Here is a 56,012-nt window from a genome sequence, read left to right on the forward strand (position 1 = left end):
GTCCACAGGCAAACTGGGGACAACTCCCATGGTCGCACTCCAGATGCACCCGGTTTAAGGGGAATGGGCATATAGCCTCCTCCAATCCCCTTTACCAGCACCATGGCACTTTTGCCAGCAGTAGAGTTTGGCTGGCCCCTGTGTCCCTCAGTATTACTACAGGCTTACTCACCTCACCCTGGGGAAATGTAGCCACCCTTCCTTCGGATTCAAAACCCTTGCAACTCTCAGGGATTGTTTTTAAACCTCATCTGCACACTCAGGAGAGCCTCTACAGGGATTCACAGCCTGTGCTGCCATGTTCTCTGACTGACTCCCATTCTCTGCAAGGGGGCTATGTGCCCCTATAAATCCCACCGGTTTTTCCCGTAACCTCCAGCAGCTGGCCTGGAGGTGCCCTACCTTCAGTTAAAACACACAGGCTTCTTGGCCTCACTTTGCATCTCAGCACCACCCTTTCTGCCTTGAGGAGGGCCCCCAGCATTTCCCTCCCTCCCATGGGTGCTCAGTTTTCTATCACTCTCCCACCTCTATCCTTTCCTGTTGGTTGAGTGTGACTGGGGGAGGCTCTCTACTGGAACAAGGGCTTGTGGATCAGCTGATAATCATCAGCCAGTGTGGCTACTTGTCTGGCCCCTGCTACCCTCTGCTGCTCTAGATGTGTCCTTATTGGGAAGGATATGGAGTTTTTAAATTCCTCCAGGAGAATTATTTCATAGAGGTTTTCCTAAGCTTCTATTTTAAGAGCCTGCATCCATTGGTCAAAAGCAAGTTGGTTTCAAATTCCAGGTACGTCTGGTCAGGCCGTTTCCTGAGGGTGCGGAAATTCTGACAGTGCGCCTCCAGCACTAACTGATACGCACTTAAAATAGTCCTTTTTGCTACCTCATAGTCAGTGGCACTTTCCTCAGGGAGGAGTGAGTAAACCTCATGAGCTTTCCCTGAAAGCTTACTCTGCAGTAATAAGGACCAATGCTGGACTGGCCACTTTAGCAGCTGTGCCAACCGCTTGAAAGAGATAACGGAGGCTTTCACCTCTGCTTCATCAAGCTTAGGGATTAAATGAGCAACCAGGGTTGCCTCAGCCCTCAAGTCTGAGCCAGTGGCATCTTCGAGGGACAGAGGATTCCTGCACGTCAGCCCGAGCTGTTTTAGTTTAAACAACCTTTTCCCCCTCTCTGTCCTGAAACTCTCCCTCTACCCTCCGTCCCCTTTCCTGTCTTTCCTCTTTCTCGCTTTCTCTTTCCTGAAATTTTCATTTCTGCTGCTCCAATTTTAATCTCTGTCCCGCTACTCTGTCTGTTTCATTGTCCTCAACTCCCACCTGTAGACTGTTGGCCACCCCTTTTAAAATTTCGGAGTGTCTGGCTTTCGGGCGAAGTTCTAATCACAAGTGCCTCATTAAATCCTTTAACTGTTTGACAGCACTTTTAAATCCTCAAAAGTAACTTCCCCTAATTCTTGAAAAACATTGACATCAAATGTAGACATTTATACACTTTAGTGATACAGACTCAAAAAACCTTTTTTCAGTTTTTAAAATTGGTTTCAAAGGGACAATTTATTTTCCCCACTCTAATTCTTTGATTTTATCTGTGGGAACTGTTCCGGCACCGAGCACCCAATTTATTACGACCAGTCCCCGGGTGAGGTCCCCCCAAATTGTTATGATCCTGGACAAGTGCCCCAAATTGATGTGCTCCCAGCTGAGGAGGGATGAACTGGCTCCCCTTCTTTATTCAACCCCGTCAGTTGATTGCAGCAAGGTTAATTTTAAAAAGATCCTTCCTCATGGATACCTTTCCCCAGTCCAAATATATTTATGTTTTAGGAGGAGCCAATTTAACCAGGCTTTCTTGAGTCAAAGAAAGAGAAAGTTTATTAGTTACTGAAACTGAGAAAAAAATAAAAACGCAACACATGTACGTGCACACAGATTAGAAATGAGAAGTTGAGTCCAAAAGTAAAAGTTTTTTAAAAATACGCATTAGTCTTTGGCTTGTCCGTGAGGAGTAGATGGTGAAACGTTGCAGCTGTGAAGTTGGGTGATTCTGGTAGAGCTGACTTTGGCAGTTGAGCAGTTGGTTTGGAGACACTTGGTTCTGCAGATTAGCTGAAGGAGTTATCCTGTTTCTTTTCTGAATGTGACTTTGCTGACTTGTGACTTGCCTCCAGCAAGAGAGAGAGAGACTTTTTTTACCTGCAAGCTACAGGGAATCCTAGTTGATGTTCTTCAGCTGCGACCTTCACAGCAGACACTAGCACACCAGAACTAGCGCGCACACATCAGGGTTGCAGCTGGCTTTTTAACCTTTTCTTGTGTATTCCTGGAAGGGAGAAAACAAACACATCTTTTGTCCAGAATCTGCTTTCTTTCCACTCAGATCATGTCTACATTCTGAGATATAACTCAGGAGGAGATGGTTTCTGCTCGGATGGTAATCAGCCTCCATCGTCTCCATAATCGCAGGAGATTACAGTTCAGCCTTTTGCATTGCATCTCTCCCTTTCAAGTGTCTCTGTCTGAAGTAGGCCTTGACACCTTATAGGTGTGACATGCCATGTTCTCTGGACTAGTCAGTCAAGTCAAATCCACGTAGAATTTTCCAGCAAGTGGTTACTTTACATTTTCAGCCAGCTTTTGCTTGCATGTCTTTTTTAAAAGAACACATATCCATAAAAGTTCAATATGCTCATAAGAAATTTGGGCTGTGATCCGCTGTTATGACAAATATATACCAACATACAAGGTGCTCAGTCCCACTTAAATTTTGCCTAAGAATTGAAAAATAATTGCATCTGTGAATCACTTGGCAGCATTATTCTTCTGGTACTGAGTCTTTGCTGTTTAAAATTTACACAGTCGGATTAAAATGACGTAATCCAAGGTAATTTCCCAGTAACATCAGATATTTAGGACTTATCCCTGTGTGAAGATGATGGAATGAAGTTGCCTTAGTAACTTGGCCTGGCCTCCTAATTGTAAAATAATTCGCTTATTGTCTACATTGTAGCAACAATCTCACAGAAGTTCCTTGGCATTGTCCAATCATTGCAGTTCCAGCTTTTAACTAATTGTCCTATGAGCATTGTTTCTTAATTGTGCAGGACAGTAATTGTCAAAGAATTCACAGTTGGGGAATATGAAAGACTGGGTCCTGTTATTGTTTAAATTTCTTGGCCTTTGCGTTTCCTAGATTGCTGAAATCAATTCTAAAGCACCCCCATCCCATAATGTGGTCTTGCTGTCCTTTGCTGAGCAGTCATAGTCAGATATGGTGTAAAACTGCATCTGTATTTGATTATGGAGCAGCAAAGTCATTTAATCTTGGATGTGGTGGGATGGATTGAAAGCCTGCACCTGACACCAGAGATCTCCAGGGTTTTTAGTTGAAGCTGTGACCAGCTCATTGGCATTAGCTTCAGGCTCCACCTCTGGGTATCAACACCACAATTTCAAAATTCTTATCCTTATTTTCAAATCCCTCCATGACCTCACAGGCCCACCCCACCCCCCCAACCCCTTGGCCCCGTTCCCCTGCCTCTACCCCATTTATGACCCAAGCCTAATTGCCCTTGAGAAGGTGGAGATGAGCTGCCTTGAATGCATCTGAATATTTTGCTAGGTCCATTCAGAGGGCAGTTAAGAGTCAATAACATTGCTGTGGATCAGGAGTCACATGTAGGCCTGTCCAGGCAAGGATAGCAGATTTCAATCCCCAAAGAACAATCAGTGAACTAGGTGAGCCCCTGACAATCTAAGAATTCTTGAGATGATTGTTTTATTTAATAAAGTCAATTTAAATTTTCCAGGATTTGGATCATTAGTCCAGGCCACAGGGTTACAAGTTCAGTAATGAAACCACTATGTAGCATACCCCGACATTTCATGGTATTTTAATGCACAACAAAACGTTACTGGGGTAACATCAGTTTGTAACGTCTCAACACCCCCACTTGGTAGCCCCAAACTAAACTGCCATTCACATGATTTTGTATAATCCTCAAACTCTTACTTGGGTTTTTGTGGCAAAGGATTGGGATTGAGACCTCTGAGCATATCCTGGCCCCGAAACTATCATCAGTACTGTATCCCAGTGTTATACAGTGACAGACTTGTCTCCGCCAGTACTGTATCCCAGTGTTATACAGTGACAGACTTGTCTCCGCCAGTACTGTATCCCAGTGTTATACAGTGACAGACCTGTCCCCACCCGTACTGTACTCCAGTGTTATACAGTGACAGACCTGTCCCCGCCAGTACTGTATCCCAGTGTTATACAGTGACAGACTTGTCTCCGCCAGTACTGTATCCCAGTGTTATACAGTGACAGACCTGTCCCCACCAGTACTGTACCCCAGTGTTACACAGTGACAGACCTGTCCCCACCAGTACTGTATCCCAGTGTTATACAGTGACAGACCTGTCCCCACCAGTACTGTATCCCAGTGTATTACAGTGACAGACCTGTCCCCACCAGTACTGTACTCCAGTGTTATACAGTGACAGACCTGTCCCCGCCAGTACTGTATCCCAGTGTTATACAGTGACAGACCTGTCCCCACCAGTACTGTACCCCAGTGTATTACAGTGACAGACCTGTCCCCACCAGTACTGTACCCCAGTGTTATACAGTGACAGACCTGTCCCCACCAGTACTGTACCCCAGTATTATACAGTGACAGACCTGTCCCCACCAGTACTGTACCCCAGTGTTATACAGTGACAGACCTGTCCCCACCAGTACTGTGCCCCAGTGTTATACAGTGACAGACCTGTCCCCACCAGTACTCTACCCCAGTGTTATACAGTGACAGACCTGTCCCCACCAGTACTGTACCCCAGTGTTATACAGTGACAAACCTGTCCCCACCAGTACTGTACCCCAGTGTTATACAGTGACAAACCTGTCCCCACCAGTACTGTACCCCAGTGTTATACAGTGACAGACCTGTCCCCACCAGTACTGTATCCCAGTGTTATACAGTGACAGACCTGTCCCCACCAGTACTGTATCCCAGTGTTATACAGTGACAGACCTGTCCCCCACCAGTACTGTATCCCAGTGTATTACAGTGACAGACCTGTCCCCACCAGTACTGTACTCCAGTGTTATACAGTGACAGACCTGTCCCCGCCAGTACTGTATCCCAGTGTTATACAGTGACAGACCTGTCCCCACCAGTACTGTACCCCAGTGTATTACAGTGACAGACCTGTCCCCACCAGTACTGTACCCCAGTGTTATACAGTGACAGACCTGTCCCCACCAGTACTGTACCCCAGTATTATACAGTGACAGACCTGTCCCCACCAGTACTGTACCCCAGTGTTATACAGTGACAGACCTGTCCCCACCAGTACTGTGCCCCAGTGTTATACAGTGACAGACCTGTCCCCACCAGTACTCTACCCCAGTGTTATACAGTGACAGACCTGTCCCCACCAGTACTGTACCCCAGTGTTATACAGTGACAAACCTGTCCCCACCAGTACTGTACCCCAGTGTTATACAGTGACAGACCTGTCCCCACCAGTACTGTATCCCAGTGTTATACAGTGACAGACCTGTCCCCACCAGTACTGTATCCCAGTGTTATACAGTGACAGACCTGTCCCCACCAGTACTGTACCCCAGTGTTATACAGTGACAGACCTGTCCCCACCCGTACTGTACCCCAGTGTTATACAGTGATGGACCCGTCCCCGGCAGCGGGCCCGTCCCCAATTGTCCTATATCCTGGGACTGTCCAGCTACACCTCTGGAAGCACCCAGTTTTGGAATGAGTTTTGTAACTGCACTGCTGTATGTTTGAACTTGTTCAAGTGGATATAGAGAGAGTAAGCCACACACCCACTCTTGTAACTCTGATTACAATCGCAGGAACCTGATGGCCGAACATTTCATAATTCTTGAAGGAGCACTCACTTTGTGCTGGCATTCTTTGTAAACCTTCAGAATGCACACATTGCCTCAAACTATTGTTGCCTATCTGTAAAGAGAAAAACCTTGCCACACATTTTTTGAAGATTGCTTGAAATATTTTATTTCACAGCATTTTATGAGAGTGTCTTCAATGTAGTAAAACATCCTCACTTCCTTCACAGGAGCAATTGTCAAACAAAATTTCACACCAAGCTACGTTAGGAGATGAAAACAAAAAATGCTGGAAAAACTCAACAGGTCTAACAGCACCTGCGGAGAGAGAGACAGAGATAACATTTGAGTCCGTATGACTCTTCTTGAAATGTTATCTCTGCCTGTCTCTCCACAGATGCTGTTAGACCAGCTGACTTTTTCCAGCATTTTCTGTTTGCATTTCAGATTTCCAGCATCCACAGTATTTTGCTTTTACGTTAGGAGATATTAGGCAGGTGGCCTAAAGTTTGGTCAAAGAGGCCTGTTTTAAAGAGTGTCATCAAGGCTTTAATAAGATGATTGCAGTTCAGTATTGATTTGTGTTTCTCTTTTAACTTATATCTTTGCCTCTCTATTTCTCCACCCCCCCCCCCGCCCCCCTCTACTCTTTCTGAGAGGATCTTAAACAGAGCACCCCCCCCCACCCCCTCTACTCTTTCTGAGAGGATCTTAAACAGAGGCCCCCCCCCTCTACTCTTTCTGAGAGGATCTTAAACAGAGGCCCTATTCACCCAGCCCCTAAAGTGGTGACAAAAGATCCCGTGGGCCCTGCTTTAGAGGTGAGCAGGGCAGTTCATCCTGCTGTCCTGGCCAATATTCAGCCCTCAGTCAACATCACAAAGCCAGAGGTGATCTGGTGATTGGCACATTGCCATTTGTCAAATTGCTACATTAAAACAATGACACCTCAAAATGTACCTCATTGGATGTAAATTGTTTCGGGAGGTCCTGACTGAGATTGTGAAAGGCGCTTGTGAAATGCAAGTCTTTGGTCTTTTAATGCAGCATTCACCCCTTTCTCCTTGTTTTACCCAATACTCATGAGGAGTACTGTGAATGGTTGGTGAGCTACAGATACACTATACCACCAGCACATATTGATCTCTTAGAGGGGGAGGGATGCAAGGGTGGGGTTGAGGGGGTCAGTGGGTTAATAGTTTGCATGTTTCCTTTAAACCCACACAAAGAAGGAAAGTTATGGATTTTACATTATAATCCTTCAGTAATAAGCTGTTGCATGATCTGTACTCTGGTGTTAAATTCTTCTAGGTTGTTTTTATGTGCCTGCTTGTTGGAGTGTTGACAGGGAAGACTGAATCTCTGCCAAGGTTTTGATGTTGAGTCATGCACAGAATCTGTGGTGTGAAATTGTTGACGTATGCTGTCCCCATTTTTCCTTTATTGGAAGCAAAATTAAATTTTAAAAATGTTTCCTATATGCTGGATGAGGCTCTGCTGCCCAAGATGCCAACTGCTACTATCGATCGCAGCCAAAACCTGATCAGCGATATATTCTATTCCAAACTGCCATTCCAGCCCGACCCTGGTCCTGAAACTGAGATGTGCAGCACCTCTCTGTAGACTAACCTCTTCCCAAGTCCACATGCCTGATTCACAGCACCTTGCTGTTAACCTCTGCCCTGCCAGTTTCTGCTATGTGTATCACTGCTTCTCTGATTCCTGTTCTTTACTCGATTGAGTTTTTCCTTTCTCTACCCTGAAGCAAAGACAGTTCAACAACGAAAGGAGCTCCTCCTATCTTAACCCCCTTATGTAAAGGATTGATAGGGTAGATGCAGAGAAACCATTAGGCACAGAGCTGAGGTGAGAGTGACTGCCCTTGACACCAAGACAGCATTTGACCGAGTGTGGCATCAAGGAGCCCCAGCAAAACTGGAGTCAATGGGAATCGGGGAAAACTCTCCATTGGTTGGAGTCATACTAGCACAAAGAAAGATGGTTGTGGTTGTTGGAAGTCAGTCACCGCAGGAGTTCCCCAGGGTAGTGTCCTCAGCCCAACCATCTTCAGCTGTTTCATCAATGACCTTCCTTCCATCAGGTCAGAAGTGGGGATGTTCGCTGATGATTGCACAATGTTCAGCACCATTCACGACTCCTCAGATACTGAAGCAGTTCATGTCCAAATGCAGCAATACCTGGACAATATCCAGGCATGGCCTAAAAAGTGGCAAGTAACATTCACACCACACAAGTGCCAGGTAATGACCATCTCCAACAAGAGAGAATCTAACCATCACCCCTTGACATTCAATGGCATTACCATCACTGAATCCCCCACTATCAGCATCCTGGGGGTTACCTTTGACCAGAAACTGAACTGGACTAGCTGTAAAATACTGTGGCTACAAGAGCAGGTCAGAGGCTAGGAATCCTGCGACGAGTAACTCACCTCCTGACTCCCCAAAGCCTGTCTATCATCTACAAGGCACAAGTCAGGAGTGTGGTGAAATACTCTCCACTTGCCTGGATGAGTGCAGCTCCAACAACACTTAAGAAGCTTGACACCGTCCAGGACAAAGCAGCCCACTTGATTGGCACCCCATCCACAAACATTCACTCCCTCCACCATCGACACACAGTAGCAGCAGTGTGTACCATCTGCAAGATGCACTGCAGGAATTCACCAAGGCTCCTTAGACAGCACCTTCCAAACCCATGACCACTACCTCTAGAAGGACAAGGGCAGCAGATAGATGGGAACACCACCAGCAGGAAGTTCCCCTCCAAGTCACTCACCATCCTGACTTGGAAATATATCTCCGTTCCTTCACTATCGCTGGATCAAAATCCTGGAACTCCCTCCCTAACAGCACTGTGGGTTTACCTACACATGGGCTGCAGCGGTTCAAGAAGGCAGCTCACCACCACCTTCTCAAGGGCAATTAGGGATGGGCAATAAATGTTGGCCCAGCCAGCGAAGCCCACATCCCATGAATGAATAATAAAAAAATTCGGCCCCCCTCAAGCCTGTTCCGCCATGTCTGATCATCTTGTTCAATGCCATTTTCCTGTACTTTCCCCATATCCCTTGTTTAATATTTAGAAATCTACTAGACCCTCCTGTGATGGGGAACATCCTGCACCTACCCTGTCGAGCCCCTCTTAAGAATTTTATGTTTCAATGCGATCGCGCCTCATTCTTCAAAACTCCAGAGAATGCAGACACAGTCTCCTCACTCTGCCCTCATAGGGCAATCCAGTCATCCCAGAAACCCAGTCTGGTGAATCTTCGTTGCACTTCCTCTATGGCAATAATATCCTTCCTTGAGTAGGGAGACCAAAACTGTACACACTGCTCCAAGTGCAGTCTCACCAAGGCCCTATACAATTGTATAATCCTGTCGTTTGCCTTCCTAATTGCTTGCTGCATCTGCATGCTAGCTTTCAGTGACCCATGAACAAGGACACCCAGGCCCCCTTGGACATCAACATTTCCCAATCTCTCCTCGTTTAAGAAATACTCTTCCTTTGTTTTTCTACCAAAGTGGATAACTTCACATTTTTCACATTATTTTCCATTTGCCGTGTTCTTTCCCACTCACTTAGCCTATTAATTCCCCTGGAAGCCTCTTTGCATTCTCTTCACAACTCTCGTTCCCGCTGGGTTTTGTGCCATCAGCAAACTTGGAAGTATTACTTTTGGCCCCCACATCCAAATTATTGAATAATCCCCCCTGGGAATCTCAGCGATGGGGTGTGTCTAGAACAAGGGGACAAAACTTTAAAATGAGAGCCAGGGGATTCGAGGGTGATGTCAGGAAGCACTTCCTCACACAAAGGGGAGTGGAAATCTGAAAACAGTACCCCCCTCCCAAAAAAGATACTGTGGATGCTGAGGTTCAAGACTGAAGTTGAGATTTTTTGTTGGAATAGGGTATTAAAGAATATTTAAAAGCAACTAAATGGAGTTGAGGCACAAATTATTCTGGATCTAATTGATTGCCAGCACAGACTGGAGAGCCTGAATGGCCGATTCCTGTTCCTGAGTAATCTTTGACAGCAAATGGCAGCACCATTCCGAATCCTGTTCACATAAACCTCAGCAACCTTGGCAGGGTCACCCTTTCCACAATGGATACCATTAAAGCAGCTAGGAAGTGAAAAATTTGAAATGACCTTGTTATTGGAGATTTGCAAATGATATTGTTTGATAGAAATCTAACCGTCAGTCTTACTTACTTTTTGTAAAGAAGTCATATCTGCTTAGAAAATGGGATGGCAGTTTTCAGGTGGAGCATTATGTGCTCTAGAAATAACTTAGTGGTTAATGATTAAGGAGCAGATGTGGTGGGGCCAGATCTCTGAGTGCCTGACAGTTTCAGTCAATCAGTCTTTAACAGCATTATGGAAATAGCACCATAAGATTCCTGCACATGATAAACCGTGAATGATGACAAAGTTTTGTGTCCCCTCCCTGGACCTTTGATCATCACGTGGTCTCTTTTTCTCGGTTCTGTTATTTACTTTTGAAACCTGTCTCCTGCAAAATCCCATTCACCGTGTATTGCAAACGCCAGGAAAGCAAGTAGATCTCTACTTAAAAAGGAGGAATTTGCAGGGGAATGAGCAGGACAGTGAAAAATTGGACAGCTGCTTTACAGAGCTGGCACAGGCAGGCTAGGCTGAATGGCTTTGACCTATGTCCTTCTGAGAGTCTTCTCATTATCCCCAAGTGAACTGTGTTGGGAACAATTTTAATCCTTTTCAACTTGGCATTCTATCAGTCTTTCAAATGTCTTTTAAATAACTGGTGTGTGAAAATGTTACAAGTACAGCTAGAGATGCTTTTCTCAGAATGAAAGGAGTTTTCATCCATGTTGTACCTGTCCTGGGAATGTTTGATGGGGACAGTGTAGAGGGTTTGCTTGGGTAGATGCTGAAAGGCTATTTTTCCTGTCTAGTCTTGAACTAGGGCTCAGTTTCAGGATAAGGGGTCAACAATTTAGGTACGGAGAAATTTCTTCACCAGAATGGTTATGAACCTAGTGTTCTCTAGCCCAGAGAGTCATGGATGCTCAGCAGTTGAGTATATTCAAGACAGGTTGATAGATTTTTGGATACCAAGATAATCAAGGGACATGGTGAAAATGGAGTTGAGGTAGATGATCAGCCATAATCCCATTGAATGGCAGATCAGGCTGGAAGGACTGAATGGCCACCACCTATTCCTGATGTGATTGTTCAGCTGGCTGCCAGCAGAATGTTAAACTGCCCAGACTTGCTGCAGGATCCCGTTTGTGTTTTTTAGTAAATAGATATTTGGGCCTTTCAGCGGGTGTTGATGCATGAACAATGGTGAACTCCTCTGTCAAAGTAGTTTACTTTAGGGAGAGGCTGTGACAGGAAGTGTTCAGAGCTGAGAACAGCACATCGAGTGACTCATGTTGTCTGCAGAACATTGGCTGTTGCTGCTACTGCTGATATATCATGGGGGTCAGGGTGGAGTCTTGTGACCTCTACCTCAACTTGTGACTCACTATCTGATCCACCTACCTTTTTGCAGCCCATTAACTGACCCTCTCCCACCAGCCCCTCAGTTATCCAACCTTGTGATGCCATATCTTTCTGTTAACTGTGCAGACTGCCTCAGGGTCACCAGCTGATGAGTTTTCTCCCTATTTTCCAGGAGTAGCAAGGAGCATCTCCAGACTGGTACAAGGCTACCACCAACTCCCATGGAAATACTACACATCACGCTGTCTGTGGCATCAACATAACAGTCTGAAAGGCAGCAGTTAGAGGGTCAGGTTAGCAGACCTGATCTTCAAACTGGAGCAGATGTCTTGTTCTCTGTTTAATGTAGACAATTGTGACTATTTTTAGAAGAATCTGCACTCTTCTGTCATGTCTCCTCTCTGTCTCATCTGTTGTCGAAGTTGTCTGGTGTCTTACACCTCTGAGGAGGCACTCGCACTAACTTCCATCAGTAACACAGCCACACGACAGAGGTGACATTTACGCCCAATACTGCAGTGGTATTAAATGTCGTAGTCTAGTGTCGTCCAATAGAAATCACTGACTAGCCCCAGGTGAGGATATGGCGACAGTGTTTTAAGTATAAGTTCTAACTTTGGTAGAAAAGGTCTGACACACTCACATTAGAGCGTAAATATTCTTCACGTGTGTGAGTGATTACACGAGTGCTTCACAAGTGATTACAGGTCAGTAGGTCCCCGGTGACTGGAGTTTAGGGAATGGGAAATTGATGAGTTCCTGTTCCTGACTGCTGTTCCATTACCCTGTGCTGGCAAACTATATGTGGACGCGAGTGAGAGTTGGATCAGCATGGCCCGTGATGCTTCCTGCAGTCTAATAGTCAACTTGACATTATCTCTTCAGGCTCTCCCATCCATTAGGCCATTTGGACAATGTACTGGGGGCAAGCTGCAGTCTGCAGAGATTCCCCTCCACACACCATCTTGGAGGATATGTGACCCAAATGAGAGTGGGTATTTACCTGAAGCTCTTCAGAAGCTCTTTTCTTGAGAAAAGGGAAGATTGAGGGGGGTGACCTGATAGAAAAATTATGAAGAGATTCAACAGGGCAGACATAGAGAAGATGTTTCTAATTGTGGGAGAGTCTAAAACTGGAAGTCATTAATATAACGTGAAAGCAAAATACTGCAGGTGCTGGAAATCTGAAATAAAAACAGAAAATGCTGGAAATACTCAGCAGGTCTGCTAGCATCTGTGCAGCGAGAAACAGATTTAATGCTTCAGGTCGATGATCTTTCATCAGAACTCAATGAATATAAAATAGACGATTGACACTAATCAGGAATTCAGGAGAAGCTTCTTTACCCTGAGAATGTGGAACTTGCTACCCCAGGGAGTGGTTGAGGTGAATGGTGTGGATACATTTAAAGAGTAGCTGGATAAGCACATGGGGATAGGGTGAGATAAGGAGATGTGAGAGGAGGCTTGTGTGGAGCATGGATGCTGGCATTGAGCATTATGCCTGAATGGCCCGATATAACACCTTGGCCAGGTGCCATGGAGAGCGTTCCTTCCCTCGCCTCAGTCATAGGGCTTTCTCCTTCAACAGGAGAAGGGTGGGAGGGAGCAGTAAGAGAAAGAAGTTAGCAGGTTAGGCTGTGGAAGTGGTTTCGAAACGGAACTTGAATTGTTAGCATTAAGGATATGAGGAGAGGGTGTGGACATGAAGATACAAAGTATGCTCGTTTGATCTAACAGCTTTTTCCTGTTCTTTAAAAAAAAAAATCTGAGACTGATTAACAAGGCGGGGGAGGGTGTGAAAATTTGAAAAGTGATGTGGCCTGTGTGTGTGTGCACGCGCGCCTGTGTGTGTGTTCCTTTTTGAGCTCCAAATATTTATTAAATCTTCCTTCTCTTTCAGTCGGATAATCCTGCCAATCTCCGTGGACGAGGTGAGTGATTCCTTTTCCTGCAAGTTTGTCTTTCACTGAAGCTTGACTTCATTAAAGGTAACTTTGGTCAAACCTCCGGTGTTGTCCACTGTATCTAACTCACCGCATTAAGTCTCATTTACCAATAACCCACTGTGCTCAATGACCTACGTTAGCACCTGGTCCAGCAATACCTCCATTTAAAAATTTTCATTTTCATGTTCTATGGCCTTGCCCTTCCCAATATCTGTCACCTCCTCCAGCCCTCCCCATCTCTGTCACCTCCTCCAGCCCTCCCCATCTCTGTCACCTCCTCCAGCCCTCCCCATCTCTGTCACCTCCTCCAGCCCTCCCCATCTCTGTCACCTCCTCCAGCCCTCCCCATCTCTGTCACCTCCTCCAGCCCTCCCCATCTCTGTCACCTCCTCCAGCCCTCCCCATCTCTGTCACCTCCTCCAGCCCTCCCCATCTCTGTCACCTCCTCCAGCCCTCCCCATCTCTGTCACCTCCTCCAACCCTCCCCATCTCTGTCACCTCCTCCAGCCCTCCCCATCTCTGTCACCTCCTCCAGCCCTCCCCATCTCTGTCACCTCCTCCAGCCCTCCCCATCTCTGTCACCTCCTCCAGCCCTCCCCATCTCTGTCACCTCCTCCAGCCCTCCCCATCTCTGTCACCTCCTCCAGCCCTCCCCATCTCTGTCACCTCCTCCAGCCCTCCCCATCTCTGTCACCTCCTCCAGCCCTCCCCATCTCTGTCACCTCCTCCAGCCCTCCCCATCTCTGTCACCACCTCCAGCCCTCCCCATCTCTGTCACCTCCTCCAGCCCTCCCCATCTCTGTCACCTCCCCCAGCCCTCCCCATCTCTGTCACCTCCCTCAGCCCTCCCTATCTCTGTCACCTCCTCCAGCCCTCCCCATCCCTGTCACCTCCTCTAATTCTGTCCACTTGCACACCCCCACTTCTTTCCATTATTGGCGGCTGTGCCTTGGGTCACCTGTGGCCTAAGCTCTGGAATTCCCTCCCTAAACCTCTTCACTTCTTTCTCTAAGAGCCTTCCTAAAACCTACCTCTTGGCCAAGCACCTGGTAACTTCTCCTAATGTCTCCTTGTATGGCTCAGTGTCAATTTATATCTGATTAATGCTGTTGTGAAGCACCTTGTGGTGTTTTACTACGTCAACGGTGCTATATAAATGCACACTGTTATTGTTCTGGCTTTTGTTTACGCTAAGTATATTGCCCATGTTGCTCAATTCCACAATGTAGCTGCATCACCATTTACTGACTAGTCAAAGCCAAGTGTCAGTTAAAATCTGGCACACTTGCATTTGGTGTTGCCACTGACACCAGGGCCTGTGGATCAGTGGCACTGACAAGGTACCTCGTCTGATACAGAAACAGCTGTAATAAATAGAGAAGCACATTCCTGGACTCCATTTAGGAATGTTAAACTAGAGGAACTGTGTTTCAGCGAGATATCTATTCTTATCTTTGTTTTCTAACTGCACTTAACAATGGGTTCATTGCCTCCCTTGTTTACTAATTTCCTGACAGTTTGGGTTGCAGTCATGTTGCATCTCTTGTCCTGATGAGACATTTAAAGAACATTTAGCCTTACATTTAGACTACATTTGAGAATTACTTCATTAACTGTAAAAAGCCTTTGGAAGCCTTGAGGCCGTGAAAGGCACCTCTAGAAATGCAAGACTTTTTCTTTCTTCTAAACCCATCCTTCGAATCCTCTGACTCTCCTATCAACACCCGTTGTATTTTGTAAAGCCCAGTACCTTTGCTTCAGGAGGTGAATATTCTAAACATCGCTTGATATTTTGAGTGTCATTTTGGTGCTGATAGCTGTTTACTTGTCACTAACTTCCATTTATGTCCTTTGATTCAATTTTTGAAGTAATATTCACAGTTTATCTTGTTATAATTTTAATATCTCAATGAGGTGCTTTGATCATCATCTCTACCAACTCTAAACTTCTCCAATCTTTCCTCAATCCTTCACTTCACCCTTTTTGCTCAGTGTGCCAGGACAGGTTGAGAGCGCGGTTAATAAAGCAAACAGTATCCTGGGCTTTCTTAATAGGGACATAGAGTATAAGAGCAAGGAAGTTATGTTGCCATTTGTATAAGTCACTAGTTCACCTCAGCTAGAGCATTGCATCCAGTTCTGGGTGCTGTACTTTAGGAAGGATAGGAAGGCTTTAGAGAGGGTGCAAATAGTATTCACGAATGATTCCAGGCGTCTTCAGTTATGAAGATAGATTGGAGAAGTTAGGACTGTTTTCCTTGGAGAAAAGAAGGCTGAGAGGAAATTTGATTGAGGCATTCAAAATAATGAGGGGTCTGGTCAGAGTAGCCAGGGAGAAACTGTTCCCACTCGTGAAAGAATCGAGAACTAGAAGGCACAGACTTAAAGTAATTGGCAAAAGAAGAAAAAGTGATATAAGGAAAAACTTTTTCATGCAGCAAGTGTTGGAGTTTGAAATGCACTGCCTGAATGTGTGGTGGAGGCAGGTTCAATTAAGTCATTCAAAAGGTAACGACTGTTAACTGAAAAGGAAGAATGTGCAGGGTTACGCGGCAAAGACGGGAGAATGGCACTAGGTGAATTGCTCATTCAGAGCCGGTGCAGGCCGAATGGCCTCCTTCTGTACCCTAACAATTCTTTGATTCTCCTACAGTAATGCAAACAGGTGACTCATACAGCATCTATGATGGGTGCAGTGTAACACGGGCTCTACCTTGCTGCACGCTCTGACATCTAGCTCCCAGTCCTGTGGCATGACCACTGTGAAACTGCATCTATAATGATGGCAAAAGCAACACTGCTAGCCTCTAGTCAGTACGATGCCATGGCATTCGAACTGACCTCAACTCGTCTTAAGGACCTCTAACTTATTAATATTTATGTAAGTTTTTTTAATTGTTAAGCAATCCTGAAATAGAGACCCACAATTTGATGGAAAGCAAAGATAAAATTGCTAGAAAAACAGTTCAGCTGTGACTGTAGGAAAGGGATCAGTGAGTGTACTGTTAGAAAAATCAAATACCCAAAAGAGAATTAAAGGGAGTAATCCAATCCTGGGTTTATCTGATTAGATTACTACCTTTTAATTCTTTCCCAGGGATCTGTCATTCTATTCTTCGTGTATTACAATTTGAATTACCAACTTAATATTTTGTTGCTCAGCTGATTGCAGTGAGCACCAGCACAAAGCTGGATTTGTTCACTGTTGCCTCGACCCTTTGTATTATAATCTCTAACTCCCACGCACTCTAATTGTGGGGGCAGGGGTATAATACAGATGTATAATAATCTCTCTAAAGCTCTTGCTCTCCTTTTCCATCCCCATTCCCAATTTTCACCTTCCTGGTGGTGCTGATTCATGCTGTGACATACTGAAGGTTGATAATCTTTACAACCGTAAATGAATAAAGTCCAGATGTCCGCACACTTGCGCAACCCAGCTAGTGGGAACCTAGCAGTTAATGCACGATGTTAATGAAGTCATTACTTTAAAAATCTGGTAGGTGCATAAGTGATTAAGAATGCATTAGACATAGTGCATTATTGCCTCATTGTGGTGTTGGCTGATGTTCAGTGGGTAGTGCTCTCGCCTCTGATTCACGAGGTCGTGGATCAAGCCTCACCCCAGACCAGAGCCCACAATGTAGGCTGACAATCCTGGTGCAGCGCCGCACTGTCGGAGGGGCAGCGCTGAGGGAGCGCCGCACTGTCGGAGGGGCAGCGCTGAGGGAGCGCCGCACTGTCGGAGGGGCAGCGCTGAGGGAGCGCCGCACTGTCGGAGGGGCAGCGCTGAGGGAGCGCCGCACTGTCGGAGGGGCAGCGCTGAGGGAGCGCCGCACTGTCGGAGGGGCAGCGCTGAGGGAGCGCCGCACTGTCGGAGGGGCAGCGCTGAGGGAGCGCCGCACTGTCGGAGGGGCAGCGCTGAGGGAGCGCCGCACTGTCGGAGGGGCAGCGCTGAGGGAGCACCGCACTGTCGGAGCCAACTCTACCAACCAATCTGCACCCTTTTCTCCTGTAATATAAATTGTCGTGATTGTTTGCAATTTTGCATTCTTGTGTTTGTCCTGATAAGTGCAAGATGAAAAGCTTCAGCAACATATATCTTTCTTCAGTGATATTTCCTACCTTAGTTTGACATGTTTCAGAGCAGGAATTGGGTGGAACTGTGTTTGAGCCTGAATTTATCAGCATTCGACTGCACCAGGTGTTGGCATCTCTCGCTAGGGACTGCTAATGGTAAAACTTGTATTGGGAGTAGGTGGCTTATCTTCCTACCCCACTGCCAGCTTTCTAACATCACTGGATAGCTATAGCTGAAGGCAGCCCATTCAGCCCATTGAAATTTCATCCAGTGGACTATTTCCCTACCACATCCATTTGTTTCCTAAATGCTTTTGTCGCCACTGCCTAACCGGACATCTTATTCCATCTCAATATGAAAGAGGAGTGCAGCCAATACAATAATTTTAGTTCTGGAACCATTACTAATCACCCCCTTCCACATCCTGCCTGTGTAAGGCTTCTCACTATTAGTGAAGCTAATCTGCCTCACCACAAACACTATATTTAAGATCCATTTACTCGCCACCACTTGCTCATCACTGCTGCCTGCAGACACATCTTCGATGCTTATTTGGAATTTGGCTAAGAAGTTTGCATTTGGGGAAGTTTGCGGTGTGGAAGGAAGCTGTTCAGCCTGTCGCGTGTGGGTAGGCTCCGTGAAAGAGCTATCCAATTAGTGCCACTTCCCTGCTCTTTTCCCCGTAGTGGTGCAAATGTTTTCTTTTCAACAAATACCCGATTTCCTTTTGAAAGCTGCTATTGAATCCTCATGTATAACCCTTTCAGATCACGGTAATTCCCTCTGCTTCTTTTGCCAATTATTTTAAAACTGTGCCTGCTGGTTACTGACCTTTCTGCCACTGGAAGCAGTTTCTCGCTATCTTATCAAAATCGCTCATGATTTTGAAGCTCTATTAAGTATCCCCTTAACATTTTCCATTCGAAGGAAAAACAGACCCAGCTTCTGCATTCTCTCTACGTAACTGAAGTCCCTCTTCCCCGGTACCATTCTGTACCCTCTCCAAGAATTTGACATCCTTCCCGGAATTGAACACGGTCTTGCTGAAGTCTAACGAGTGTTTTAAGAATGTTTTGCATGACTTCCTTGGTTTTGTGCTCCGCTTCTTTGTATAAAGCCCAGGATCCAGTGTGCTTTCTAACAGCCTGCTCAACTTGTCATTTCAGCAACCACTTTCAAAGGTTAATGTGTGTGAACCTAAAGTGTTTCAGTTTCTGCACCCGCTTTAAAGTTTACGATTTAGTTTATATTGCCAGTTTTCATTCCTCCTCTTAAGTACATCACCTTATACTCACACCCATTGTTAATCGGGCACGTGAATGAATGCCTAACCACTTTAAAAATAGAAACATTTAGCTTTGGTTTCTCCTGTCATCCTGCATACCATTCACTCCCACTCTGAGTTGATCTCTGCCAAAGCAACCCAACCAACCTGTTATAAGCAGCACAATTATTCATTCCCAACTGAGGTAGAACTTCTAACCCCTTCATTCCATCTTCCCCCCACTTTAGGAGTATGTGGAACAGTGAGGAGGGGGTGCAGGGTTGGTGGGATGCACTATGTCTCCGTCACTGTTTGAGAGGGAACCACTTAGCCCTTTGAGCCTGGCATTCGATCAGTGCACTGATCTGTATCTCAACTCCATTTACCTCCCTTTGTTCCGTACTCCTTGACAATCTTGAAAACTCCATGGGTCTCCACTAACCTCCAACCTCTTGCAGTAGAGAGTTCCTGATTTCCACTACAACCTTGTGTGAAAATCTCCTGAACAGCCAAGCTCTATGGAGTCCCTTACCAGAGGAAACAGCTTCTTTTTATCTACTCTGTCAAATCTTTTAGAACATTTTAAATATTTTGATTAGATCACCCTTTAGTCTTCTATATTCAAAGAAATGCGAGCTTAGCCTAAACAACCTGTCTTCATAATTGAGCCCTTTTAGCCCTGGTATCATTCTGGTAAATCTGCGCTACATGTCCTCCAAGTCTAATATATCCTTCCTAAGAGCTAGTGCCTAGAACTGAGCGTACTTACTCCATAAAAGCAAAATTCTGCGGATGCCAGAAGCCTTAAATAAAAACAGAAAATGCTGGAAATACCCAGCAGGTCTGGCAGTATCTGTGGAGAGAGAAACAGTTAACATTTCAGCCTGTGACCTTTGGTCAAATTTCATCAGAACAACCTCTCTAATTTCACTCACTTCCTCCAAATAAAAGGTGTTGCAATGGAAACCACTTTGGATTCTGGCTATGCCTGCCTTTTCGTGGGATATGTGGAACAATCTTTTTTCTAGTCCTAGTCAGGCCCCCTCCCTCATTTTTTTTCCCCAGTGCATTGAAGACTGGATCGGTGCCGTTTCCTGCTCTTGCCCAGAACTGGAAAGTTTAATTTTTTGCTTCCAATTTCCACCCTTCTCTCATCTTCACATGGTCCACCTTCAACTCTCTGGAATATAATGTGAATAAGTGTGAAGTTATCCACTTTGGTAGAAAAAACGGAATTGCAGACTACTTCCTAAATGGCGAGAGGTTGGGAAATGTTGATATCCAAAGGGACCTGGGTGCCCTTGTTCATGAGTCACTAAAAGCTAACATGCAGGTACAGCAAGCAATTGGGAAGGCAGATGGTGCATTGATCTTCATCGTGAGGGGATTTGAGTACAGGAGTAAAGGAGTCTTGTTTCACTTGTATAGAGTCTTGGTGAGACCTCACCTGGAGTATTGTATGTAGTTTTGATCCCCTTATCAAAGGAAGATTACACTTGTGTAGAGGGAGTGCAATGATGGTTCACTAAACTAATTCTTGGGATAGTGGGATTGTCTTATGAGAGATTGAGGAAATTGGGCCTGTATTCTCTAGAATTTCAAAGAATGAGAGGTGATCTCAATGAAACTTACAAAATTCTTACAGGGTGTGACAGGGTAGATATGGATTGGATGTTTCCTCTGGCTGGCAGATCTAGAACTAGAATTAGGGGCAGGCCATTTAAGACCGAGATGAGGAATTTCTTCACTCAGAGGGTGGTGAATCTTTGGAATTCTCCACTCCAGAGGGCTGTGGAAGCAAAATCATTGAGCACGTTCAAGACAGGAATCAATAGATTTCTGGATACTCATGACACCAAGGGATATGGGATGGTGATCAGCCATGATCTGTTTGAATGGGGGAGCAGGCTTGATGGGCCGAATAGCCCATTCCCATGTTCCCTTTCCTTCCTTGACTTCTCTTTATCTGCCCTATCAGTCTCCGTTTCTGGGGTTAGGCTATTGACCGATATTGACTATAAAGCCACAGACACACTCAGCCAACTTGAGTACACTTCCTCCCACCACACTTGCTGTAAGAACTCCAGTCCATTCTCTCAGTTACTCCAGATGGGGCCTATCCAGAGATTGGTACAACTGAAGCATCTCTGGTTCCCCATTCACTTTCTGTACTGAACCTCCAAATCCATTATCGTTAGGATAAATATATTTACCTGGAAGGGAATCTTGAGGTGTGTATTATTGAAATAAAAAACACTTTTTTGAACAAAAACTTGATATGTTTAATCCAGGGGCTGCTGGAGACGGTTATTTTCCCTGTTGGTAACCTTTTACCTTGATATAACTCAAGTAATGCTCCAGTCTCTGAGTTGTATAATATTATTAAGTCCGTCCCTTTGAGCTTCCATGCATGGTATTTCGTATTAGAGCTCTGATTATCTTTCCCTCACTGTGTGTCACGAGCCTGAAATTACCGAGAGTCCGCTGTATACTATGTCAAAACTTTGCATTGCAGTAAAATTGTAAAAGTGAATACAGCACCGGCCTCACTAACGCATTTTGAGAGCAGCCTGTGACAGCTTTGCTCAGTTAGTAGCTCGTATTGCTCCACTCAAATCCCAGCCATTCTGAGCATGTATAATTCTTCAACCTGCCACCTGTTCAGTCATTCTGCAGTGGGAGATTTCAACCCTCTTTCCTACCTGTACAATAATATCGAGGTTATTGGCATTGTGTGTTTTTCATGAAATATTTGAGCCAGTCAAGTAGAAGTATGACAGACACAAGACAGAAATTTAATGTCACAGATTTTATTTAAACCATGGAAGTGTTTCCTGAGGTTGAGGGTAGGTGTGGAACTGAATCGTAGAATCTTACAGCACGGACTGAAGCTATTTGACCTGTCGTGGCTGTTCTGGCTCTTTGGAAAAGCTATCCAATTAGCCTGATTGCCCTGTGAATTTTTGGTAGTTAGTTAGCTTGGAGCCACTCAAATAGTGAGAGGTGCTAGCTTCTATACCACATCTTATGTTATGCTTCGGACATCCCAATTAGTTTGATATTCATTGAATAATCATCCAGGCCCAGGTATCATTAAGTACTGGCCAATTTGTACAAGATCCCACAAAGGGCTGATCGTGGTATTGAGGGGTGGATATTGACCAGGAAACATGATGATACCAGAACTATTACATACAGTTAGGGCAGTATCTTTCCACAGCCAGGTACTCATTACATTGTAATCAGGAAGGACTTCTGAAATGAACAGAAACTCACTACAGGTACAGTGTCTCAAATCCAGCTAACCAAAACCAGCAATGTCCAAAAACCAGACATTTTTAAAAGCTGCCATGGATGAATTTTAATTATTATTGGATGAGTAAAATAACTTAGCAGCCTGTTCGGCTAGTTGCTGATTGGCATGGTGGGGCCCTGACTAGTTATTGGTTAAATGGTCCTGTCTTTTCCTGTGGTTTGAGCAAGACCTTGACCCCGCCTGAGCTGTCCCGGCCCAATCCAGCCAATCTGGCACAAACCTCCTGTCCTGAAAACCGGCAAGGTCGGAAATCCAGCACGGACTCCGTCCTGACATTATCGGTTTTGAGACATTGCACCTGTACTAAAACTGTCGACTTCATCGAGCAGATATAATGAGCGAGTTCACTCTCACTCCAGCAGTGTCCAATCCTGTCTGGACTGGTGTATAACACACTTCTCTATATTGTAATAGTGATTATCACAGAACCACACAGCGCAGAAGAGGCCCTTCGGCCCATCGAATCTGCACCGACACGTGAGAAACACCTGACCTACCTACCTAACCCCATTTACCAGCACTTGGCCCATAGCCTTGAATGTTATGACGTGCCAAGTGCTCATCCAGGTACTTTTTAAAGGATGTGAGGCAACCCACCTCCACCACCCTCCCAGGCAGTGCATTCCAGACCGTCACCACCCTCTGGGTAAAAAAGTTTTTCCTCACATTCCTCCTAAACCTTCTGCCCCTCACCTTGAACTTATGTCTCCTTGTGACTGACCCTTCAACTAAGGGGAACAGCTGCTCCCTATCCACCCTGTCCATGCCCCTCATAATCTTGTACACTGCGATCAGGTCGCCCCTCAGTCTTCTCTGCTCCAGCGAAAACAACCCCAAGTCTATCCAATCTCTCTTCATAACTTAAATGTTTCATCCCAGGCAACATCCTGGTGAACCTCCTCTGCACCCCCTCCAGTGTAATCACATCCTTCCTATAATATGGCGACCAGAACTGCACACAGTACTCCAGCTGTGGCCTCACCAAGGTTCTATACAACTCCAACATGACCTCCCTACTTTTGTAATCTATGCCTCGATTGATAAGGCAATGTCCCTCCGCCTTCAGAGATCTGTGGACACACACGCCAAAGTTCCTTTGTTCCTCAGAACTTCCTAGTGTCATGCCGTTCATTGAATACTTCCTTGTCAAATTACTCCTTCTAAAGTGTATCACCTCACACTTTTCAGGGTTAAATTCCATCTGCCACTTATCTGCCCATTTGACCATCCCGTCTATATCTTCCTGTAGCCCAAGACACTCAACCTCACTGTTAACCACCCGGTCAATCTTTGTGTCATCCGCAAACTTACTAATCTTACCCCCTACATAGTCATCTATGTCGTTTATATAATATATTACTCATCACAAAATACTTCCTTGATTGTAAAATGCTTTGAGATACCCTGTGATTGTGAAATGACCCTGTAGAAATGGCAGTTCTTGTATTTTGATAATTGTTGATCTAGAATAGGACAGTTTTAGTTGCGCTCCTGTGTCGAGTTTCCTCGGCCTCTCAGGGCCTGAGACTCAGAGACCTGTTCCTCGGATACAGGAGGATGTGTCTGTGCCTAACCCGTGAAACCCCAGAACTTAAACCCGAATGTGGTGCCCAAAACCTCATAGCGAAGGGGATGGAGGCAGTGGGGGCAAGGTAAATCCATCCCTCTGTATAAAGTACTGCCAGTCACCAAACACAGTGCATCGAGGAGTTTACTATATTCACAGACACAGTCCATGTTTCGTGTCGGAGACACAGTCCAAGTTTCCTTTGAGCACCTCCCTGGTTTTAATCTCTCCACCATTGATGGCCATGCTTTCAGCTACCTAGGTTCTAAACTCTGGGATACTCTCCTTAAACCTTTCTCCTCCTGTAAGTCATTTTTGAAAACCTTCCTGGTTCATCAAGCTCATGATCACTTACCTTGATGTTTAATCTTATGTATGCCCCCTTGATCTTCACCCCTCAACTAGTGGACACAGAATGCTTCTATCTACCCTGCCCCAACCATAATTCCAAACACTTCTGTCATATTGCAGCATGATCCACATTCTTCTAACAAAAAGACTCAATCTTTCAAGTCTCTTCATATTTGACTGGAAAGCAGCTGGATATGAAGAAATGCAATCTGTCCCATGCCCTCTCCAAAGCCTCTACATCCATCCTGTGGTGTCGAGCTTAGCCCCAGCATGGATGTGAAATGGATGATATTTAGCACCTCCTGAAAGGCCAAATTGTTTTTCTTCCTGCCCTGAAAATGCTTTCCATTTGAAACACTGGATGAATGTGAGCACTTGAGTCACTCTGTGTATTTGCCTAAACAGTCAAAGGCAACAGGCCAGTCATGTGAGGGTGGTGTCGTATCTATACTGCATTCTGCACTCACTCAATCTGCACACTTTCCAGTTTGGGGCATTAGATGGGGTTCAGGAGAGGGAACCTGTACTTTTTCCTGGTCTTGCACTGTCAATTATAGCACTCCTTTTACCTCCTAAGGATTTACCACAGTATTACAGAGTGGTTGCTGTTAAAGAAATAAGACCATAAGACATAGAAGCAGAAATTAGGCCATTCGGCCCGTCGAGTCTGCTCCGCCATTCAATCATGGCTGATAAGTTTCTCAACCCCATTCTCCCGCCTTCTCCCCATAACCTTTGATGCCCTTACCAATCAAGAACCTATCTATCTCAGTCTTAAATACACTCAATGACCTGGCCTCCACAGCCTTCTGTGGCAATGAATTCCATAGATTCACCGCTGTCTGGCTAAAGAAGTTTCTCCTCATCTCTGTTCTAAAAGGTCTTCCCTTTACTCTGAGGCTGTGCCCTCGGGTCCTAGTCTCTCCTACTAATGGAAACACCTTCTCCACGTCCACTCTATCCAGGCCTTTCAGTATTCTGTAAGTTTCAATCAGATCCCCCCTCATCCTTCTAAACTCCATCGAGTATAGACCCAGAGTCCTCAAACGTTCCTCATATGTTAAGCCTTTCATTCCTGGGACCGAAATAGCTCCTGCATATATCATGACACCAGGTTCGATACACTTCTTTCCAGTTGTGGTAATACCAGTTCTTTATGAGCTGTGTGTGTGTACAACCAAACAGACCAGTCCCAGCTCTGTCAAACAGAGAGAGCAGCCTGCATTCCTTGTGAGTTATTGGATCAAACTCCCTCTGCCGCCGAAATGGAGAGTGGAGATAGTGGCTGCAGGGCCGTGAGAAAGATTCTTGTTTGTCTAGTTTAGGGAGGCATTGTGATTCGCTCACAGATTATGTGAGGTGCCAGTTATATGTGCTAAGCAAGCAGAGGTCTTATGCTTATCAAGGTGAGCCAACAGAACCAGGTACAGGGTACAGCATGGGTTATTTATAAAACAGATGGTGGCAATACAGAGAGAGTGCTGCACTGTCGGGGGATCAGTGCTGAGGCAGTGCCACACTGTTGGAGGGTCAGTGCTGAAGCAGTGCCATGCTGTTGGAGAGTCAGTACTGAGGCAGTGCCATGCTGTTGGGAGGGTCAGTACTGAGAGAGAGCACTGCACGGTCGGAGGGTCGGTACTGAGGGAGTGCTGCACTGTTGGAGGACCAGTACTGAGGGAGCGCTGCAGTGTCGGAGGGTCAGTACTGAGGGAGTGTTGCACTGTCGGGGGTCGGTACTGAGGGAGTGCTGCACTGTCAGAGATGCCATCCTTCAGGTGGTGTGTTAAACCCTTGTGCCACCTGCATGTTCAGGAGAGCATAAAGAAATCCCATATGAAAACTGTGAATGATGGAAATACTGAGCTGGTCATCAACTCAATACGTTAACTCTGTTTCTCTCTCCACAGTTGCTGCCTGATCTGAGTATTTCCAGCATTTTCTGTTTTTATTTTATATTATAAAAGAATCACATGGTGCTTTTTTGAAGATGGGCATTGGAGTTCTCCCCAGAGTCCTAGTCCACACACACCCATCAACCAACATCGCCAAAACTACTTATCTGGTCCCTGGTGTTTGTGGAGCTCAGTGCCAATTAACTGCAATGTTTATCTGTTCACCAGTGACTACAGTAAAACTATTTCATTGGCTGTGAAGCATGTAGGAATCTCCTGAGGCCATGAAAGTGAAATATCTATACATGCATGTGTGATTGATTTTTTTCAATATGTGTGCCTTTAAAAGTGGAATGTAAGAAGCACTCGGCATTCAAATGTACTGCCTGGTGTTGTACCCCGCCACATAGACTGAGAAGGCAGGCTCTGCTCTCCGTTTGGGTAGAAATAGCGCTCTGACAGTTTCCCTCGGGTTCCAAGGGGAGTTGGTGGGGCTGGACCTTCTCTCTAATAGCTGCAGTATCACTGGGTGAGAAAGGATCAGTCAAAACTGTGATACCGTCTGTTGTTGAATAGCCTGCTGGCCCCACTGTTGAGATTTTCACACAGACTCTGCTGAGGTGTGAAATGGGGTCAGTCTGTGCCCGTGGGGCTTTACACTCTCCCCGCAGTGCCTCCATATCTCCTGAAGACTGCACTTTCAGTGAGGGCAGGAAGGGGCTAACCAGGGAGAAGAAAAGACTAACGACATCAGGCCAACAGTTCATGTTTACTGAGCATGATGGATTTACTCCAAGGATAGCATCAGTCCACATTGCAGCATCCTAATGTCAGTCCCATTGTACCTGTCACCCTTCAGAAGGCAGACTGATTGCAATTAAACAGGCCAATTCAGGGAACCAGACAGGAATAACCCTGCTGTCCTCTGATAGCTTTAGGGACCTCTGATTTAGAAATATTGTACACAATCTGCATTTTCTCTCTCTGATCACGTCAAATCCCAGCTTGAGATCAGCTGCCTGTTGTTTAAACAGAGAAGCTACTCCCAGCAATCTGCTGCTGAAAACTGTCTGACCTTCCTGATAGTTCCAGTCTTTTCAAGGAAATAGGGCTTGAGGATTGTGGGATATACATGGCAATATGTATTACACCCAATGACAATATTAATTCCTGCTCCCTGGAACAGATACATCTCCAGTTAGAAACAAAGTAAAACTCCCTCTACACCTTCCCCATCAAACACTCCCAAGACAGGTACAGCACAGGGTTAAATACAGAGTAAATCTCCCTCTACACTGTCCCCATCAAACACTTCAGAGACCCATAGTAATGCTTCAGAGATCCGATTTCGAGCTCCACCACGGCAGATGGTGAAATTTGAATTGTATAAAAATCAGGAATTAAAAGTCTGATGATGACCATGAAACCATTGTTGATTGTTGTAAAAACCGATCTGGTTCACTAATGTCCTTTAGGAAAGGAAATCTGCCATCCTTACTTGGTCTGGCCTACGTATGACTCCAGACCCACAGCAACGTGGTTGACTCTTAAATATTTTCTGAACAAGGGCAATTAGGGATGGGCAATAAATGATGGCCGAACCAGCAATGCCCACATCCCGTGAAAGAATAAAGAACACTCCCAGTGCAGGTACAGCACAGGTTTAGATGGAGTTAGGAGAACTTTATCTTGATGTGGCTCAGCCCTAACCTCAAAAAGCACTGTTACTTTATTTTTCATTTTACGGGATGTGGGCTTCGCTGGCTGGGCCAGCATTTATTGCCCATCCCTAATTGCCCTTGAGAAGGTGGTAGTGAGCTGCCTTCTTGAACCGCTGCAGTCCATGTGGTGTAGATACACCCACAGTGCTGTTAGGGAGGGAGTTCCAGGATTTTGACCTAGCGACAGTGAAGGAACGGTGATATATTTCCAAGTCAGGATGGTGAGTGGCTTGGAGGAGAACTTGCAGGTGGTGGTGTTCCCATCTATCTGCTGCTCTTGTCCTTCTAGATGGTAGTGGTCATGGGTTTGGTAGGTGCTGCCTAAGGAGCTTTGGTGAGTTTGCTGCAGTGCACCTTGTAGATGGTACACACTGCTGCTACTGTGCATTGGTGGTGGAGGCAGTGAATGTTTGTGGATGTGGTGCCAATCAAGTGGGCTGCTTTGTCCTGGACGGTGTCAAGCTTCTTGAGTATTGTTAGAGCTGCACTCATCCAGGCAAGTGGGGAGTATTCCATCACACTCCTGACTTGTGCCTTGTAGATGGTGGACAGGCTTTGGGGAGTGAGGAGGTGAGTTACTCGTCGCAGGATTCCTAGCCTCTGACCTGCTCTTGTAGCCACAGTATTTATATGGCTAGTCCAGTTCAGTTTCTCCAGGGCCACATTTTCACAGCCCATCATGAAACTTTCCTGAACAATTTTGCCGATTCAATACTCAATTCGAGGGCAATGCAGTGTGCAGATTCCCATTGTGAATGACGGTCCCAGCTCACTGCAGGTCAGAACTGGACAGCCAGCAGACTAACTATACACTTAATTTTAAATGCAAGTGAAATTTGGTCTGTTGTGCAATGAGATATAAATTATACAATCAGTTGCAACTTCTGACAGTGGGTCTATTTAGAAACTGAGCTGCAGTAAGTCGGAGGGGTTTAGGGATCACGTTAATGTTATTAGAAGATAAAGCCAGGCTTGCAACTGGAGCTACGCTAATCAGAAAAATGGATTTGAAGGACAGTACTCGATGAGCACTATCATGCACAAGTGTATGTGAGAACTCGAATTCCAGCCAGCCATTAACCTCACCTCCCCACCCAAAAACATTATTCCTTCAATACAAGCCAACTCATTGCTTTCTCAGAGGCTGAACTTCCTGATGTGTTGTAGCTGGTGTGGAGATGTATTTACTCACCATGCCTCTGGAGAAGCTGACTGTATAATATTGATATCCTTCAGCTAATAAGCAACTCCTGCTGGCTAACTAATGTCAGCCGTTGTTTTGAGAGTCTCTATCAGTCAGAAGCTCTTATCTCTTGGACACACAGCCCAGGCTGGCACGGGAGTGCTGCACTATCAGAAGTGCCATCTTTGGATGACATTTTAAACCGATTTAATGTTAATTAATTAATTTAATTTAATGTCTTCCCCCTCAGCTGGATGTAAAAAAAAAAAAATCCGTGGCGTTAGAATAGAGGAGTTCTCCCCAGTGTCCTGGCCAATACTTATTCCTTAAACTAAATCTCAAACAGATTCACTGGTCATTCTCACATTGCTGTTTGCAGTGTGCAAATAGGCTGCTGTGTTTCTGACATTACAATAATTGAGACATCCTGAGATAGTGAAAGACATTATAGATTTTTTTTTTGTTTAGCCTAATGCAAAATGTCAGTCTTGTTGCATATTCTATTAGCCTGGGAATATTTCTGTGTAAGGCAGAGATGTGTGCTGGGAGCCCAGCAACCTTTAAGTTACAGTAGAGGCTGCAAAAAGTAATTAAACTCTTACTTTTCTTATCCCCCTTCCCCCTACAGTACCAGGTGGGACAATTGTACTCTGTGGCAGAGGCAAGTAAGAATGAGACTGGTGGGGGAGAAGGTGTTGAAGTGTTAAAGAATGAACCGTACGAGAAAGATGGTGAGAAGGGACAGTACACACACAAGATCTACCACCTCCAGCGGTAAGTGGGGATGGAATCTACTGAGCACCAACCTGGAACTGCAACAGTAGCATAGTGATTATGTTACTGGGCCAGTCACCCAGAGGCCTCGGCCATGTTTAAATCCAACCTAGAAACTGGAGGTTTTAAAATATGGAATATAAAGCTTATCTCAGTAATGGTGACCATGACAACTATTGTCAATTGTCATAAAAACCCATCTGGTTCACTACTGTCCTTTAGCGAAGGAAATCTGCCACCCTTACTTGGTCTGGCCTACATGTGACTCCAGACCCAGAGCAATGCCTTAATGGCCAAGAAGACACTCAGTTGTAGTTAAGCAAGTGGCTTAGCACTTAGGCATGGGCAGCAAATGCTCAGTTTAGCCGCGATGCCCGTAGCCTATGAATAAAGCAAAATGGCCCAATCACTGAGGCAGTGGTTAGAGCAGACTTACAGTTGATCTCTCTGAGCAACCTCTGCGGTTAGCTGCTAAAGCGCCAAATATACTAAACCTTGTCAGCAACTTCGATGGAGGTGAAACTATAACACAGAACAGTGCCAAGGGGGAGAAGTTGGAGAGATGATGTGAAGTAATGATTTAAATCACACCAAGCTCTAGGTTTTAAAAACTTGCAGATTTTTGATACACAAGGGAGTTAAGGGTTATGGGGAGACAGGCAGAAAAGTGGATTTAAGACCACAACCAGATCAGCCATGATCATATTGAATAGCGGAGCAGGCTCGAGGAGCCAAATAGCTGACTCCAGCTTCTAGTTCTTATGTTTTTATTGTTGTAAGAGGAAGGGAAGGTGAGCAGCTCTATAGTCAGAAAGCCCAGGTGCGACTAACCTCTTTCAAAAGTCCAACATTGGCTAGCAACAGTTTGTGAAACTCAAAAAGAACACAGGAACAGGAGGAGGCCATTCAGCCCCTTCAGCCAGTTCCAACATTCAGTTAGACCATGGCTGACCCATACCTCAGCTCCAATCCTTCACTACATATCCCTTGATACCCTTAGCCAACAAAAATCTATCTGATCTATCTATCTAATCTCAGTCTTTAAAATTCTAACTGACTCCCCTGCTGCTGCAGTATCCACAGCTTTTAGAGTCTATTATAAAGGATGTAATAGCAGAGCATTCAGAAATACATAATATAATCAAACAGAGTCAGCATAGCTTCATGAAGGGGAAATCATGCCTGACAAATTTATTGTTTGAGGAGGTAACAAGCAGGATAGATAAAGGGGACCCAGTAGATGTAACATATTTGGATTTCCAAAAGGAATTCGATAAGATATAGACATAAGGTTACTTAATGAGATAAGAGCCCATGTTGTTAGGGGTAGTATATACATGTATGGAGGATTGGTTAACTAATAGAAGACAGAAAGTTGGGATAAGGGGGGCATTTTCAGGATGGCAACCTGTAACCAGTGGCTTGCCACAGGGAATCAGTGCTGGGGCCACAATTATTTACAATATATATTAATGACTTGGATGAGGGAAGTGAATGTATTATCATCAAGTTTGCAGATGACACAAGTGGGAAGCCAAGTGGTGAGGAGGTGATGGCGTAGTGGTATTGTCACTGGACTAGTAATCCAGAGACCGAGGTTCGAATCCCGCCACGGCAGATGTGGAATTTGAATTCAGTAAAAATCTGCAGTCCTTACCTGGTCTGGCCTACAAGAACTCTTATATGCTCTCTGAGCTAGGGCAACTAGGAATGAGTAATAAATGCTGGCTTGGGCAGCGACACCCACATCGCATGAACGAATAATTTTAAAAAAGGATGACAGAGTCTACGGAGAGATATAGGTTAAGTGATTGGGCAAAAACTCGGCAGATGGAATATAATGTGGGAAAATGTGAGGCTATGCACTTTGGCAGGAAGAATAGAGGAGCTGAATATTATTTAAATAGAGAAAGGCGGCAGAAAGCTGCAGCTGATGATGGGGGTTCGCGTGCAAAAAGCTAACATACAAGTTCAGCAGGTAATAGGAAAGGCAAATGGAATGTTTATTTCAAAGGAAATGGAGTATAAAAATAGGGAAGTCTTGCTAAAACTATACAAGGCACTAGTTAGACCACACCTAGAATACTGTGAAAAGTTTTGGTCCCCTTACCTAAGAAAAGATGCATTGGAGGCAGTCAAGAGAAGGTTCACTAGGTTGATCCCGGGTATGGAGGGATTTTCTTATGAGGAGAGGTTGAGTAGGTTGGGCCTGTACTCATTGGAGTTTAGAAGAATGAGAGACGACCTTATTGAAATATATAAGATTCTTAGGGGGCATGACAAGGTAGATTTTGAGAGGTTATTTCCCCTGTTGGAGAGTCTAGGACCAGAGGGCATAATCTCAGAGTAAGGGGTCGCCCATTTAAAACAGATGAGGAGGAATTTCTCCTCTCTGAGGGTAGTCAATCTGTAGAATTCTTTACCGCAGAGGGCTGTAGAGGCTGGGTTGCTTAGTATATTCAAGGCTGAGATAGACTGATTTTTAATCAGTAAGGGGATCAAGGGTTATGGGGAAAAGGCAGGAAAGTGGAGTTGAGGATTATCAGATCAACCATGATCTCCGTAAATGGGGGAGCAGACTCAATGGGCCAAATGGCCTACTTCTACATCTTATGGTCTTATAATATCAAAGCCTCCCTTTGGGAAGCTACAGTTCCTCACAGCTCAGTCATCAAGATTACTCAGTGATGTGAGGAACCCATTACCTTCAAATGAAAACCACAATCCTCTGTGTTTTACACTGAGAGTGCGAAATAGTTATCAGTTCATCCAGATGATTTGTTATCCAGCCTTCAGTAGCCTCAGGCAGTCTTGCTGCAGGGAGCAATCCAGAGCTCCATTCACACCCCACCGAGCTGTACAATGTTAGCACAGTTGAAATTCTGGACTTAGTTTTGTAGAACTAGCCATCCCAACGAACCATAAACCCCATTTTATGCTCCACACGAGCCTCCTCCCAGCTTGCTTCATCTCCCCACCCCCACCACCCCAGCCTCCACCCAGCCTGTTTCATCTCCCCACCCCCACCACCCCAGCCTCCTCCCAGCCTGTTTCATCTCCCCACCCCCACCACCCCAGCCTCCTCCCAGCTTGCTTCATCTCCCCACCCCCACCACCCCAGCCTCCACCCAGCCTGTTTCATCTCCCCACCCCCATCACACAAGCCTCCACCCAGCCTGTTTCATCTCCCCACCCCCACCACACGAGCCTCCTCCCAGCCTGTTTCATCTCCCCACCCCCACCACACGAGCCTTCTCCCAGCCTGTTTCATCTCCCCACCCCCAACACAGGAGCCTTCTCCCAGCCTGTTTCATCTCCCCACCCCCACCACACGAGCCTCCTCCCAGCCTGTTTCATCTCCCCACCCCCACCACACGAGCCTCCTCCCAGCCTGTTTCAACTTCCCACCCCCACCATATCAGTGCAAAAGATAAGGCTGAAGCACTTGTTACAATCTTCAGCCAGAAGTGCCGAGTGGATGATCCATCTCGGCCTCCTCCAGAGATCTCCAGCATCACGGATGTCAGTCACTTGCTTAGCAATAACCTGCGCCCAGACGCCCAGTTTAGGTTCCGCAGGGCCACTCAGCTCCTGACCTCATTTCAACCTTGGTTCAAACATGGACAAAAGAGTTGAACTCTTGAAGTGAGGTGAGCATGACTGCCCTTGACATCAAGGCTGCATTTGACAGAGTGTGGCATCAAGGAGCCCTCGCAAAACTTGAGTCAATGGGGATCAGGGGAAAGCTTTCCACTGGTTGGAGTCATTCCTAGCACAAAGTAAGATGGCTTGGTTGTTGAAGGTCAGTCGTCTCAGCTCCAGGAGTTCCTCAGGATAGTGTCCTAGGCCCAACCATCTTCGGCTGCTTCATCAATGACTTTCCTTCCATCATAAGATCAGAAGTGGAGATGTTCGCTGATGATTGTACAAGGTTCAGCACCATTTGTTACTCCTCAGATACTGAAGCAGTCCATTTCCTAATGCAGTAAGACCCGGACCATATCCGGGCTTGGGCTGACAAGTGGCAAATAACATTCGTGCCACACAAGTGTTAGGCAATGACCATCTCCAACAAGAGAGAATCTAACCATCTCCCATTGATGTTCAATGGCATTCCCACCACTGAATCCCCCACTATCAACATCCTGGGGTTACCTTTGACCAGAAACTGAACTGGACTAGCTGTATAAATACTATGGCTACAAGAGCAGGTCAGAGGCTAGGAATCCTGCACTGAGTAACTCACCTCCTGACTCCCCAAAGCCTGTCCACCATCTACAAGGCACAAATTAGGAGTGTGATGGAATACTCCCCACTTGCTTGGACGAGTGCAGCTCCCACAACACTCAAGAAGGTTGACACCACCCAGGGCAAAACAGCCCACTTGATTGGCACCACATCCACAAACATTCACTCCCTCCACTACTGATGCACAGTAGCAGCAGTGTGTACCATCTACATGATGCACTGGAGAAATTCACCAAGGCTCCTTCGGCAGCACCTTCCAAACCCACAGCCACTACCATCTAGAAGGACAAGGGCAGCAGATAGATGGGAACACTGCCACCTGGAAGTTCCCCTCCAAGTCACTCACCATCCTGACTTGGAAATATATCACCGTTCCTTCACTGTCACTGGGTCAAAATCCTGGAACTCCATCCCTAACAGCACTGTGGGTGTACCTACACCACATGGACTGCAGCGGTTCAAGAAGGCAGCTCATCAGCACCTTCTCAAGGGCACCTAGGGTTTGGCAATAAATGCTGGCCCAGCTAGCGAAGCCCACATCCCGTGAATGATTTTTTTTTAAAAACCCTGCCCCCACAGACTTTCCTGCTATTCGTTTCTCCCATCATACCTTCAAGCTCCCCCTTAAATGTGTTTGTTCCCTCTAAAGCTGACGAACCACATCCTGTTATCGCATAAGCAGCCTTTAGAATCCGAGTTGCTAAGTGTTCTGTTACAAAAGGAAAAATATATCAATTAAATTCATGACAATGTCCTAAGACACCAGAGCAGTGGGCTGAAAGCATCATTTTGACCCCCACTCAATCTTGTCACACTGGGAAAGTGATATGCTCCTGCATAGAAAGTGGGGCACGAATTAGAGATATTAATTTCCAGTCACAGATCATGCAATTGCAACCTTTTGAGGGTACCGTCTTTAGGGATGAGACTTGAAACTGAGGCCCCCATCTGCTTGCTCGGGTGGATGTTAAAGATCCCATGGCACTGTGTCAATAAAGGGGAGTTATCTCAGTGTCCTGGCCAATATTTATCCCTCTATTGAAATCATTCATAACAGCTTATCTGGTCATTTGGGATCTTGCTGTGCATTTGTTGGCTGTTGCATTTCCTGCATTACAGCAGTGATTACATGTCGAAGGTACTTCATTGGATGTAAAGCACTTTGAGATGTCCAGCGGTCATGAAAACCACTATATAAATGCAGGTTTTTCGTTTCTTTGGTCCTGCAGTCTGTGTTGTGCTTTGTTGGGAAGAGGATAAGGGTGACCATAGGACCATAGAAAAGTTACGGTGCAGAAATAGGCCGTTCAGCCCATCATGTCTGCGCCGGCCAAAAAAGAGAAAAATGAAACTAGCTGCTCGTTTTAATCCCACTTTCCAGCCCCTTGCAGGTTCCAGCACTTCAGATGCAGATGAGGCCCAGAGTGAAAATCGGGTGAGATTAAGTTCTGACCCTGCACAATACTGATGTGGTTTCAGCTCTGTGTTTATGATGCATTCAGCCCAACGCTCAGAGACATTGAGCAGGAACACAATGTACTTTTTAAAAGTTGTGCATGATCGAATGTTTGGTTGCTAAATTTGCTGATGACGCAAAGGTAGGAAAGTAAATAGTGAAGAGGACATAAGGAGTCTGCAAAGGGACTTGGTTGAGTGAGTGGGCAAAAATTTGGCAGATGGAGAATAATGTGGGAAAATGTGAACTTGCTCACTTTGGCAGGAAGAACAGAATGGAGAGAGATTACAGAACTTTGCAGTACAGAGGGATCTGGGTGTCCTGGTACATGAATCAGGAAAAGTTAGTATGCAGGCACAGCAAATGATTAGGAAGGTAAATGGAATATTGTTATTTATTGCAAGAAGAATGGAATATAAAAATAGGGATGTTTTGCTACAGTTGTACAGGGCATTGGTAAGACCACATATGGAGTACTGTGTACAGCTTTGGTCTCCTTATTTAAGAAAGGATATAAACGTGTTAGAAGCAGTTCAGAGAAGGTTCAATTGACTGATACCTGGAATTGGGGGTGGCAGAGTTATCTTTTGAGGGAAGGCCAGACAGTCTGAGCCTGTACCCATTGGAGTTTAGAAGAATGAGAGGTGATCTTATCGAAACATACAAGACCCTGAGAGGACTGGACAGTGTGAATTTTGAAAGGATATCCTCTTGTGGGAGGTACTAGAACTAAAATATTTAAGAATGAGATGAGAATTTTTTTTTTCTGAGGGCTGTGAATCTTTGGAACTCCCCAGAGAGTGGTGGAGGCAGGGTCAATGAGTATTTTTAAGGCAGAGGTAGATTGACTCCCTTGTTGGTCAAGAGTCTAAGGTTATCGGGGGTAGGCGGGAATGTGGTGTTGAGGCTACAATCAGATCAGCCATGATCTTAGTGAATGGCAGAGCAGGTTCGAGGGGCTGAATGGCCTACTCCTCCGAATTCGTATGTTCATGTGGATTCTGCAAATACTGTTGGGTGACAATCGTAAGAAAAGACACTACAGAAAGCACAGCTCACCTTGACCCGTCCAACCAAAAAGACCCGCCAGTTTCTCCCCCACCACCCCATCCCCCATTTGCAACTGTTTCTGAAGTGACCCCACAGTCTTCACCTCTGGTGCTTTAACTGGAAGCCTTTTCCATATGCTCATTGCATTGAACAGGAAGATTGCTGACATCATTCCTAAACTTGTCTTTAAGATGAGACTCGAGAAACAAGTAACCATGTTGTTCTTTCAGCAAGGTGCCCAGGTTTGTGCAGATGTTGGCTCCTGAGGGAGCTCTGAACGTGCATGAGAAGGCTTGGAATGCATACCCATACTGCAGAACTGGTAAGTGGAAAGCTGTCAGGTTCTGTGCATTGGGCTGGGCCAGGCGTGGGTGGTGAGGGGAGGGCAATAGAATATAACACTGATTTCCAAATCTTATTGTTACAAATGGAAACCAAATTGAGTAGGTTTGATATAAACCAATCCTGTTACTAGTGACTTTTAATTTATTTTGATTCGGTTGAGTGTACAGTTGGTGTACTGTCAAGCTGATAGGATTCCAATAGGAAGGTGTGGCTGCGTAAACACTGCTCCTGTCCTATCATCTTTCTCAACAGGTTTTCTGTTTTCCCTCCCAGTCAATTTCAATCCATTCAAAGTTCCTCCTCTCCTGTTTTTCCTACTAAGACCTGAATCTCAAATCAGCAAGAATAATAACCAATGTAAAAAAAAATCTAGAAAATCCTTCATTACCCTTTTGTATGAAACTTATTTTGATTTAACAGCCAAACTAAACTAATGCACCAGCAGAATTTGACTTGACTCCCCTCAAGTGCACTAGCGGACTACTCAATACCAGAGGGTCAAGAAGGTGGATCACCATCACCCCCTCAAGAGCAACAATGGATGGAAAATAAATGCTGGCATTGCCAGCGACACCCATAATCCAAGAGGCAACCTCTTAAAATAACTAACTTGGTATCACTGCTGTTGATTATCTGAATTTGAAGCTGATAATGTTGTTTTCAGTTTTCCCGAAAGAGCAAGACGTTTTTTATTCCCCACAAGGTGTGGTTCTGACTCTCACCTCTGCAGTTTCACAGCTGTGGACCTCTTGGTCATTCCAGATATAAGCACAGCCAATTGAATAAGAGTGAGTTACAGCAACAGCTTACATTTATATATCACCTTTAACAGGGTAAAAAAGTCCCAAGGTGCTTCACAGGAGTGTTACCAAATAAAACGTGACAAGGAGCCTCAGAGATATTAGGACAGGTGACCAAAAGCTTGGTCAAAAAAATAGGTTTTTAAGGAGCAGCTTAAAGGAAGAGAGGACGGTAGAGAGGTGTGGGGAGTGAATTCCTGAGCTTAAGGCCCAGGCAGCTAAAGGCACAGCTGCCAATGGTGGGGCGATGAAAGTTGAGGATGTGCAAAAGGATCATGGGGCTGGGGAGGAGGTTGCAGAGCTAGGGAGGGGTGAGGCCAAGGAGAGATTTGAAAAACAAGGATGAGAATTTTAAAATTGAGGCATTGCTGGACTAGGAGCCAATGTAGATTAACGAGCAGAGAGGGTGATGGGTGAACAGGACTTGATGCGAGTTGACATATGGGCTGCAGAGAATTGAATGAGCAAGTTTATGGAGGGTCAGAGAACAGGCAGGAGTGTGTTGGAAAGGCCAGGGTGAGGGTTTCAGCTATCCAATCACATACTGCCTGGCTAATGAGATATTAGCACATGGTGGCTGAAATAATCCCACTCCTGGGTAAATGTCAGTGTTCTCTTCCTCCACCAGTACTGTTGGGTAATATCTGTTATGATCAAAACTGCACAATGTCATTCTTCATGTGTGAAATGCATTGGGTGCGGGTGGCTGGTTGGCAGAGTCCTGACGGAGTGGGAGGGGATGGGAGAGTCCTGACAGAGGTGTGGGTGGTGGGGGGTGGTGGGAGAGTCATGGCGGAGTGGGGAGGGGGTGGGGAATAGGGGAGTCCTGGTGGGGGGGATGGGAGAGTCCTGACAGAGTGGAGTGGGGGGATGGGAGAGCCCTGATGGGGTTTGACATCTGAATAGCAGCATACTCAACAAATTTTACTTTTTAAAAATTGATTATTAGCTTTAATTCTGCTGGCTATAGGTAGTAGCTCAGCCCTGGCTCTGGCATCTCATCCCCCTCCCATTCACCTTCCTGGAGAGAACAGCCCCTTTAAGAAAGCTTAAAAAAGCAGCTGTAAACAACCTGAGCTGCTGTTCATTTTAAATAAGAGATATTTGTTTAAGTGACTAGACAAGCGCTGGAGATTAATCTCCCCTCACTGTTTGTTTTCTGAAGTATAATCCACCACAGATACAGCAAAGGTAACAAAGCTCCCAGACCTGCAGGTTTCCTCGCTCCTCTTTAATTTATCAACCTTGGTCCAGTGCTGGTGGAATGTGACATTGCCATGACAGTGAAATGATACTGGATCCCTGTTGTATGGGATAATACAGTGTTACTTCAGAACCATGTAAATATTTCATTAAGTTTACTGGCAGATAAGAGCAAACTAGAATATAACTTGTGAGAAGACGACCTTTTTTAAAATGTAAAGAGACCTTCTCTCAGCTTCTTATAATTCTGCACACTGAATTACTTTACAGTGCTGCTGACCTTTTGTGCACAGCCTGGTATCACGAGCAGCACCGGGACATGTAACCTGCTGTTCATCACGTGCTGCCATGGGATCTTTTATCATCCACCTGAACCTGAAGACGTGGGGCCTCGGTTTAACACCTCATCCCCAAGAACAGCATCTCTGACAATGCAGCATTTTCTTGGGACTGCATTGGTGTGGCAGCCTAGATTATGATCTCGCCTCCCTGTAATGAGATGCAAGGTGCAGTAAGAACATGTTCTGCTGAATGGAAGCCCTTGCCTAATGATGGCAGGCAGTGCTTCAGCGACATTGATTGATGGAGTGGAGATTTGGGTTTATGTCTCCTCAGCCTTCCAACCCCCGCCTCAAATTGCAGTTATCTGCTGTTGCTCAAAGCCTTGTTTCCCTGGCCTCACTGCTCAGCCAGCCCAAGCTGCTCATCACCCTCTTGTGTATTGCTGGGGGGAGAAGGAATGCCCGTTTGTTTCTTTGCACACTGTTCCTGGCTGAGTGAGGCAGAGGGCAAGCCAGTCAGCTGCACCCAAAATTGTTTCCTCCTCCGTGTGAGGATTCTGATCGCTCACCTTCCATCTGCAGTCACCTGGGGGATTCGTGACCCCTTCATATAGCATTGCCTATCAGAGTATCAACCCCCAGTCCCAAGAAACAACTGGGGGAACAAGCACATGGTGGTTTTAAGGTACTGAGTTGTCTGATTGTACTTGCAATGGGCCCTTGCTGTACTTGCAATGGGCCCTTGCTGTACTTGCAATGGGCCCTTGCTGTACTTGCAATGGGCCCTTGCTGTACTTGCAATGGGCCCTTGCTGTACTTGCAATGGGCCCTTGCTGTACTTGCAACGGGCCCTTGCTGTTGGTGTGTGTGTGCGCCTGTGTGTGGAAGCTGGGCTAACCCTGCCTCTTGGTGGCAACCCCTCTCCACCTTTGTTGGAGAGGGAGAAAGTTTAAATTCCAGCTTGTCCACGTTCCATCACTCGGTTGGAATGTGAGCCAAGGCCCCGAACATCAAACCTGCTGTGGGTCTCGGATGAGAGGGAGGTGGACTTCAAAGGCATTAAAGGCTGTTATATGCAGCACCCTCACCTCTTCAATGAAGTACATTGACCAAAAGCTTAATTCTCTACTAACGCAGCAATTGAGAGTTCAAATCCTATCGTGGGAAGCTGTGAAATTGAATTTAGTAACTTTGGTAATTCCTGGATTTGCATTGGATAAAATGACCTTTGAAAGTTGCTGAATTGTCATTCAAAATAAAAACAAAATCTCCGGTTCTCCAATGCCCTACAAGGGCAGGGAGCCTGCCACCCTTGCATGTCACTCTGTTCCTTGCCCCGCCATGGCTCCAGCCCACCCAGACTCCTGGCCCTTGGCACAATGTGGGATAGGCAAATGGTGCAGCCATGCCAAGGTCACCCATATCCTGAAAATTTTTTTTTAAAATACACCAAAGAATATATTAATTATAAAATGAAAGTAAAATACTCCAGATGCTGGAAACCTGAAATCAAAAAGTGCTGGAAAAACTCTGCAGGTCTGGCAACATCAGTGGAGAGAGGAACAAGAGTTAACATTTCAAGTCCAATATGATGCTTCAGAACCCAAAGAAGAGTCATGTTGAACTTGAAACGTTAACTCTGTTTCTCTCTCCACAGATGTTGCCAGACCTGCTGAGCTTTTCCAGCACTCTCTAAAGATATTAATTCTAATTGGGTGGGTTTCATTCGGAAAAGTGCAACCCTGCATACCTGATGGTATTGTGAAGTGATTCCAGTTCTTCCTGCTGGTGACTGGGTTGTCAACGTTGCCTAGTTCATGAGCCACTCTTTGATGTATCATTCTTGCCAATGTCTTTACGCATTTTTCTTCTCTCTCCTATGTCGCTCCTTGCTGCGGACTCCAGTCATTACGGTGAGTATCTATGGAAGGATTAGTCCCTGACAGTAACTAGACCCGCAGGCTGGGGCGGGGAGAGGGGTTTGGTTTTATTGGTGGGACTTCTTGCCCTCTGGAACATCATTTTGAGTGGAGACAGAGTTTGGGGGAATGGCAGTGGAGGGGGCTGGAGGTGGAGAGGAGCTGATTACAGTGGTCAAGGGGTGAAGAGTGTAACTTTCCAAATATAATTTACACTTAGACTTTCATAGGACTACATCGGATATATGCTGCAGAAATAAGCCTTTCAGCCCATCCAGTCCATGCTAGCATTTTAAGCTCCACTCGAGCCTCCTCCCATCTTTCTTCATCTAAACTTATTAGTATAACCCTCCATTTTCCCCCTGTGTTTATCTAGCTTCCCCTTATACTATTCACTTCACCCATTCTCTGTGACAGTGAAAAGTCAAAATTACATTTTCATCATAAGTACCTAGACGTTTGCAGACTGCATGGGAAAGAGGAGATTATTCCTGGGGACATAGACCCACTGGAGGGTGTCAGCTGCAGCAGGCTAGGGGGATCTGTTTGAGAATGCCACACTCCCAGAGGATTCCTGCACTGCCTGCTGTTTCAATGTTTTGTTATATACCACACCTCCTAACATACCTGCATCATGAGTATCAAAATAGTCATACCGTAAACCCTACTGCTTATGGTGCCAGTTGAGTCCTTTGGCGGATTAAAACCGTGCAATGCCCAGGCACTTGTATTGTCTCCGGTAAGGAAACTGAGATCTGACCCGAGTTCCTCCTTGGGCCTAAAAAGTGCCCAAAACATTGCTAGGGAAGTGGACAAGGAGCGAAGAGTCCTGATCTGGGAGGAAGTTGCTGATCCAGCCTCACACCTTCCTGCCCCTCACTGCATCTCTCCCCAACCTCACCAGCACCCAAACAGCAAGAGTGGGTGGCAGGGTGACAGCCTGGCTATGTCCCACCCTCCTACAGTTGAATACCCCAATGCTTTTCACAGTCTCATCTTGCACAAGAAATGGCTGTTTGGGATATTAGTGACTGAAACTGGACACACAGGAGGAAATTGTATTTCAGTGACGGGGGATGGGGTGATACTGGACCTCAGGATGCAGCATCCTCCTGAAATTCAGAAAAGCAGATTTTTTCTGTGTGGTGTGATATTTTTAATTACAATTTGTTAACAGTACTCCGAACCTAAACCCTTTTACTCTTCGTCTACCAGAACGAGTATATGAAGGATGACTTCCTGATCAAAATCGAAACTTGGCACAAGCCTGACATGGGGAACGTAGAGAATGTGAGTAATAGACCCGTCCCCACCAGTGCTGTACCCCAGTGTTATACAGTGACAGACCTGTCCCCACCAGTACTGTACCCCAGTGTTATACAGTGACAGACCTGTCCCCACCAGTACTGTACCCCAGTGTTATACAGTAACAGACCTGTCCCCACCAGTACTGTTCCCCGGTTTGACTTTGCCTGTTTAAATGTGTTTCCCCTCGGGCAGGTACACAGTCTGGAACCCAACACGTGGAAAAATGTTGAAGTTGTTCACATAGACATTGCTGACCGGAGCCAGATCCACTCACGGGTGAGTTGGTTATAACTGAAGTGTGGAGCAAGCTGTCAATGTAAAGTAACAAGGAGACACCAGGGAAAATTTTGTTTGTGTTCTTAGCACCGATAAAGGAAATTAACAAGTCTTTGGCTGAAATTGTTGCAATTTTCTTTTATGCTTAAACCATCCTGATTCACTTAATTAGGGAGACATTTACTAAACAGTGGAAAGTTGTAGGATTGTGGGGTTTCCCTTATAGCTTTGGTTCCTGGGCTGAAATCCCAGGATTTCAGGAGTTTTGCTTCAGTTTCCTGGTTTTTTTCTTCTCTACACTGAGCGATTCCAGGTGAAGTGAATTTCACTACGGTATTTATTCCGCAGTGGATGAGGGCCCAGCATATTACACCCATCCATCAACTCTCAGTTCTGGATGCAACCTCTCCAGATTTGTGTCTCTCCCTCGGTGCCGCGCTGAGACGTCTGTTTGACAGCAATGCAGAGACGTTTTATTGTGCAACCCAAACATGGAAAGCTACCACAAACAGCAATGAGATAAAAGACCATATAATTAGAGATGCTGATTAATGGATAAGTATTGGCCAGGATAGCCTGGAGCGCTCCCTTGCTCATCTTTGAAATAGTGACTGTGGGATCTTTCAATGCCCACCTGTTACATCAGATGTAGCCTCCACTTAACGTCTCAACAGAAAGAAGGCATCACTGACAATGCCGTACTCTCTAAGTGAGTGCTGTCCAACAGTGCACCACTCACTTGATACTGACCCTCGGACAGTGCGGCACTCCCTCAGTACTGACCCTCGGACAGTGCGGCACTCACTCAGTACTGACCCTCGGACAGTGCGGCACTCACTCAGTACTGACCCTCGGACAGTGCGGCACTCCCTCAGTACTGACCCTCGGACAGTGCGGCACTCCCTCAGTACTGACCCTCGGACAGTGCGGCACTCCCTCAGTACTGACCCTCGGACAGTGCGGCACTCCCTCAGTACTGACCCTCGGACAGTGCGGCACTCCCTCAGTACTGACCCTCGGACAGTGCGGCACGCCCTCAGCACTGACCCTCGGACAGTGCGGCACTCCCTCAGCACTGACCCTCGGACAGTGCGGCACTCCCTCGGTACTGACAATGCCGTACTCTCTAAGTGAGTGCTCTCCAACAGTGCACCACTCACTTGATACTGACCCTCGGACAGTGCAGCACTCCCTCAGTACTGACCCTCGGACAGTGCGGCACTCCCTCAGTACTGACCCTCGGACAGTGCGGCACTCCCTCAGCACTGACCCTCGGACAGTGCGGCACTCCCTCAGCACTGACCCTCGGACAGTGCGGCACTCCCTCAGCACTGACCCTCGGACAGTGCGGCACTCCCTCAGCACTGACCCTCGGACAGTGCGGCACTCCCTCAGCACTGACCCTCGGACAGTGCGGCACTCCCTCAGCACTGACCCTCGGACAGTGCGGCACTCCCTCAGCACTGACCCTCGGACAGTGCGGCACTCCCTCAGCACTGACCCTCGGACAGTGCGGCACTCCCTCAGCACTGACCCTCGGACAGTGCGGCACTCCCTCAGCACTGACCCTCGGACAGTGCGGCACTCCCTCAGTACCTGCCCCTCGGACAGTGCGGCACTCCCTCAGTACCTGCCCCTCGGACAGTGCGGCACTCCCTCAGTACCTGCCCCTCGGACAGTGCGGCACTCCCTCAGTACCTGCCCCTCGGACAGCGTGGCGCTCCCTCGGCACCGCAGTGCATACATCATCCTGGATTATTGGTTTGAGTCTTTCAGGTGTGGCTTGAATCCACTGCCTTGTGACTCAGAGGTAAGGGAGAGTCCTACTTACTGAAGGACACCTGGCACCATGGAGGAAGAGATTCTTGTGGGTGAGTGTGGACTATACTATGTATTTTGTGAAGTTATTCTGATATCAGCCTGTTAGACCTGAAATATTAAGTCTGTTCTTTCTCTTCTGAAGCTGCCTGACCTGCTCAGCATTTCCAGCATTTTCTGTTTCACTTTCAGATTTCCAGTATCTGCAATATTTTGCTTTTTAAGACCTAACCCTCTGTTGTATATTTCCTGCCACGTGTTGGCACTGATAGACTCGTCCCTCTGATTGTCAGTGGTTGCCAAATGAGAGCCAAGTGGCCCATGTTGTGCACTGGCGCTCTCTATGGGTAGCAGTGTGATATTACCTGATAACCCTTATTGTTTGCACTGTGTTGCATGAGGTTCCTATGCTGGCTAGACAGTAGTAGCTGGCTGTGGTTTGCACAGAACTGTGGAATACCGCAGTGACTCCAGTCAGCTGCACAACTTAGGGAACTCTCCAAGGGTTTGCAACAACAGTAGAATGAGAATTGCATGACACCCACAGTCCACAGACTGGCAATGGGCAGCATGCAAGAACAGTTAGAAGCAGGTACTCTTCCTCCTGCCCAACCTCCAAGTCGCTGAGGTGGGTTGCAGACTCCCGCCCCCCCCTCAGGCAGACATGAAACAATCATAGAAACTTACAGAAGAACGTAAGAAATAGGAGCAGTAGCTGGCCCTCCAGCCCCCCGAGCCTGCTCCATTCGAGCTGCCTCTCTGAAAGAGCTGCCTAGTTAGTCCCACTTCAGTTGAATGCTGAGACTGGAGTAGCTGGAACTGTTCTCAGAGCTGGGAAGGTTAAGAGATTTGATCATGAATGACTTTGATAGAGTAAATATTTTCTTGTAATAGCTGGCTGGGTAATCAGAGGACACAAATTTAAGGTAATTCACAAAAGAACCAGACGGAAAATGAGATTTTTTTTTTACTCAGCGAGTTGTTGTGATCTGGAACATGCGGCCTGAAAGCAGGTTCAATAGGAACTTTCGAAAAGGGAATTAGATAAATATTTGAAGGTAATAAATACAGGGCTGTGGGTAAAGAAGAGGAAAGCAGATAGATCTACCAAGCAGGTAGTATATGCATGACGGGCAGCTCTTGACCTCCGTCGATGTCATATGTTCCGGACAGGATTTGTGGGGCTTCCCTTCCATTCGGGATGTTTGTGTGTAAGGTGTGTGTATTTCCTTACCCTTAGTGAATTTTCCTAATTTAAAATACATTCCTGCAGCAGGTTTTTTTAGTGATTTTAAAAATAAAGGTTATTTATTATCTCTCAGTTGCCCCGAGTATTGAAAACTCGCCGCCTCAATCACTTGTCTCACTCACACTGTCATGCACACAAAAATTAGATAGAAATGCAGTTAAAACCGTAATTATAAAAATGGAATTTATAACTGTCTCTACATTGACGCAGGCCTGATATCATCTTGGTTAAATTGATACTGTAGTTGGAGTGAAGGTTTTTTAGAAACAAAGGATTCTCATGAAGCTGTGAAGCCTCTTGTACACAAATAGCCAGGAGATTGGTTCTGAGATGGAGTGGAAGCTGGAACAAGTACAATACTTTGGGCTGCATTAGTAAAGTTTCAGCTACGATGGTTCAGCTGTTTCTGCCCTGGATTTGCTCTGTTCAGGGTATTTTAAACAGCGGTGTCTGAAAGTTAGTTTCAATCACATGACTGCATGGGGGCCCAGGCCACATTGGCTACTGTCAACTGACACTGTATCATTCAGTCTTATCCCTGCCTCAACTTGAGCCCAATTATTTTTCATTGTTTAAGGATGAACCAGCGTTTGAGGGATATGGGATCTTTAGACTGTTGGTCTCCGGGTGCCATATTGAATGATGAGATGTTTAAACTTCACAGGCGACTGTCAAGTTCCCTTATTCAGATCTATGTTTAACTAAATGTTGGTCACAGAGTTGAATACTGTCCACGGTCACATGTTAAGTTGCAGCCACCTTAACAGGTTCTGTGGCCACTTTCGCAAAGAATGAGATTACACTCTGTAATATCCAATATCCTCATGCTTGTACTGAGCATGGCACAAATCATTCTTTGATTCTGGAGGTGGTGTGTGAGAGTCTAGAATAATGCAGCCAGGGTCCAGTCTAACCATCTCCCTTTCATCACTCCAGGATTACAAGGTAGAGGAAGATCCCGCAGTATACAAATCCATCAAGACAGGTCGTGGAAAGCTTGGCCCTAATTGGAAGGTACATATCATGTGATCACAACATATTATTAAATGTCCGTGATTGGCTCAAACTTGTACTAGCATTATTTTTTGCTTGCTAAGTTTATAAATGTTCAAACATTTATAAAGGAGAGTTAGATACTGAGTAAAGCTCCCTCTATGCTATCCCCATCAAACACTCCCAGGGCAGGTACAGCAAGGGGTTGGATACAGAGTAAAGCTCCTTCTACACTGTCCCCATCAAACACTCCCAGGACAGGTACAGCACGGGGTTAGATACAGAGTAAAGCTCCCTCTATACTGTCCCCATCAAACACTCCCAGGACGGGTACAGCACGGGGTTAGATACAGAGTAAAGCTCCCTCTACACTGTCCGCATCAAACACTCCCAGGACAGGTACAGCACGGGGTTAGATACAGAGTAAAACTTCTTCTACGCTGTTCCCATCAAACACTCCCAGGGCAGGTTAAATACAAAAAGCTTCCCCACACTTCAAATCTGCCCTCTCAAGTGGCCATAAGAAGGCAGTCAGTGATATCGAAGCCCTATGGATCAAGAAGGCTCACCCTCTCTCAGAGCTGCTAGTGTTGGGCGCTAAATCCCCATCTTGCGAGTGGAACCCAATCCAGAGACTGAAATCTTTAAAAGCTGCCGTGTAACTGGTCCCACTGCGCAGCTCACCTCTCTCCATTCTGTTGCAGAAAGAACTGGCAAAGAGAAGAGACTGGCCACACATGTGTGCTTACAAACTCGTGACCGTGAAGTTTAAATGGTGGGGCCTTCAGAATAAAGTGGAGAGCTTCATCCAGAAGGTGAGTGGGTGAGCAGGAAGGCAGAGCACTGAGATTTGCTCTGCCTTCCTGCTCTGTGGAGATCTGATACCAGCTGGAGGGGGAGAAGCAGAGCAAAGAGGTGAAGTTACACCGTATCTCCAGGCAATTCGAGTGTTTCGTCGATGGTGACTGATTTCACAGTGTAACAATCCGGTGAACGTCCAGATGTCATCGCGCACTGGCGCAATATTGCGCTCAGTGGGCGCACACAAAAGTCAGAAGCACGCCCACCGACAATTAAGAGGGCAATTAAGCCCATTAACAGTGCAACTGTGTCCGATTTTTCGTTGCTTGTCCAACCTTACGGTTGGCGGACGGGAGAATCGGCCAGGCGGCCTTTGCATTTTTCACCAAACCTCATCCATGGGCAGGATGAAATAAAGTAAAAATAAATTTCTGCCGGCCGCATTTTTATCAGCTGTACTTTCAGGTGATTGATTGTGATGCATGGACACTTTTTTCAGCTTTTAAAACCTTTTATTTCAGCTTTTTCAGGTTGCCAGCTCCCTGAGGCAGCTGTCTGCCTTCAGGGAGCTTTGTCGCAGCGCTTGCCTGTGGAAAGGTCTTGCCCAGCCTCTTCCTGCCCCCACCCCCGGCAGCACTGAGCTTTTCAGCGCACGTTTCACGCTGGCTGGCCGGTAATTGGCCAACCAGCGTGAAATTGTGGTTAGGGGCCGATCGCGGTCAGCAGTCCGTTTCCTGACTGCTCCTGGGCCCGCTGATCGGGTGCGCCTGCCAAAGGTAAAATTCAGGCCCAGGTGAATGCAGTATTACACACCTCTGACAGTGCAGCACCCCTTCAGTAGTGCAGCAAAGTATTAACCTAGATGTTGTGCTCCAGTCCTGTATTAGCAGGGGGGAGTGGGGGGGGTTGCTGCACCCACAATCTTCTGACTGAGTGTGACACCACCTGAGCGGCCAGGTAAAGGGGGGATGGGAGGTAGACTGCCAATGAGGCAGACTACAATGAGTTCATCCAAAAGTCCGCCTGAGTCCTAACTCTCACCAGGTCCAGTTCAATTCATTATCCTACGCTCACTGACCCACATTGGCTCCTGGCCAAGCAATGCCTTGATTTTGAAGTTCTTAGCCTTTTTAAATCCCTCCATGTCCTTGCCTCTCCCCATCTCTAATCTCCTCCAGCCTTACAACCCTCCGAGATCTCTGCACTCCTCCAATTCTGGCCTCTTGAGCATCCCTGATTTTAATTGCTGCCCTGTTGGTGGCCGTGCCTTCAGCTGCCTGGGCCCCAAGCCCTGAATTCCCTCTCTACACCTCTCTGTCTTTCCATCTCACTTTCCTCCTTTAAGACTCTCCTTAAAATCTACCTCTTTCACCAAGCTTTTTGCCCAACTTCCCTAATATCTCCTTATGTGGCTTGGTGTCAAATTCTGTTTAATGTTCCTGTGAAGCACCTTTGGACACTTTACTATGGAAAAGGCGTGATATAAATACAAGTGTTGTTGTGGCACTAATTGAATAGCTCGTCACAAAGAGCCAGCAGAGACTATAAGTTGAATGGTCTCCTCCTGTGCTTGTATGATTTTATGGTTAGAAGATGCCATTAGGTTCCAGTCTTATTGGTGGAAGGAAGGAAATTGGAGTTAAAATGAAGCAGCTATTCCCACCGGATCAGTGAAAGTGCCCAGACTCTGGAACTGTTAGCACCGCTGCAGCAATATGCAACATGTGGACTGAGCTCTGTCGTGGCCGTGTGCTTCTGCTGGGGTTAATGTCTGACTTGGAGGCAATGTGTCGACTTGAGATTAAGACATAAACTTGTCCAGTTGGCGTTTCTGGTTGTTGAGTCTTTTTGTGTCTGTTTGAGTGCAGCAAGAAAAACGCCTATTCACAGTCTTCCACCGGCAGTTGTTCTGTTGGATGGACAAGTGGATCGAACTTACTATGGACGACATTCGACGTATGGAGGAGGAGACCAAGAAGGAGCTGGATGAGGTGCGTTGAGCCTGAGCTTAGATCCATGGTGGATCCCTGGGAGCCACCGTTCCCCCAGCATAACCTATTAAAGCAGAGAGCACCAGATATTCAGGGACCCGCTGACCTGAGCCATGTTGAGTTGGTGGAATTTGACTGCATTTGGCATCATTCTCCCACCCACTGGACCCACCATCATCAAGGCCCTGGCGAGAGGGGACAGCCCTAGCTCGCAGCCTGAGAACAGCGACCAAGGTCAGATGTCTGACTTTCCTGGGCCTGGAAGGTTGGAATGGGGCTGCTTTTGTTGCTGTTGCTTCCAAAATCGGAACATTGCGATCTGTTAATATCAGCAACCAGAGAATAAACAGGCGCAGGGGTTGAATGCCCTGGGCCACCTGTCCTGTTCTACAATCCCACAACTCCCCACCCATGTTGTGGGGCAGCAGGGTCAGCACCTTCCCTGCACAAAGGTCTCTCTCTTCCTTTCCTTCCCCACTTAGACGCCCACATCTGTTTTATGGCCTCCTTTATCTGTGTCTTTTCCAAAAAAGCTCAGGAAACTGCCAGTCCCAATAAAATGCCCATTATTGCTGATACAGCTACAGTATGATGGGACAAATGGCCTCTCCTGTGCTGTAGCAATCTGATTTTTAAAAATTCCCACTTATATTTGAAATGGCATTGTCGGGAATCTTGCCGTGGTGAGAGTTTAGGGCTATGTGGGGGGGCTTGTGAGGGAGAATGCAGCTCCTGTGGTGTATATGCATGATATGAAGGCCACCAAAAGACAGGAGATCCCATGGGGTAAATTGCACAATCTAACTTTGTGTCCAAAATAAAATTGTTCAGAAAACCAGTCACTGACCCAATACACTGGTCACTTGGAATTTGTTTAACAGAGATTCCAGTTTAAAGAGTCATTATGGAATACTACTTCTGGAACATTCCCCACCTCCGAGTGTGTACAGGCACGATGATTAGTGAGTGAGGTGGGCTCGAGTTATTAAGATAGTTGCCCCATTTCCCTGAAGCTCAACCAATTTCTTTCGAAGTCAAACAAGTGCAGTGCCGGAATTGTCAGCCCCTCACTGTAATGTTCTGTAACAGCCAGAGTTTCCCACCAGTGATCTGGACATAGTGGAATCAGAAATAGCATAATCCGCCACTTAGTGTCATTATAATCGCACTGCTGTGCCACCCCCACATCAAGGCAGAACCATTTACCACATCTCTCATCCACTTGTTCATTCTGTACTTAGCAACTGGTCACCAGAGGCTGGGTGTGTGGGGGTTTGGGGTTTAGGGGCAATGTTGGGTGTGTGTTGGGGTTTATAGTGATGCTTACAATGACTTTATTCCATGTCCTTCCTCCAGATGATATTGAATGGCCCAGTGAGGGGACTGACAGCTACTGATGACTAGCACCAGTTTCCTGTTTATGATGTAAGTACCTTGTAGCCTGTTAACCTTCAGACTGCTTTGCACCTAAAAGAAAGTTTGTAATTGTAAAGCATCTTTAATGTAATATAATATCCCAAGAGTATTTAGCAGTAATTCTGAAGGTATTAAACCATTAAAAACCCAATTACACTTCATTAAACAAGGTATAACTCTATTCAAGGGTTTTCCAGCAAGGCTAGCAGTGCAAAACTGGGAGTTCTCGGCAAATCATGATTGATTAGGGCTTGCAGTCTGTGATCCTCTACAGTGCACCTTCTGGAGGTGTCTAGACAGGAATTTCTGGATTTCCACGTTATTCCACACATGTGCAGACTCCAGAAATCACTGTCAGTTTCAGTGGAATATTCACAGTGACCACTTAGTGTCACAATCCTTAACACAATAATCCAGGCTGGTATCAAACAACACCTGACATCGAACCACGTATGGAAATAAGAGCACGGATTATTAAGGAGCGTTTTAATTGTGGGGCTGAAGGAAGTTACTGAGCTGGGGAGGGACAAAGCCACAGAGGGATATGAAAACAGATAAGAATTTTAAAATCGAGGCATTGCTGGACTAAGGGACAGTGTAGGCCAGCGAACGTGGAGAGTGGTATATGAGCAGGACTTGGTGCGAGTTAGGATTTGGGCAGCAGAGTTTCGGATGAGCTGAAGCTGGAAGGTGAGAGTCTGGCCAGGAGAGCTTTGGAATACTGGAGTCTGCAAGTAACTGAGGCGTGGCCGAGGGTTTCTGCAGCAGATGAACTGAGGCAAGGAAAAGTCAGGCGATCTTACTGATGGGATCAGAAACTCAGTTGAGAGTCAAATAGGAGGCCAGATATGGCTCTGGTTCACCCTGAGACGGTGACAAAGGGAGAGGGCTGAAGTCCATGGCTAGGGAACAGAATTCAGGATGTGGCATTTCACTGTGTGGCACAGGGCAATAGAACAACCCACCACACTAGTGACCTGCAGTATTGCCATCCCAAGTCACAGAAGCCTGTGAGGCATGAATGGCTAACGCTACACAACCTCTTTCCACCCTGTCTCCCACCAGTGTATGGGTTTGCACAGCTTACTGACGCTCTCACTGGTAAGGGGCTAGTGAATGTTGATTAAACCCTGGCTAAAGGGCCAAGTTCCATACTCCAGGAGTCATTGGGCTTGAGGGGATCAGGAGAGATGAGATGGGAAAGCAGTATCTCAGTGAGGTCAAACTTCAACCACAAATAAAACACTAGGATGAACGATGCTGATGAAAAGCTTCTCCCACTGAGAGTCAGCACCTTCAGGAACTGTCCCCCAGTGAGAGTCAGCACCTTCAGGAACTGTCCCCCAGTGAGAGTCAGCACCTTCAGGAACTGTCCCCCAGTGAGAGTCAGCACCTTCAGGAACTGTCCCCCAGTGAGAGTCAGCACCTTCAGGAACTGTCCCCCAGTGAGAGTCAGCACCTTCAGGAACTGTCCCCCAGTGAGAGTCAGCGCCTTCAGGAACTGTCCCCCAGTGAGAGTCAGCACCTTCAGGAACTGTCCCCCATTGAGAGTCAGCACCTTCAGGAACTGTCCCCCAGTGAGAGTCAGCACCTTCAGGAACTGTCCCCCAGTGAGAGTCAGCACCTTCAGGAACTGTCCCCCAGTGAGAGTCAGCACCTTCAGGAACTGTCCCCCTGTAGGAGGAAGGGGTTAAGGAGAGAGAAACTGAGTGATTGACAAATTGAAGCTGATTTTGACCTGACTTTTTTTTCTCTTTTTGAAAGTCTCTTGATGTCTGCGTCCAAGGCTCCAACACCCCAGCCAGTGAGATGCCTCTGCTCAGCGAATAAACCATCCCCATCACCTCATTTATAGGATGATTTCTAACAAATCTTCAGATGTTTCTAGAAGAAATTGATCGTGAGCGGACAAAGAAATTTAAAAGACAAGGCACTAAATTTTAACCCATACAGAATATATTGCGTGTTCAGATTTGCTGTGTGCTGTTAATGATAATACTGTGTCTCTGGACCAAAACCTGGTTGTGGTTTCTAGATGATGACCAATCTGATCTATCCCAGCGAGTGGCCATGATGTGCTGTTCTCAGTTATTTCCTCATTTTCATTCCTGTATCGGTAACCTACTAACTCTTGTTAATTTATTAGTGTATCATTAAGTTATTTGGTTATCTCAAGTGCAATAAAGTGCCCCCGTGCTCCCCCCTCTGGAGTGTGCCTGCACTCCCGTGTTCTCCAGATGCACAGATGTATTAATGATGAAAGAAAGTGTAGGGGGTGGTGGATGGGAACATGGAGTGGCAGGGCAAGAGTGGGGGAGTTAAAAGAGAGGCTATCAGAACCTGTGCTCTACCCCTTCACTCAGCAGGGAGAGGCCAGAACAGCTTTGGGCAGTGTGGGGCCGGGTCTGGTGATGTCAATATTGGGGAGAGAGCTTAAAAGTGACCCTGGGCTGTCATTGTAACCAAGGCTTTAATGCCATTCAGAGCCCCCTCCGCTGTAATGGTAAACAGGCGTGTCACAGGATGTGTTTGCCTATTATTAACGGGCTTTAATCGTGCTGCTCGTATCTGGATGTGTTCAGTTACCCAGTCCCAGGGTCTTATCTCAGGGCTGAGATTCAGTTATGTGTTGCCCCCTGTCGACGATCAACCCCGCCCCGTCCCCCCACCCCCAGTACCACCTTCCTGGTTGACTTCACCTGTGCTGAGTGTTTATTTCATGAAATCTCTGTCACATTCTCCACCTCTCTCTTCATCAAAACCTTCCTCTCTCATATTGTGACCTGGTTTTGGTTGTTTTCATTTATCGAAGAAAGTGTCACTTATTTTTTTAATTGTTTCACTCATGCAATAATAAAACAAAGTCCAATAGCACCTGAATCGCCTCTCATTCTGTCTGTGTGTGAGCACGCGTTTGAACAATGTGACATTAGAACAGGAAAGCACAACCCTTACTGTGGCTACTGATGGAGTTAGTGACATGGAGCTAATTTACAGAACTGCAGTTGTGGAATAATCAGCAACGTATACAGAGCATTGAGATGTACAATGGTTTTTAATGTGGGGAAAGGGGAGCTGCAGGAGGAACAGGAGGAAGGCTGCTCCGCCATTCAATCAGAACATGGCTGATCTGTACCTTAGCTCCATACCCCTCTATCCTTACCAATAAAATCTGTCTCAGTCTTGAAAAAGTGCAAATGAAACCCCCTCCAAAACTTTTAAGGGAGGGAGTTCCAGATTCTGGAGGTGGCTGGGTTGGGGGAGGTGGTAAGGGTGAAGTGGGTGCCTCCTGATTTCACTCCTAAAAGACCAGGTGCTCGGTTTAGGATTCTTTTCCTTTATTCTTTCATGGGATGTGGTTGTCACTAGCAAGGCTGTGGCATGTGTTGCCCATCCCTCATTGCCCTTGAGCTGAGTGACTTGCTCGGCCATTTCAGAGGGCATTTAAGAGTCAACCACATTACTGTGGATCTGGAGCCACATGTAGGCCAGACCAGGTAAGGATGGCAGATTTCCCTCCCTAAAGGGCATTAGTGAACCAGATGGGCTTTTAACAACAATTCACGATAGATTCATGGTCATCATTACGGAGTCCAGCTTTCCATTCCAGATATATTAACTGAACTCACCAGCTGCCAAGGTGGGATTTGAATCTATGTCCCCAGAGCATTACCCTGGGTCTCTGGATTACGAATCCAGTGACATGACCACTCCCCTGCCCCTTAGTCCCAGATTTTCCCACTGCATTTCTCCATACCTACCGTGACGAATGGCTTTAACATGTTAACACCTTAATCTTCAGTATTCAGGGAATGTCAGCCAAGTTTGCCTCAGATGTGGGCATCACTGGCAAAACATTTACTGCCACCTCTACCTGTCCTCAGAATCTAACCCTTTTAAGACCCGGCATCAAGATCAAATAATTCATTTACTCTCGTTCACGCACGGGCCAATGGGCAAATGGCAAATTGCGTCAGTCTGCAATTTCCTGCAGAGGTTTTCTTGATCAATTTTACATTTACCTGATTTCCTCCAAAGTCTACCAACTGCTTGTAGCCCAGGCTTGGCAACACGCCCCCATCCCACACCTCACAACATGCTTGTGTTGATAAGTGCTGGGTCCTGTTGATTTCCTGTAACTGCCACAATCCCAAGGAGCCCATTGTAGAAAAAAAGCACCTTTATGAACCTCAGGATGCCTGAAACCGTTTCACAATCAGTAAGTATTTTTTCCAAGTGTTACTCTCACGTAGCAGCCAATTTACACGTGGCATGCGACAATGATATACCAACCAGATTTTTATTCTTTGTGATGTTGATTGAGGGATAAATATTGGACAGGTTACCGGGGAGAACTCCCTTGCTTTTCTCTGGAACATTGACTTTGAATCTTTTGCATCTACCTGACAGGACGGATAGGGTTTGATATCTCATCTGAAAGACAGCACCTCTGACAGTGCAGCACTCCCTCAGTACTGGCCCTCCAATTTATCCTCAGAACTGCACCAGGTGTGTGTTATCAGGATTTTGTGTTCAAGTCTCTGGAGTAAGAATTGAAACCACAATCTCCTGGTAAAGAGGTGAGAGTGCTGCTTATTGTACCACAGGTAACACCCTCTGTGCTATATTTGTAATATCTGGGTTTGGGGAGAGGAAGGAATGTATTCCTGTGCTCATTGTGTTTCTTAATTCTGACAACTCGGGTTTTGTCAGTGGTTCGAGAGTCTGGCCCAGCAACGGTTCCAAACTCCAGCCCCTTTGTCACTTTGAGAGTGCCAGTGCACTGATCACAACAGTTTACATTTATGTAGCACCTTCAAAGTAGTAAAACTTCCCAAGGTGCTTTGCCAAGTGACACCAAGCCACATGGGACATTAGGACAGGTGACGAAAAGCTTGGTCAAAGCGGTAGGTTTTAGCAGCAGCTTGAATGATGATAGGGAGATGTTTAGGGAGGGAATTTCCAGAGCTTAGGGCCCAGGTAGCTGAAGGCAGGGCCACCAATATTGGAATGATTGAAATCTGGGATGCTCAAGGGGCTGGAATTAGAGATGGGTAGATTTCAAAGAGATGGCAGGAGGCTAGAAATAAGGAGAAGCTGTGGTGGGATTTGAAAATGAGGATGAAAATTTTAAAATCAAGATGTTGCCAGACTGGGAGCCAATGTAGGTCAGAGAGCACAGGGGTGATGCGTGAGTAGGATTTGAGGTGAGTTAGGATATGGGTAACAAAGTTTTGGATGAGTCAAGTTAATGGAGAGTGGTAGATGAGAGATTGGTCAGGAAAGCATTGGAATAGTCAAGTCTGGGAGCTAACAAAGGCATGGATGAGGATTTCAGCAGTAGATGAGCTGAGACAAGAATGG

At 46.1% G+C, this 56,012-nt stretch overlaps 1 protein-coding gene across 1 annotated transcript; it reads left to right on the top strand.

Annotated features, from left to right (window-relative positions):
* The first annotated feature begins 13,304 nt into the window (after positions 1 to 13,304).
* LOC144684479 (phosphatidylinositol transfer protein alpha isoform-like) lies at positions 13,305 to 53,528 on the top strand. The gene is made up of 10 exons (XM_078548301.1): positions 13,305 to 13,330; positions 29,349 to 29,494; positions 36,479 to 36,584; positions 42,018 to 42,086; positions 42,297 to 42,380; positions 46,384 to 46,461; positions 47,145 to 47,255; positions 49,110 to 49,232; positions 50,589 to 50,657; positions 52,413 to 53,528. Exons 3-9 carry the CDS (start codon positions 36,501 to 36,503, stop codon positions 50,634 to 50,636), a joined length of 597 nt encoding a protein of 198 aa, XP_078404427.1. The 5' UTR covers positions 13,305 to 13,330; positions 29,349 to 29,494; positions 36,479 to 36,500; the 3' UTR covers positions 50,637 to 50,657; positions 52,413 to 53,528.
* The last annotated feature ends 2,484 nt before the right edge of the window (positions 53,529 to 56,012 follow it).

This window comes from Cetorhinus maximus, chromosome 9, assembly GCF_964194155.1.
Source record: "Cetorhinus maximus chromosome 9, sCetMax3.hap1.1, whole genome shotgun sequence".
Lineage (NCBI taxonomy): Eukaryota > Metazoa > Chordata > Chondrichthyes > Lamniformes > Cetorhinidae > Cetorhinus > Cetorhinus maximus.

Bases quoted from the DNA above. Each gene is read 5' to 3' on its own strand.
- LOC144684479 (XM_078548301.1), top strand. From the start codon at position 36,501: ATGTTGGCTCCTGAGGGAGCTCTGAACGTGCATGAGAAGGCTTGGAAT. The intron at 42,381-46,383 runs GTGAGTTGGTTA...TCATCACTCCAG, and splicing joins GGAGCCAGATCCACTCACGG to GATTACAAGGTAGAGGAAGA. The intron at 47,256-49,109 runs GTGAGTGGGTGA...GTTTGAGTGCAG, and splicing joins TGGAGAGCTTCATCCAGAAG to CAAGAAAAACGCCTATTCAC.